The sequence below is a fragment of the Hibiscus syriacus genome, unplaced genomic scaffold (assembly GCF_006381635.1).
Source record: "Hibiscus syriacus cultivar Baekdansim isolate YM2019G1 unplaced genomic scaffold, ASM638163v2 tig00112293_pilon, whole genome shotgun sequence".
NCBI classification, from domain to species: Eukaryota; Viridiplantae; Streptophyta; class Magnoliopsida; order Malvales; family Malvaceae; genus Hibiscus; species Hibiscus syriacus.
In genome coordinates, this window is record NW_024063296.1 from 3,486,098 (window position 1) to 3,558,186 (window position 72,089).

At 33.7% G+C, this 72,089-nt stretch overlaps 1 long non-coding RNA gene and 1 pseudogene across 1 annotated transcript; one reads left to right on the plus strand and one right to left on the minus strand.

Moving 5' to 3' along the window:
- The first annotated feature begins 9,901 nt into the window (after positions 1 to 9,901).
- LOC120177578 lies at positions 9,902 to 21,914 on the plus strand (annotated as a pseudogene).
- Positions 21,915 to 23,807: 1,893 nt separating this feature from the next.
- Positions 23,808 to 25,062, minus strand: LOC120177627. Its single transcript, XR_005521440.1, has 2 exons — positions 24,535 to 25,062; positions 23,808 to 24,209 (listed from the first exon to the last, which is right to left on the minus strand). It is a non-coding gene; the product is annotated as an uncharacterized LOC120177627 (long non-coding RNA).
- Positions 25,063 to 72,089: the final 47,027 nt, after the last annotated feature.

Here is a 72,089-nt window from a genome sequence, read left to right on the forward strand (position 1 = left end):
TTTCATCGTGTACAACCACCAAAGAAATATGGGACAAGCTTCAAGTCACACATGAAGGTACATATGAGGTAAAGAAATCAAAAATTAGTATTCTAACGCATAGCTATGAAAATTTCAGGATGAAACCAAATGAAGACATCAAAGCTATGACTGATAGATTTTCAACGATTGTCAATGGTCTCAAATCATATGGAGAGATCATCTCAAATGAAAAGCTTTTGAGGAAGTTAGTCTACTCCCTCCCAAAATCATGGCAATCAAAGAAGACGGCAATCATCAAGTCTAAGGACCTATCGTCCTTAACTCTTGAAGAACTTATCGGTTCACTCCTCACTCATGAGATGATGCTCGAAGATGAGGTGGACCTTGATAAAGTTGAAGAGACACCAAAGGAAAAGGAGAAGAAGAAAAATATTGGAGTTGCTCTCAAATCCACAAAAGATGAGAGTGATTCTAATAATGATGATGATGACGAGGAAATGGCATTGTTTGCCAAACGGTTCAGAAAAATGATGAGACCTTACCAAGGAAGAAATTCAAACGAAACGAAGGCCTCAAAAATGAACCAAAAGAGAAGGACCCAATCATTTGCTATGAATGCAAAAAGCCGGGGCATGTCAATATGATTGCCCACAATTGAAGAAAAAGGGTCAATCAAAGAATAAGCACAAGGCTCATGTGGCTACATGGAGCGATGAACAAATTTCCGATGAAGAGGAACAAGAAGTAGCAAACTTGTGCTTGATGGCATTCGGGGAAGATTCTAAGGTAACCTCTAACTCATCCGATTTTGATGATTTATCTTATGATGAGTTATTTGAGGAATACAATGGGTTGGCTTCGGATTATGAGAAATTGTTTTTAAAATATAAAAATGATGTTTCAAAATTGAAAAATGAAAACAAACTCATATCCAAAACCAACAACGATCTTGAAAGTAAAATCAAAGATTTGCAAATCAAACTAGAAGAGTTTGAAAAGAAAAATTTAGATTTGCAAAATTTACTTTCAAAGATCAATGATGATCATCAAAAGAAAATTGATGATCTTAAAACTTCTTTTGATAAAGTTGGAACAAAACATTTGAAAAAGGTGGAAATTCAAATCCAACTTGTTAGAAAAAGTTTTAGGAACTACAATCATAGAGGTCCCCAAAGAACCTCTAATGGAAAAATCATTAGAAGTATGTGGGTTCCTAAAGAACTCATTACTACTAAAGATAAAAATATCCTACACAAATGGATACCTAAGGGGACTAGGATTTTGGAAACTAATAAATATGGACCCAAAAGAATTTGGGTACCAAAAATCAAAAATTAATCTATGTTTGTAGGAAAGGAGCATTGCTACAAGGCACGGGAAACAAATTCAAATTCATGGTACCTTGATAGTGGATGCTCAAGACATATGACCGGAGACAAAAGCCGGTTCATTGAGCTTAACGCCAAAAATGGAGGAGAAATGACTTTTGGAGACAATTCAAAAGGTCACATTGAAGGTATTGGTACAATAGGTAATACCTCTTCCATACAAATTAATAATGTTTTATATGTGAATGGATTAAAGCATAATCTATTGAGTATTAGTCAATTATGCGATAAAGGACTCAATGTCTTATTTGAAATTAATGGTTGTAAAGTCATTGACATTGCATCTAATCGGATTATGCTTGTTGGTCATAGGATAGGAAACATTTACATGGTGCATTTAGATTCTATTGATATGACTAATTTATGCCTAGTTGCTAAGGATGAGCATGATAGTTGGTTATGGCATAGGAGACTAGGTCATGCTAGTATGAGTGTTTTGCAACGATTAATTCAAGGAGACTTAGTAAGAGGATTGCCTAAGCTTAAATTTGATAATGATAAAATCTGTGATGCTTGTGCTAAAGGAAAACAAAAACGAGTTTCTTTTAAATCTATTAATGATGTATCAACTAGTAGAGTATTACAATTGATCCATTTAGATCTTTTTGGGCCAACTAGAACTACTAGCTTGGGTGGAAAACAATATGCATTTGTCTTGGTAGATGACTATTCTAGATACACTTGGGTTCTATTCTTAAGTACTAAAGATGAAGCATTAGAAAATTTCATCACATTTCAAAAATAATCCAAATGAAAAGGTTACTCTATCATTAGTGTTAGAAGTGATCATGGAACTGAATTTGAAAATCTTGGATTTATTGAGTTTTGTAATTCTAATGGTATTAGCCACAATTTTTCAGCACCTAGAACCCCTCAACAAAATGGAGTTGTTGAGAGGAAAAATTGAACTTTAGAAGAAATGGCTAGAACCATGCTTTGTGAAAATAATTTGCCAAAATATTTTTGGGCGGAAGCCACAAATACCGCTTGTTATGTTGTGAATCGAGTAATGATTAGGCCAATTTTAAAGAAAACTCCATATGAAATTCTCAAAAATAAAAAGCCTAACATTAGCTATTTTCATCCTTTTGGATGTAAATGTTTTGTTTTAAACAACGGTAAAGAAAATCTTGGTAAATTTGATGCTAAAAGTGATGAAGAAATTTTTCTGGGTTATTCCTTAAATTCTAAAGCTTATCGTGTATTTAATAAAAGAACTTTAGTTGTAGAAGAGTCTATACATGTTGTTTTCGATGATAATCCCCTTCCGAGGAAGGATTCTTCTGTTAATGATGATGTAGGTATTGTACAAGCAAATGACGTTAGAAATGATGTTGGAGAATCATCATCAAAGGAAGAAACAAAAGATGAGGAAACTCATGATCCCCTCGAGAATCCAACCATTGAAGAAAGGAAGTATCTTTTCCAAGAGAGTACAACTATGTCAAGGATGGTGAAATTATAGGTGATCCATCAAAAGGGGTAACTACTCGATCTTCTCTTAGAAATATCTGTAATTATGTTGCATTTATTTCATGCATAGAGCCTAAGAACATCAAAGAAGCATTAAAAGATGAACATTGGATTATGGCTATGCAAGAAGAATTAAATCAATTTGAGAGAAGTAAAGTATGGACATTAGTTGAAAGGCCTAGTAATAAATCTACTGTAGTACTAGATGGGTTTTTAGAAATAAACTTGATGAAAGTGGTAATATAGTGAGGAACAAGGCTAGACTTGTTGCTCAAGACTATACTCAAGAAGAAGGCATAGACTATGATGAAACATACGCTCCCGTAGCTAGGATAGAAGCAATTAGAATGTTATTAGCATTTGCATGTTTCAATGAATTTAAATTATATCAAATGGATGTTAAAAGTGCATTTTTAAATGGTTTTATAAAAGAATAAGTGTACGTGGAACAACCTCCAGGTTTTGAAGATTCAAATTTTCCGAATCATGTTTTAAAATTGACAAAAGCTCTTTATGGTTTAAAACAAGCTCCTAGAGCTTGGTATGAAAGATTGTCAAATTTTTTAATTGAAAAAGGTTTTTAAAAGGAAAGGTTGACACTACATTGTTTTTAAAGAGAAAAGGTAAAGATTTATTAGTAGTTCAAATTTATGTTGATATATATTTGGTTCTACTAATGATGTTCTTTGTCAAGAATTTTCTAAGCTAATGCAAAGTGAGTTTGAGATGAGCATGATGGGGGAGCTCTCATTTTTCTTGGGACTCCAAATCAAGCAAAGAAAAGATGGCATCTTCATTAATCAAGCTAAGTACGTCAAAGATATGCTCAAGAAGTTTGGACTTGAAAATGGGAAACCTCATAACACTCCAATGAGCTCTTCAACAAAGCTTGACTTAGATGAAGGAGGTAAATGTGTGGATGTTAAATTATATAGATCCATGATTGGCTCATTGCTTTATCTGACCGCAAGTAGACCGGATATTATGTTTAGTGTTTGCTTGTGTGCTAGGTTTCAATCATGTCCTAAAGAATCACATTTACTAGCTGTTAAGAGAATCTTTAGATACCTTAAGGACACTCCTAGTTTAGGACTTTGGTATCCTAGAGACTCTAGCTTTAGCTTGCATGCTTTTTCTGATGCGGATTATGGAGGATGCAAATTAGATAGGAAAAGCACCTCCGGTACTTGTCAATTCCTTGGAAATATGTTGATTTCTTGGTTTTCAAAGAAACAAAATTGTGTTGCATTATCCACCACTGAAGCGGAATACATTTCAGCCGGTAGTTGCTGTGCACAAGTTTTATGGATGAAACAACAACTTTTTGATTGTGGAATTGAAGTAGGTACCATTCCTATCAAGTGTGACAATACTAGTGCTATTTGTATCACTAAAAATCCCATCCAACACTCTAGAACTAAGCACATTGAAATAAGACATCACTTAATTAGAGACCATGTCACTAAGGAAGATGTAGTTCTAGAATTTGTTGATACTTTGCACCAATTAGCGGATATCTTTACAAAACCCTTAGACAAGGAAAGATTTTGGACACTTAGGAGAGAATTAGGTTTGACCAACCTATCTTCACTTAGTGTTTAAAATAATTTTAGCACTTTTAATAAATCTTGAAAAATGCTTATAATAATAATTTTTGATTGCATTCTTGCTATTAGTTAGGGGGAGTTTGTGATTCTTAATGAAAATTAATTTTATGTTCAAAAATCGATTAAAGATTAATTTAATTGTTTGAACATAATTAATGTTTGATATATGAGTTACCAATACCACTAGAAAAGATTAATTTAGCATTTTGTGCTTAAAAAATCATATTTTAGCATTTTGGTGCAGAGGGAATCGATCCCCCCCTTGAGGGAACCGATTCCCCCTTTGAAGGGGAACCGATTCCCCCCACAGGGGAATCGATACCCCCCTGGGGTTCTGTTAAAATCGGGCAGAACACCCCCAAAATCCCAAAACCCTCTTCTCTCCCTCTCTTCCGTCGTTTTTCACCTCCTACACCCTCAAATCTCCATTTCATTATTTTTGAACATAGGATTAGTTGTAATTAGTTCTAGGTTGAAATAGTGATCGGGCATTGCTTATTTAGTGATTAGAAACTAGATGTTACAACTAATTTCATCAAAAACACAAGAATTTTTCAAAATTTTTTTTTAAATTTTCGAATAAACAAAAAAAATTATTTTTCAAATTATTGTGTTTTGATTAAATTATGTTGTTGTTATGAAAAACTATACATATATTGTTTCTCAAAACCATATTTTCAAAAAAAAATTCAAAAACTTTGCCCATTAGGATTGATTTAGAGAATCTTGAAATATTGAGGACTCATTTGAGTTTTGGGATTAATTGAATTGCATACATCTGTTTTAAAATTGCTGGTTATTCTATCTATTCCGATTTCCTTCACCATGTCAAATCCTAAACGTCCTAGGTCTTCATCTAGTCGTTCTAGTCGTCAACCAAATCCTCCTCAAAATCCTATTCCAAATCTTGATCCTAACTTGACTATCCAAAATACTTGTTTCAATCAACCGGCTCCTAAAGATTATCGTTATTGGTTTTACCAATATTTTGACTCGTATAAGATTAGGGAAGAACGTATCCCATATCTTCAAACTATGGTTGACATTAACTTTAAATATCTCCCTATCTTGCACGAATGGAAATTTGATAAACTTTTCGAACTTGAACCCATTGTCTATCATCAACTTGTTCGTATCTTCTACTGTAATGCCGTTTGTATCAAAAATCGTGACAAAACCAAAACCATAGGAGTGCGTTCCTACCTCCTAGGTCAATATTTCCATCTTGATCCGGATTACATAGCCAATGCCTTAGGCTTGGATAATGAAGGTTTATCAAACGAAAAACAAGTTTTAGGCTCGCGATATAAACGGAATGATAGTGCAAGTGTTTTAGATCTCCATGAGCGTTTCCTTCATCTCATGATCACTTGGTGGTTTCGACCATCCGGGGGTCGATATTCAACTCTTAGAGCTTTAGATCTTTGGTGGTTGCACTGTTTTGAAAACAATATAAAAATAAACCTCTCCGAGATTATCTTTGCTGAAATTGTTGAAACCGTTAACCTAGTGCCAAATAAGAAACTCTGTTCTTCACTAGTTTACGGTTGTATTCTTAGTAATCTCTTTTCTAAATCTGAACTCCGAGTTGGTCTAGATGCCTCATTTCCTCTTAAGAAACAAATCAATCTTCTTTCTTTAACAAGAGCGGGATGGGTCAAAAATAAGGAAACCGGTGCATGGGTTCGATCTTCTACTCCGGGAGCTAGTTCTTCACAAGCTCCACCCGAAGCTGACGAAGATCCCGAGTTTGAACAACTAATGAGGGATATTGATGAAGCTGAAGAAGAACCTGAACAACCCGAGGAGCACGCACAACAATCAACTCAAATGCCTCCATATTTTCAATCCTTTATGGAGACATTTGATTTCCGTTATGCGACAATGGATTCACGCTTTTCCTCTATAGAGTCTCATTTATCCACAATGGGAGCTCAACAATTAGAGATTCTTCAGGAGATGCGTGCAAACAATGAAGCAACCAATGCTCGTATTAATGAACTAACTCATGAAATGGCTGCTATGCGAGCCCGTTTTCCACCTACCGATCCGGATGTTTGATTTTATGTTTAGCTTTAAACTTTGAACAAATGAATATTGTTTCAACATTTTGAATTGTTTGATTTTGTAGATTGTTGGATTTTGGATTTATGGATAATGTGAACTTATATGTTTGGTGTGTTTTATTCGTTATTGCATCATTTACATCATTATTAGCAATATGACCAATTTTGCCATATCACATTATTTATGAATATTGATGAAACTAATGGCTAACCTCTCTTTTGATTGTAATCTTAGCAGCTTAAGCTTATAATTAATAAATCAATTGGATAAATGATTTTAAAACCTTGTTTTACAATGTCTTTTTGATTTAACAAAAAGGGGGAGAAGAATAAGTTAAGTGTTAAATGTTTTACATAATAAATTGAAGAAGTGTTAAAGTAAGGGGGAGTAATTTCAAAATTTCAAAACCTGAAAATTTCAAAACCTGATTTCAAAAATCTTAAAATTACTAAAATGTTTTGTTATATCAAAAAGGGGGAGATTGTTGAAACATTTTGATATTTCGATATAACAAATTAAGTTAAATGGATTTTAAGATTTTCCAAATGATTTTCTAAGTATATTCGATATAACTATTCGAATATCAAAACATTACTCCAAATATTTCAAAAATCATTTTTAATCCTTACTTAAGTGTAAAATTAAGTTTTAATCACAAAACAATTTCAAAATAATTTTACAAAGTATTTCGAACCAATTCAAAGCCAAAAATTCCAGATTGCTCATAGGGAACCGATTCCCCCCATAGGAGGAACCGATTCCCCCCTGAATGGTTTGGCTCCGAGATTTCCAGAATGCTCGGAGGGAACCGATTCCCCCATAGGAGGAACCGATTCCCCCCTAAACAGTTTTGTTCCGAGAATTCCAGTATGCTCGGAGGGAACCGATCCCCCCCCAAGGGGGTACCGATTCCCCCTTATACAACGGTCGAAATATTTGAATTTTACACTTAGGAACCGATTCCCTTCAAGGGGGAACCGATTCCCCCCACGCTCCAAGCTGTTTTATTAAATGTTTTCACACTAAAACGGCTATAATATCTTCTCTAATCATCCCCAACGTTCAGAAGTGATCCAAGGTGTATTTAAGCAAGCTTAGAAGCCATTGATCAGTAACAAGAAACATCAAGCAACTAGAATCAAGAGAGAATCAAAGAGAAAGCATCAAACCTCAAGTTTGAGCATTTCAAGCCTATTTTCATTCAATATTCATTTTTCTTTCAAGAACACTTTTTGTGCTCAATTGTATTCATCTTTGAGTGTTCTTTTCTTTGTTCTAGAATTGTGCAAACATCTTACCTTGTGAGGTTTTCTTGTAAGTTTGCAAATTTGTAATCTTCTCTTTGAGAAAAGAGTGTTCTCAAGAGTTGGGGTATACTCTTGAGGGAATTGTAAGGTTATCTCTTTGGCCTCAAAAGAAAGAACAAATTAGTGAATTTGTTGGAAAATCCTTAGTGTGGATAGCTAAGGTAGTGGACGTAGACTTTGTTTGAGAAAGTCGAACCACTGTAAATCGCTGTGCAATTACTTTCAATTTTCTGCAAAAGCTTCCATAAAATTTTTATTGCCAATTCACCCCCCTCTTGGCCAATTTCGTCATTCGATTAACTCAACATAATAAGATATTCACTACAAAAAAAATAAGGATTTAATATCAACCTTTGATTTTTCTTTATCCAAAGATCATAAAAAATGTAAAACTTAAAATTTTACACTAGATATAAGTGGATCTTGGCTTATTTACCAAAAAATCACCCTGCTTTTTTTATTTACATATCAGACACTGTTTGAATTTTTTTACCGACCTAGAACCCTTTGCAGAAAGGAGCAAATAATGATCCACACCTTTCTGCAAATCTGACACGCGCACACTCCCCCAATTAATGATACCCATCTGCCTAAACCCCATCCCAAAACCTACCCCCTAAGCTATTTCAACCACACCAAATCCTCTCAAAAACCAAACCCTCTTAAAGTTCAAAACCGATCAAATTATATTTAGAAGGTGGAATGTGGTCTGCTTCGTTTAGATGGAAATCATATCTTGAGGCATTTTTCTAATACGATAACAATTTTAAATTCTATTTTAATTTTAATTATTGGTAATAATTTATTTATTTATTATTATTAGTTTATATATTAATTTTTGTAATGTTTATTAAATTAGGAGAGAGACTGTATATTAGATCCATTTATCCACAATCTTAAGTTAGAGATACCAACCCCTGTCTGGCCGTATTTAGTCGAGGCTGGATTTAGTTACGTAGCTAGATATGAAGGGCACTGTAACGTAGAATCCAAGTTGATTTTTGCATTAGTCGAGCGGTGGAGACCGGAGGCACACACATTTCATCTTCCGTGCCGAGAGTGCACGATTACGCTGGAGGATGTTTCCATGCACTTGGGGCTTCCAGTAGATGAGATGTGCTTTCAGGGGTGGTGCACGATAACTGGAATTCATTTTGTCAGGAATATCTAGGAGGTGTCTCGCCAAATTTTAATGGTGGTCATATTCCGTTAAATTGGTTGGATGCAAATTGCAAGCATTTGAGTAGCGACGCCTCGGAGGAGCAGGTAAAAATGTATGCACGGGCATGCATACTACAGCTGATAGGAGGGCTCCTGATGCCGGATAAATTGTGCAACCAAGTTCACTGTATGTGGTTACGACATTTCGTCGATTTTCATCTGGCTGTAACACTGAGTTGGGGCTCGAAAATTTTGGTATTCATGTATAGAGAAATATGTCGAGCTACTAACTATAGGAAAAATGATATTGGCGAATGTCTCTTTCTACTACAGTCTTAGGCGTGGTATCGCATGCCCTTTTTATGTCCGATTGTGAAGAACCCGTTTGTATTCCCGCTATTATTGAGGTAATTACAATACTGATTTCTTATATTAATCATTTTATCTAGTATATAATAAAAATTATTTCATTGAATAGGTGGTCTACTGCAAGGAAAGATCATCGGGATTTACCTGATGAATTAGAATCAATTAGGCTACTAATTAATCAAAAGGCTGACACAAATATATGCATTTAAATAGCAAAATATATTTTCAATTATCGTTATATAATTAGATTATTATTTTGATAAGAATTATATATATTTGTTTTTGTTTGAATGGGCTCCTTATTGTACTGAAGATATGAGGATTTGTATCCCACACGACTTAAGGGGCCCATTAGATGTTTGGATGGTAGTGGTCAGTCTGATATGTTATGCGATTATCGAGTGGCACCCCACTGATCGCGTGCTCTGACAATTTAGTTTTGTACAATTCTAGAAGCACATCAAAATCTCGACGAGTTGCATAGCACCGATCGACGCGATAAAAAAGATATGAACTGGCTGCTGAAGCATTATGAGTAGGTAATGATATGGGAGAATCTACGTCGGCGCATTCCCCGCAGAGAACTCATTTATGTGGACCATTGATGGTTATTACGAGTTGTTCAACACGAACGGGAAATTGTTCCTGTTTTCAGAGGAAACACGAGGAGGGAGCATTCATCGACGTTGACAGGGATGTTCATCGTCATAACCCCATCGTCCCCCGACTTGTGGACGAAGAGCAGGTGCTTTCGGTTCATCCTCAACTGCAACCACCGTATGTAACGATATACACCCCGCAGCCAGTACATATGGCTCGCAGCCACATTAGATGTCGCCACCTCCGTTCCCAAACCAAATGCCTCCACCTCCACAGAGTTATATGACCTCTCCTGGAGGATATTATGGTTCTATGTTTGTAAATCCAATTTGGGGTTCATATAGTGGTTATTTGGCGAGTCCAACATCTCCATCGATGGTCGTCGCACATACACCTCCTATACAATTTTCTCACTCATCGATATATCAGTTTTCTCAGTTTTCTATGAGCGGTGGGACAGTTTTCTATGATACACCTCCAGGGTCCTTATTCATGGAGGTACGACATTTTCATCAGTTCCTCACCAGGCTCCTGATGACGACAATGACGATGTCGACGACGACGACGATAATAGTGATGATGAGAGTGAGGAGTCAGGACAAGTTATACGAAGAAAATCCTCCTCGAGATAGACAACCATCGCCCTGCGGAACACATTCAAGACACAAACATTGATAGATTCATACATTTCATTATATTTGTATTTAATTTTTTTAGACGAATAATTACAATTTTTTTAATTATTTACCATTTAATACTTAATTTATTGTTTTAATTTTATTTATTACTTAATTCAAGAGAATGATTTTATCATTTACTTCTTTTCAATTACTTTTCTTTTTTATTAATTATTTACCTTTTATGACTTAATTTATTTTGTTAATTGAAGCGAATGAGTTTATTATTTACTGAATTTTAATCCCTTGGCTTGTATTGTTTTCTTGTTTAAACAATCGATGATGATCAAATGACATTAACTTAAAACAAATGTGAATTAAATTACAAGAGCTATTCTTTGATAAACAACAACTACATCAAGCACAACATCAACGGTTACTTGATGACAAAAGAGATGGACATTTCTCTCTACTGTGTCCTAGGTTTCTACAATGCCCACATCTTTTGTTTTGTCTAGATGTTTCTCGAATATCCATATCACAATGAATTCGAGTGGATTTTGGACGACCACAGTCCCTTAATAAAGATTGATTTGGTACAATCGAAAGTCAATTCTGAACCTCATTAGGGTCTTTCTCATTACCTATGGGGGGGGAACTCAAATTCATATACCTTAAACACTTCTGATAGTAGGTATATGGATCCACAAAAATGATTATAGTCTTGACGGGTATGCGAGCATGCTGCTATGACATGAGAGCATGGATACTTCAAAGCTTGAAAAGCCCCACAGTCGCACCATCTATCTCGTAGATTAACTTTTAACGAGTTAGCTTCAATCCCTTAATGAGGTCACAAGATCTCTATGATACGAAACAATTCATGTGTTCTAGAGAAGCTTGTTATAGACATTCCATTTGATGTAATAATTCTTTTTTGTAGTTCTGTAACTAATCTAGGGTGATAGACATGACTGTTTTGCATCCATGTTTGAGCTTGTCCCCCGAGCTTCGCAAAAAACACTCCCAAACAAAAATATGTTGTTTTTACCAAAGTCGTTACAGGTAAATGACGTGCCCGTTTAAGGTCGAATTGATTGCCTCAGCCAAGTTGGTCGTCATGTGTGCATATCGATATCCACCGTCATATTGCATTTGTCCACAGTTCTTTATTGATGAGGCTGATGTAATCGTATTCTTGCTCGTTCTTCCCCCTTAACTCTTGAAGCATTGACTCAAATGTTTGAGGTAATAGTTTTTAACCTGAGGATCAAATGTAGAACTTACTAACTTTGTTTCTATAAAAAAATAAAAATGATTGAAAGAAAAAAAATAATAGCATTTTCACATACCCATGCGCACAAGTAATTAGCGCTCATAATTCTTCTTAAACCTTCCATGATAGTAACCAACGATGTGTCAGATACAGTACCTATGTTGGACATAGGGTGGTTGCCACATTGGACCCAAAGAATCTATTGTTGCTTTGATCCCAGCTCTGTGATCTGAAATGGCACATATTTTTTCCCTCGTGATAACATGTGAGCGTAAGTTTCGGAGGAAAAAAGACCAAGAATTTGTATCTTCTCCTTCAACAAGGCAAAAAGCAACTGGAAGAATATTGTGATTACCATCTTGGGCAACTTTCAATAATAAAACTTGCTTGTATTTTCCATACAAGAATGTCCTGTCGATTTGGACCACCGGCTTGCAGTATTTCACAACATTAGTGTATTGTGGGTAGTCCAAAAAAGCTGGTAGAATTGGCATCGATCGTGAAGAACTCAATCATTATGGTATGCATGGAAAGTTTCGAAGTCCATAACTGCCCCAAGATTCAACCTGCGCACCACCTTGAACCAACTTGGTATTTCGTTGTAAGATGCATCCCATTCCCCGTGAAGATTTTTAATCGTACTCTGCTTTTGCCATCCATCCTTTTCTGTATGAGAAGGAATACCCATACTGCGATTGTATAGTTGAAATCAACACAACAATAGCTATATGGGAGCTTGCTTACCATGGGCATGATGGCTTGGCAGATTATTTCGGTGTCCAAGTTGGGATGATCTTGGTTGATCCCTCTAGCACAACATGTGTGAGGATCGTTGTATATAATTAGTTCCCATATATTGTTTTTCCTCTTCCTCTTCGATACACGAACTATGTAATTGTATCTGTTATCATGTTAGACATAGTGGCAAACATACTTTTCGGTCGTATAGCAGTCTACTCTGGACTGAACATAATTACGAATATTGTAATTTTTAATTGCCATCATCGCTTCTTCTTTACTTGAAAACTCCATTCCTAAATATAACTCACCATTAATTATTGATGAGTTAAATCCATAGTCACCGACATTAGGCATATCCGCAAATTCTAGCTCGTACATTTCACCATAGTCAGCTTCATACATGTGTGTTGGAGGTGCAATGTGTACCACATTTATGGGAACTTCATCTACATCATCATCATCATCGGAGTCTATGTTGAACTGCAGTGATTCTGGGTGAACGAATAGTCCAGTCTCAGCACCATCTGCACCTGGCTCACGAAGCAGTTCTTCTGGAGGAGATGAGGGTTCCTCCATACTGTCCACATTTAGGTCGAACAACCTAGTACTTGCATGCATTCCCCTTGAACTTGAAGACATATCGACATTGAGATCGAAGAAGCTCGCAGTAGAATGCCTCCCCCCTGAAGCTTGAAGCCATCGTGTCAAATGAAAACTGCACAGATTGCTACGTCGAGGGCATCTCCATATTTAGGTCAAATAAATTGGCAGATGAATTGCTTCCCCTTGAACTGGACGCGATGTTGCCATACATATTGTTTTTGGACCTACCTCGGTACATATAGTAAGGAATTGCTGATAAATGTATCCCCATTGAACTTGATGGGATGACACCATGATGCGAATTTCCCATTATGGCGTTAAAATCATTACACATTATTGTAGTTGGGCTGTCAACTTTATCAGCTTGTTGAGCCAGCCCATAGTGGGAGTATAATGGCATACCATGAACAACACACACTTTAATAAACTTTGCATACATCTCCGTATCGGCGTCTGAATAATGATTTTGAGAATCAACCATCATTGCAACATCATCATCGTTCGATAGTTCGAACGTTGTATAAGTTAACGAAAACACTGATATTGGAAATTTGTACTGAAGCGATGACAGTTTTCTAGTTCTTCCAACATGAACCTTCCTTGAAATCTTTGTTATTAGCTCCTCAAGAGTTATATTTCTCTTGAAGGATATTTTAACATAATGATTTGATGCGAACACAACGCCGATTTCATATTCCCGAATTTCTCCATCATAGTAAACAATAGCTGAAATTCACGTTATTCTAAGAGTTTGAAAGATATACAATCTTATATCTGCAAAATAATAGTTGAAATAAGCCGAATTAAATAAATAATATACGAATTAAAATATAACGCAATAAAATATTTAAAAATATTTATAATAATTTAAATAATATAATTTTATATTATTATTATATCGACAAAATGTCTCGACGTATGATCCCACTTTCAATTTTTACAACCACAAAAAATAATAGAAAATAATTAGTACAATATTTTTTTTCAAATAATTATATATATAAAATAAATATTATATATTAAAAAATTACCTTACAACGAAAGATAGAACGAACTGATGAAGTAAATATAGGAGGAATTGATGGGAGGAATTGATGGGGTGATGTTTACGGTTTAGGGGGTCTTATTTATAGCCGAGGGAAAGTTTGAAGGCTAAGAAATTCGGAACCAATAACACCATCCGCGCCTTTCTGCAAAGGATGCTAGATCGGTAAAATTTTCTCAAAGGATGTCTAACACGTAAATAATAAATGGCAGGATTATTTTTAGGTAAATACGCCGTGGATCTTATCCCATACATATATAATGTTTACATAGCTAATTATATATATATATATATATATATATATATTACGTATTCAATTTAATATGTATCATTTTATCTTTTAGGTTATCATTATTTATTATATACATATATATTTCTATTTCTATTTTTATATTATTTATATTATATAATTTATGTATTTAATTTAATACGTATCATTTTATCTTTTAGGTTATCTTTATTTATTATTTTTATTTTTCCATATATGTATATTATTATTTTAATTTTTATTATTTTTTAATTTATATAATTATTTTTCATAATTTTAATATTTACATTTTCTTTATTTTATTTTTATATTTTTAGATTCACAATTTTGTATTTATGGTTTTGGTTATTGTTTATTTCATCTATTCCTTTAAAGTTGAACTTTGATTGTTATTTAACTTTTTATTCATACTATGTATAATTTTTTATTTTTTATTTTGGTACCTATAATTTTTATCTCACTTTTGCATATCAGGCTAAAATGATTTATTATTCATTTTTTTAACTTTTTGTACAACCTTAATTTATTTAATTTTCAAATGATAAATTCTCAAAAGTGAGTTATATGGATCTTTTATTTAAATTTTTGTCTAAACTTTAATTTTTACTATTAAGATAATTTGTAATTTTGTTTGTACCAAAAGGGCGATGTGGGGATGCAACTTCCTTTATTAAAGTCTGCCAACATAGTCACCAACTTCATACAAACTGTGTTCCTCCTCGCACTCGTTGGTGGTTTCGCCTCTGATTCGTATCTCGGCCGCTTCCAGACCATGATGGTCTTCGGATTCGTGGAGCTCTCAGTAAGTAAAAATCGTTTAATACTGAAAAAACTGGTGTTATTGCAGCATTTTTTATTCCTGATGATGTTTGCAGGGCTTTATATTAATTTGCATTCAAGCACATCACCCACAGCTGAGACCACCCCAATCTGATAAGGTCTCTAATGAATATCACTGTGAGGAAGCAAAGGGCTACATGGCCTTAATTTTGTTTCTTTCACTCTACTTGGTTGCTTTAGAAAGTGGATGCCTCAAGCCAAACATTATATCCCTTGGGGCTGACTAATTCACCAAGGAAGACTCAAATCAATCAAAGAAGCTCTCCACTTACTTCAACATCGTGTATTTCGCCTTTTGCATCGGAAAGCTAGTTGCACTCACTCTTCTGGTTTGGGTTCAAAGTCACATCCGGATGGACGTTGGATTCGGCATCCCTGCCGCTGCTATTGGGATCGGGATGATCAGCTTGATTTCGGGTATGGTTTTTTATCAGAACAAGCTGTCGAGAGGAAGTATTTTTACTCCGATCGCTCAGGTGCGGTGCCTTGATTGTTAAGCAACTTAGCTATGTGTGAACCTCTGTTTCTTAATGACTATTAAAAGCAATAAGACTAAAAGAAACTTTGAAAACTTTATAATTTATTCTTTTCTAAGGCTTGGTGATGATATGATACCTTCTTATTGCCTTAACTTTTTGTATATAATATTATCTTTTTGGCCGGCTCATTGCATTGCAGTAGTCAATTTATCGACAATTTGCAATTATTTAAGTAGAAACACTTGCTCTTTTACATGTACTGGGTTCCAATTGTTTACAGGTTTTTGTTGTTGCAGTAAGAAAAAGAAAGCAAATCTGTCCTTCAAATGCAGAGATGCTCCATGTAAGTCAAAGCAATGCCCCAAATACATCGGTCGGTGCCAGAAACCTTCATCATACCAATAAGTTCAGGTGAGGTTAAAATATGACATGCAAAACGGAGATGAAACTAGAATTTTGTATTATGGGATCAATATCGAAATTATAAAAATAAATAACCAAATTATGTTAAATTAAAGGGTAAAGTATATAAATGGTCCCCCAATTATAAAGCACTGCTTTGTTGAGTCCCCCAGTATTAAATGTTACAAAATGGTCCCCTAGCTATAGAACGATGCTTTGTTGAGTCCCATATTTTCCTGCACAATCATTTTCAACACATTCTTGGCACATCGCCAAACATTTTCAGTCCAACAAGGGAGCACAATGAACACCGAAATCGTCAACAGCTTCAAAATCCCACCCGCCACCTTGCAATCCATCCCTTACATCATGCTCATCTTCGTCGTCCCACTCTACGAAACACTCTTCGTCCCACTCGCCAGAAAAATCACTGGCAACGACTCCGAGATCACTCCTCTTCAAAGGGTTGGTGTCGGGCTATTTGTCGCGACGTTCTCGATGGTATCGGTTGCCATGGTCAAGAGCAAAAGAAGGGTCTCGGCCTTACATGAGCACAATGAAACTGTTAAAAAGTAATATAAGAGCTGTGGAAAAATTAATCTTCATTTCTCAACTCACAAATTACAATCTGTTTACATATATATATATAAACCTTTTTAATCTAACTGCCTAACTAACTTAAAACTACTTGTAACAAACTATTAACAGAAAAACTGATTACAAACTCAACACTCCCCCTCAAGTTGGATGTTGAAAAACATTTTCAACTCCTAACTTGGATAGTAGATAACCATGTTGCTGCTTCCCAAGGCCTTGGTCATGATGTCTGCAAGCTGTTTATGTGTTGAAATATGTTCCGTTTGAATCATTCCTTCCTGTATCTTTTCTCTCACAAAATGGCAATCAATTTCAATGTGCTTTGTCCTTTCATGATACACTGGATTAGCTGCTATTTGAAGTGCAGCTCTGTTGTCACAGTAAAGTTTTACAGGCTTCAGACCCTTTATGCTAAGCTCTGTAAGCAAACCTTGCAACCAAACCAACTCAGAAGTGACCACTGCCATAGCTCTATATTCTGCTTCTGCCGAAGACCTTGCTACAACATTTTGTTTCTTTGATTTCCACGAAACCAATGAATCACCAATCTTAATGAAAAAACCTGTTACAGATTTTCTTGTCATCAGACATGATCCCCAATCTAAATCACAATAGGCTAAAAGTTGACAAATTGAAGAGGATTTTAACAAGATTCCTTGTCCTGGTTCCTTCTTGACATATTTAACTACTCTTAAAGCTGCCTCCATATGAGACCTCTTATGTTGCTGCATGAATTGACTAAGAAGATTCACTGCATATGTAATATCAGGTCTTGTATATGTCAAGTAAATCAGCCTCTCAATAAGTCTTTGATAAACTGACTTTTCAACAAGATTATGTTCATCTTCATTATCCTGCTGCACAATCTTATCATAGTCCAAAGTAGTCTACTTCAGATTCTGCTCCAGAGGAGTAATAGCAGGCTTTGCTTCCTCCAAATCAGTATCTTTGATTAACTGTAGTGCATACTTTCTTTGATTCAAAAGTATGCCTTCTTTTGACCTCAATACCTCTATTCCTAAGATATATTTTAACTCCTCCAAATCCTTCATCTTAAAATGACTATTCAACATTTGCTTCAATTCATCAATCAATTCACTACTATCACTTGTGATTACCAAATCATCAACATAGACTAATAACAAGGCCATTTTACCTTGTTGTCTCTTGTTGAACAATGAGTAGTCATACTTGCTTTGAACATAACCAGTCGAGACCAATGCCTCTGTTAATTTCAGATTCCACTGCCTGGAAGCTTGCTTGAGACCATACAATGATTTTTGCAGTCTACACACAATCCTCTCCCCCTGACTGCAAAAACCCTTAGGTAGTTGCATATAAATTTCCTCAGAAAGATCTCCTTAAAGAAAAGCATTGAATACATCCATTTGCAATAATGGCCAATGAAGAATAGAAGCAAGTGCTAAAATGGTTCGAATAGTTACCATCTTAACCACAGGAGAAAATGTGTCAACAAAATCAATTCCCTCCTGTTGATTATAGCCTTTAGCAACCAAGCGAGCTTTATATCTCTCAACCTCACCTGATGCTTTGTACTTAACTCTATAAACCCACTTACATCCAATAGGAATTTTTCCTGGTGGTAATGGAACAATGGACCAAATTCTATTAGACTCAAATGCATGTATTTCTTCTTTCATAGCTTGAATCCAAAGTGGATCTTGAATAGCCTCAGAATAAGATTGAGGCTCAGAAATTTGAGATATGGAAGACAAGCATATTTGAGTGTGAATTGGTAAGTGGGAATAAGAAAGAGAACTGAAATTTGAAGAAGAGGATTGACAAGAGCAAACAAAGTTATTTAACCAAGTAGGAGGCTTAGATACTCTAGAGGATTTCCTAGAGGGAATAGGTGCACTTATTGAAGCAGAAGACTGAACTGAAGTCTGAGAGGTGTGTTCATCATTATCGGTACTCAATGCAGTAGGAGTAGTATGAAGAGAGCTAGAATGTTGAGGACTTGGAGTATTTAAAACTAGGAAATCATCATCATGAACAAGGGTAGTAGTTGGGAAAAAGGTTGGATCAGAATTATAAAAGGAAGAAGATTGATGAAATGGAAACTGATTTTCATGGAACTTTACATCCCTACTGATGAATAGTTTTTTAGAGTCAAGATTAAACAGGAAATAACCTTTTTGGGTTGGATAGTATCCCAAGTATCCCAAAAAGACAGAAGCAAAGGCTCGAACATCAAACTTATCATGAGGAGCAAGATTTGTTGTAAAACAGAGACACCCAAAAACTCTAAAGTGTTCATAAGAAGGAGGTTTATGATATAGTAATTCAAAAGGAGTTTTCCAACATAAGACTGAAGAAGGCAACCTATTGATAATATAGCAAGCAACTAACACACATTCTCCCCAGAATTTAAAAGGGACCCGAGATTGAAAACGAAGAGCCCGAGCAACTTCTAAAAGATGCCTATGTTTACGTTCTGCAACCCTATTCTGTTGAGGAGTGCGCACACAAGTACTTTGATGGATAATTCCCAAAGATACAAACAAGGGAGAACACTCAGAATTGAAAAATTCACGACCATTATCACTACGAACAATTTTAACTGAGAGAGAAAACTGATTCTTAACCATTAAGATAAAGGTTCGAAGATAGGAAACAACATCATTCTTAAGTTTCAATAAGTAAACCCAAGACATCCTAGTATAGTCATCTACAATAGTTAAGAAAAAACGTTGACCATCATGAGTAGAGATTTGATAAGGCCCCCACAAATCAATATGAATCAATGTAAATAGAGTGGTGGTCCTGGAATTGCTAACTGGAAATGAAAGTCTAGATTGTCTAGCTAAAGGACAGATAGAACAATGTTGAACCGATTCATGATGCAAATTCTCATTATGAAACATAGGCAATTTTCTTAATTGAGAAGCTGGAACATATCCTAAACGAGCATGCCAAAGACTTGTTTTATTTGCATCAACAGATTTACAAGTATTGAGAAAAGTTTCAGAAGGTGTACATGCATCAACAGAATGTTCTAAGGTAGAAATAGAAAAAACAGAATTTGATGGAAACCTGAGCATGTATAGACCTCTATATTCTTTACCAATCACCCTCATCATGCCATTGTAAAGATCCTGCAATATGCAAAGATCAGGATAGAACAAAACATCACAGTTTAACTCATGAGCCAGTCTTGAAACAGAAATGAGATTATGAGTAAAGTGAGGCACATGAAGAACATTAGATAATTGAAGACCATTTGGGAGCCTAACAGAACCTATATGTGTGACAACAAAGGATTTTCCAGTAGGCAGCTGAACAAATTTAGGCGTGGATGTACAGGGCACAGGATTGAGCATGCATTTTAAGTCTGACAAAAAATGGTCAGTTGCTACAGAATCCAGAATCCATTCAATTGAATTATAAGTAAGAGAACAGAAGGTACCTGTCAGATTCACAGAGAAATCTGGACTGGAACTTTGAGCTGAAGATCGATTTAGAAGCCCCAGAAGTTGCTGATATTGTGTAGTTGTAAAAACTGGTGGAGCTGGAGTAGACACCTCACGATCAGAAGGAGTCACCATAGCAGCTTGGGAACCCTTCTTCTTGTTGAATTTAAAATCAGGAGGAAAGCCAATAAGGCGATATCAATTCTTTTTTTTATGGCCCTTCACCTTACAATGATCACAGACCCCAGTAAAACGTCAACGGTTGCCAGAAGCATTGGAATACAGTGCTGTAGAGTCCAAGAGGGGGACAACGTCGGATAACTGAAGGCGATGAGATTCCTCCTGACTAATCATGGAATAGGCGCTATTGACCGAAGGTAAGGGCTGCATCAACAGGACTTGACTTCGAATGGCAGTGTACGAGTCATTCAGCCCCATGAGAAACTGGAACAATCTCTGTTGAGAAACATGGCGTGAACTGGACTGAGCATTTTCACATGTACAGCTCGAGTAAGGTACCAGTGTATCATACTCGTCCCACAGAAGCTTCAACCGTGAGAAATACGCAGAAATAGAAAGCTCGCCTTCGACCATCGTGGTAATCTCATGATGAAGAAAAAATATGCGGGAACCGTCGACCTTGTCAAAGCGCTCCTTGAGATCGGCCCAAACGAACTCTGCACTGGAGGCAAAAACAATTCCAGCAGACAAATCCTTGCTCACCAAATTGATGAGCCATGAGAGCACAAGGGCGTTGCATCTGTCCCACTGTGCTTGAAGAGAGGACTGAAAATCATTGCGACAGCAACCTCTATCGATGAACCCTAATTTGTTCTTGGAGAGAAGTACGATTCGCATTGAGTGACTCCAGACGGTGTAGTTATCTGGTCCAGACAACTGATGCGAGATCAAGATCGTACCCGAAGTGTCCGAGGGATGGAGATATAGCGGGTGATTAAAGTCAAGAAACGTTGATTTGTTCATCGGGGCTGTGGTGTGTGGCATCGTGATAGATGTGGCGATGAAGAAAGAGCAGAAAGGTAACCTACTTCAGGAATGAGGAAAAAGAAATGAAGCAATAGCAGACCCGAGAAGGAGAAAAGGCCCAGTGAAATTGGGCTAGTCTGATACTATGTTAAAAAGTAATATAAGAGCTGTGGAAAAATTAATCTTCATTTCTCAACTCACAAATTACAATCTGTTTACATATATATATATATATATATATATGAACCTTTTCAATCTAACTGCCTAACTAACTTAAAACTACTTGTAACAAACTATTAACAGAAAAACTGATTACAAACTCAACAGAAACCATGTCCATCTTTTGGATTGCCCCACAGTTCCTTGTATTCGGGGTCTTAGAGATGTTCACAGCAGTGGGGCTTTTGGAATTCTTCTATAAGCAGTCCTTGGAAGGGATGCAATCGATTTTGACCGCCATGACCTACTGCTCCTACTCATTCGGGTTCTATCTTAGCTCCATACTCGTCTCCCTTGTTAACAAAATTACAGCCACTTCGTCTCATGGAGGGTGGCTAAGTGACAATGACCTTAACAAGGACAGGCTAGACCTTTTCTATTGGATGTTAGCTGCTCTTAGTCTCATCAACTTCTTCAATTATGTATTTTGGTCTGCTTTTTTATACTTATAGCCAGTATTTATCGGCTGGTGGACAACATCATGAGGACCCAAAAGCAAGGCAAGGAAGCTTAGAAGCACTCATATTGTATTAGTTATAGTTTATAGTTGCATAATAGATTCAATAAGATTTTCCTGCTAGTCATCATTATGGTCTAATATAGTGAGTGTTGACTGTTGCAGTTGAATTACAAGATTGAGCCAAAGCTGAGGATTGAGCACATCATTTCTCTTTTTTGGTGGAGGAAGACTTGAGTGGTAGGGTTCCATTACTTAATAGTTTTTTTCCCCTCAAGGATAGTTGTGGGTGGGATTCACCAATCTCAAACATTATGTTGAGATTGCTAGCATTATAGTTATTTATTTTGGTTGAAACTAAGGGGTTATGTGTAATATTTTAGAAGCAAGTAGTAGGTAAGAGTAATGTTTGATCATGTCTTTAGTCTAAGTATTCTTCCAATTTTGAAATTAATTTCTTTGTTTAAATTCATATATTTGGTTACATTTAAACTTCAACTTCATGGATGTTAATGTACTTTTTGTAAAATTTAAATATATTATTAATTAAATTTTAATATGTATTAATATCTTTGAATATTAAAATGTCACTTTCAAATTTATTGAATATAATAAAGTAAAATTTAATTTTATTAATATGCATTATAGGGAGTTTGATGTTAAGTTTGTATCTCGAACTTGTAATTTCGTTGCTCATAACTTAGCATCTTGGGCCCTTTGTACAAGGAGTTTTATGTTTTTTTTTTTTTTGACTCGATTTGTCTTAAGATTATTGCTTTTGACATATCAAACGATCTCTTTCCTGGTTAATGGATTTTCTTTTGCCCTTTATAAGATTTAGAAGGAATTTTTAACGTGGCCGAACATTCAAAATAATAATTTTAAAATTAAACAATAAGAGAAATTGGATTTTTTGACTCCTAAAGTTATAATAATATATGAACTAGGTATATAATCAAACCTGAAAATAAACAATTTAATCTTATGTTATGAATATAATCAAACCTGGATTTTGAAAGTTATGTAAATATTTTTTTGAATAATTTTATATGTAAAAATAGAGCTTTAATTGAAATCCTTTTATTCTACTTAACTCCGGCTTTGCAAATATATTACTCTAAACGGTAGATGTTAAGTTAGTCAATGGGCACACTTGTTATCTACTGCGGAAATATGTTGAATCTTGGTAATCCAACCTTCATTGACATGTGCTAAAAGTAATTATCGTATTTGTTATTTTATAAGTTCTGAATTTAAACACGACGTTTATAAAGATATTTGAATAGTTAAATCAAATGATTAAGAATCTCAAGAGTTCTAAAAGAATTAGGTTATTTATTTTGGTTTAAACTAGCTGGTTGTGTAATATTTTAAAAGCAAGTAGTAGGTAAGAATTGGGTATCTTTTTTGTGTCAATATACTTCAAACTTTGAAAACTTGATAATGCTAAAATATATTCTATCCAATTGTTGTAGTTTATCTAGCAAATTTGTATAATACGACAATTTACTAAGTCATTTTTCTGTTATATCTATTTTGTTGGTATAAGTGAGGCTCATAAGACCAACGCTCTAACCAACTGAGCTACAAGACCAAAGTATTTGTTGTTTTAAATTTATTTATTGGTATAAAACTTTTACTTTATATTTTTATCAAAATTTATGATGAGTGGCGCGGATTATTGTTATAGTCTAATTTTGTCCAGCCAATTAAACCAAACTAAAAACTATTCGAATGGGAATTTGAAATTTGTTTGTGCCTTGACATCGAATTGAATGGTGTTGGTGGCATGGCATTGATGAAGGTTCGTGTATGTAGAACGTGGACAACTCGATGCTTGAAGCCCCTTTACAATACCCATAGCCCAAATTCACCCATTTAAAGTCTATTTCATGTAACCCAAATTCATAATTGACCCAAGTATATAAATCATTAACCACGCACAAGTCAAACCCATATGACCCATTCACATATCATTGATCCCTTTGTTAAATCTGTCTACCCATTTCCATAACATATCACCCCTAATCTATAAATAAAAACGCATTTCACGGCCACAATAAAAAAGCCCAACTATTATTCACATATCCAGCAGGCCCGAAACATTAACCGAAACAGAAACCCTAATCCTAAGCTTCATTCAAGTGCCATCCCCGCCTCTCTAGAATCTTCCAAAGGAAGGTGGTTTCCAGCTGACGCGCGTGGTCTTCACGCGAGGACCTTCAAGCTCCTCCGCACGCGCATTCCAAAAGGTTCTTCATCCACTCAGCAGTTCCTTCACGACGGCAATCTAGCACCCATTTTTCAATCCAAAAAATGCCATGCAAAGAGAAATATACCATATTAGATTCTTTCTTTTTGTTTTTACCCTCGAATGATAATGACACAAAACGATAGCCACAACTAAACACAACCCACATGCCCTGAACTATGACCATTGCTATAAACTACACAACCCCACAGGACCTTAATCAGACACCTAACTTAAGCAAAGATGCCCACTACTAAAAAGCAACTAATAAAGCAACCAGCAACACTACAATACAAAGGATAAAAACAAATGATCTGACAATTGAAGCAAAACAGCCAACTAGAAATCAATGATGCACCACTACCTACAAACAGCACACTCTGCACTTCGACCGACCACTTCACACCCTCCAATATGAACCACGGCCAAATTACACGGGAACACCTTCCCCGGGCACTGCTGCGGAGCTTCAAACGATGATCGCCCACCTTTGTTTAAAACTGGACCAAAATCAAAACAACAACTACACTTCGAGACCACCACACGCATATTAGTTTTGTAGCTCACCCAACGCTAGGAAGAAAACCCAATAAAGCAAAGACCATACACCAGCAACCAAATTCTTTCAATCTCACAAGGTGGTCAGTACAAAAGCTTCCATCAGCAGAGCATTTTCTCATCAGTCAAAAACTTCACAGCAAGAACTAATATGAAGGGCAACATCATTCATCCCTCATAGAAAAGTAGTCACAACAGGCGACAACACCACCAAAAACAGTATATTGCAGCACTTACAACATGATACAGCACATAACAGTAAAAAACAATCAAGATCTTATCCAAAGAACACAAAACTGAAATCAAAACAGTAGTCTAAAGGAACAACACGTCAAAAATGAAGTTACCACTAGACTTTGAAAATGGATGATATACACAATCCTTCAAAAGTGAGGCCATCCGCCATCGCGTTGCAACACTTGAAAACATGGGAAAACTTAAAGTTCCCAAAACTCTTCACCAAACGATCAAACTCCACAATAATTGGTCACCAAATCCATGGTCTACGAGAAACATTTTCTTCCATCGCAAAGAATAGCCACGAGGAGAATTTAACTCTGGACATAGTTAAACTTCACCCTTTCAATGCTACAAAACAGATAAACTATAGCCAACAAAAATGATCATCACAGATAAGGGCAAGAAAACACATTAGATATCCAAAACACTACCATGTTAGAGTTTAACACCTCAATGAACAAATCCAAACTTGGCCAAGTAGATTCAATGCAACCCTTCAAAACTGTTTTAATTGTTGTAGTTTCAAGAAAATTTACTGATAATCCCTCCACAGAACTAGAAAACAAACACCCTCAATATCCCTTCCCCACCTACGATAAAAATTAGCTGACCCTTTTTTCCCATATGTAATGGGGTAAAGGGAGGTATGATAGTAGGCTTCCCCCAACGTCAGGTTGAGAGCATCTTCCGTGGAGACCTCCGAATTATGAAATGCCCTCCGTAGGACTCGATCCCTTCCTCCACCTACGATAAAGATGACCTTATAATAAAATTTGAAAAATCTTTTCATTCTGGATAACTCCTTGCACAACAATACATGAACCACAACAGGTCAAGAGACACCGTTTATAAAAGAATAATCCAAACTTATCTCCAACTCAACATAAAAAAGTTTGGATTTAATGATTTATAAAACAAAAACCGTTCTAAAATTAATCTTAACCCACAATTACACTATCCCACTTGAATCCCCAAACACAACTAATACACTAAAAACAAAAACACCATTATACCACACCATTCAAAATTCACCACCTTCCACACTCTCTGTTTACTTGAATCTTCTAATTGTTGAAGTTTTAATCGCCAAACCCAACCCTCTTACAATCTAGGAACTTCTCGCTAACTCACCACGTAATTCTAAAGACTTACTATTTCATTTCCAATAGAGCTAATTCTCTCACCATCTCATTTTCATCACCTTCAATTTCAATTCTGAGGCTCTTCCCTAATTCTAGACTTAACATTGTCTCCCTAATTTGCATTTCCCAGAGAGATACTAAGTCTGAATTAGAGAGGGATCTACCTGAAAGCTCTGGAGTTTCCTTCCCCTTAGGTTTCTTCTTCATCTTTCTGATCCCTCGATCGCTTTTCTTCAGATCTTGTTCTAAAATAACTCTGTCTTGAAACACCCTTATCAAGCTATATCTCTTTCCTGATTTTTTTTCGGTGTCAGTTCTGGGAAGAACGATTCAAACTCTAATGTATTCTCAGGACAAATTTTTTTCATTGAAACAGAACAATCACTCTCTCTAGTTTCGATATCCACACATTCCTCCCAATCAGACTTCTTAGTCAAAGGCTTACAAGATTCCTTATCTACTCCATATTCTACAGTGGGCTTAATGCCCATACATAGCATATCTTCATTAACCCTCAGCGATAAGGCCCTCAAAAGAGTAACATTCGGACCCATGGAAAGATTTTCAACTTTGTTATCATTTTTAGACTTTATTGATAAACTAACTTCTCCACACATTGTGTCAGTCCATTTTTTTTTTGCTTTTTTCAGAAACATGCGTCTCTTCTCTACTTCTGGGTTGATAGACCCCTTCTCTTTCCCACCAATTTCAATGTAATTTTCGACTGCCTTTAATGAATCCTCCTTCAATTCGTAGCCCAACAAAATTGATTCCCCTAATTGTCTTGCCACAACCTCTCCCGCGTGGTTTGGTTATTACTAAAATCTTTCTCAACAAACACACCTTTTAATTCTTCATATTCGACAGATAAATTGCTATAATTTTCTATCGGTAAAACATTTATCGACAAGGCTTCCGATTGACTTATCGATTCCAGACAATAATTAACCTCTTGAGAGTAGGAGTGTTTCTTAGCTTTTAACGGATCAGATGTATTGTCCTTGAAACCTATCTCTACCAACCTAATCTCATAGATTAAACTCCCAACTTCTAATTCTACTACTTCATCAATCCTTTTAGCTTAACTTTTGGAAATCAACAGTGCTACCTTTTCAGTCATACACATGGTTTAAATTTTTTCCGAATGCTTCGAAAGACCCCCACAATTCTGCCACCCACTTAAGAGTGGTTCCGTTCCAGCAATGAAGAGGGACACATGAGACCTCCAACCATGTTGCACGTTCTCTTTTCCAAAGCTACACCTTATTGAATATCTCTTTCAAGTAAGACCAATCTAGATCCTCTAGCGTTAAAAACAAATCTTTGTCATCAATTACCATTAAGAAAGTTTTATCTCCCAATCTTTCAATCTTTATATCTCCTAACCCCGAGTCTCGGTGTAATACTCTGAAATGATGTTTGGTTCGTAGGAATCCTTTAGATTTAAGGGAATCAGAATTGAATTCTATCACTTTTCTATGTTTGATTCAAGTTTAAAAGGGAATTAAAATCCTAAATAACTTCAATTTCCATTAAGGGAGACAAAGTAAATTCTATCCATAACATGATATAATTAAAATCTTTTTGAGAAGGAAATGTGAAATTTGACCATACAACACTCATCATTATTTTTCATATATTTACTTTTTATATTTCTTATATTTCTTACTTACTTTATTTGTTTTGTTTTGTTTTTTTATTTTTATATTAATTTTAATTATATATTTATTTTCATTTGTATTTTCCTCTTGTTTGTTTGTTTATTTATTTATTTATTATGTATATACAATTATTAGTATTTTCTTTTCTTTTATTCTTATTATTATTTTTTTGCTAGTTATCTTTATTTTGATTATTTTATTTATTTTTCTTCATTTTTTTTATTTCTTTTGTTTTTTATGTTCTTTATTTTATTTAGTTTTTTATCTTTATTTTAATTTTTATGTCTTTTCTTTATCTTATTTTCGTTTTTTCATTTATTTTTATTTCCTTTATTTTATTTTTCTTTAGTTTATTTATCTTCATTGCCTTTTTTTACTAACATGCTTCTCGACTCTTTTAAGGGTACACTTCCGAATCCATCAAGGGTAAGTGATTGAGATCTTTATTTTTACCTTTTAATTTAAAGTTACAATCTTCTTAATTAAAGACAACTGGAAATTACGTAGTACCGAAAGAGAAGTTTAAGGATGCTAACCCTTCATTGACTTGTAAGTTTTTGGTAACTAATCGACATACTTCGATTGAGATATATCGAAATATTGTTCTATCTTTTGGTAACTTATTAACATATTTTGATTGATATGATTTTAACGTATGATGTTTATTAGCATGATTTTTATAATTTATTGAAATGAATAATCAATTAATAAAATGAAAATTTAATATTTTTTAAATTTTTATAATATATTGCTAAATTTAAGTTATAACTCGAACTAAAATTAAACAAAAAACAAGAAGAAGAATTCTGTCATTTTACATTACTGGAATCAAATTCATCTGACATGTCTGCGAACCAAACAGAATATGGAATTGGATTCCAATTCAATTTCCTGCCAACCAAACATGTTTCAGATTCAGATTCCAATTCCTGACAGATTCCAATTCCTTCACATATTTCAATTCCCTCAGAAACATTCTAGCGAACCAAACACCACTTGAATGTTGCAAATCGTATGCATCACTCCAACTGGGTATTTTTTTCATCCTCCATACATCCTCAGGTTCCACATGTCCTATAACTTTCCTTTCCGCCATAACCTTTTGATCGTTTGTTTCACCTATCTCCCTTTCTGAATTGTACCTTCACAGATTTGACGTTTTTCTCTAGTTTCTTTTCTCTGGTGTACTCTTTTCTTTTGAAAGTTCCTTTCCTGGGATTTTTTCCACTCTTGAGATTGACTAGCTTTACTACCAGTGTGAATCCATAAACTAATCTCTCCATTGTCCTTAGCACATCATTTCTTCTTGTAAACATTACAAAACCAAATCGGTTTCCACCTTTACTCAATCTCCTAGCAATGAAGGAATCGATCACATCCCTATGTCTTGCAAACCAAAGTTATAATTCTTTCCAGACTATCTTCGTCGGAATATTTTCAACAAACAAAGTAGTTGCTTGTTGATTTTAGTTTTGGGCATGGAAGGATGTTGACGATGGAGTGAATATTCTCATGTTTCCCTGGTGGCAGGGCCGTGGCTAGGTTGTCAGGAGCCCTATGCAAATTCTTATAAATAGGCCCCTATTTTCTAGATATATTCGATTCTGGGACCTTTATTTTTATGCTTCTTAATGGCAACAATTGATAGATATACTCGATTTCGGGACCCTTATTTTTATGCTTCTTAATGCAACAACTGATAGATATACTCAATTTTGAGGCCCCTACTGATAGATATATTCAATTTCAAGACCCCTATTTTATGAGAAGGTTAATACTTGATAGATATACTCGATTTCATAAGAGCATGCATTTATCATAAAACCTAGTACAAGCTGCCAACTTGTACATGTATTATGGATGCTCGTATTTTAAAATAATGATGTTCTAAACCCTATTTTTTAAATAAATGGATGATTATTAAAATAATGATAAATAGAGATATATTCGATTATGGGACCCCTATTTTATATTTCTTAATGGCAACAACTGATAGATATACTCGATTTCGAGACTCCTATTTTTATGCTTTTTAATGGCAACAACTGATATATATACTCGATTTTGGGCCCCTATTTTTATGCTTATTAATAGCAACAACTGATAGATATATTCGATTTTGAGGCCCCTATTTTTTAGGCCCTGCGTGATCGCACACCTTGCACCCCTCAGCCACACCCCTGCCTGGTGGATACACTAAAACCTAAAATCTGATGCAATACAGAGCTCCCCCTATTCGATTCACAAAAAAAAGAAGAATATAAAAAAAGCTTTTTCATTTTTGAACCACAACCAAACAATAGGTATTCGAGTAATATTTACCAACATTTTTACATCCATTCGAAATAAAAAAACCCGGAGGGTTTAGATTGTTACCTTGCCCTATTTGAGTCCCCATGGAGTTATGGTCATCGAAAGAAATAGTCTCCGGGGTTGGTAGTCCGTGAGTCGCCAGTCCTTTTAGGTCATTAGGGGCTTGGATGTGGAAGATTTGGATTTATGATAATCAGAGAAAGCGAAGTTGAAATGTCGGAAGTTTTTTCGACTTTTAGAGTCTCAGTTCTGTGTGTTCAACTCCAAATCAGGGTTTAGTGTGATAGATATTGAATCTTAGGGTTGTTTGGAACCAAGTTTAGGTCGTTGGACTACCGTGGCCGGAGAGAAAAGGTGATTGGTGTTTTGGGTTTTGTGAGCAGCGCCGATGAAAGAGTTAAGAGAGGTTATTAGAAATTTTTTTAGGTTTAGTTACAAAATGAAGATAGGGTTACTTTTTATAATCAAATTTTTACGGATTATTCACTTTAGCCATTTTATGTTTAACGATTTTTTCATTATAGTTACCTACAAGGTTATTTTTGAATTTATTATAATTTTTAATGGCCTGCTTTGGTAATTTTACATATTTCATTTATTAGTGTATTTTAGGTTTTTAGAAATTAAAATATTATGCTTTAGTCCCTCTTACTTAGACGTGTTTTTGTATTCTAGTTATTGTCATAATTCCAATTTTGCATGTTTAATTTACATTTACTTCAATTTAGTCAGTATTATGAAATTTGTATAATTAGTTTAAATTAAATCCTTGACTAGATATTGATTTTTAATTTAACCCCTAGATTAATTATTTTATTAATTAACTTTAATATTAATTTAGTTTAACAATTTCGTGTTGTAATTTGTGAATTATTAAATTTTTATTTGTATTGTTAATTTTAATTTATTATTGCATGTTTGTTGATTCTTTATTTATTTAATTTTAATTAATTTTAATTCATTTACCTTTTAAGTTTATATTTTCTTTAATTAGTTAAAATTTTAGGATATATCCTTTAGATTTAATTCTCTTCAATTTAGTTCATAGTTAGAACCTTAGACTTTAAACTTATACTTTAAATTTAGCCTTAAATTTAGATTTCTCACACTTTAGTCCTTTAATTTATGGAGTAATTTGAATTGGCTCTCGCATTAACATGCCTAAGGGACCATTTTGATTATTCAATTCAATAATTGGTTAAAATAAATTATGATTAACATTAGAGCCTCAACTTTAGGTTTAATTTCACTTTAGTCTTTTAATTTAGGGAGTGATTTGAATTGGCTCTCGCATTAACATGCCCGAGGGACCATTTCGATTATTCGACTCAATCATTGGTTAAAATTAATTAGGGTTAATATAAAAGCATCCATTTTAAGGTTTAGTCATCTATGTTCTTTAAAATTTGTCCTTTAAGTTAAGGATTGCCTTAATTAAATCACATAGTATAATTAGGTTCATAAATGGTTGTTTGATTGCATCATGATTTTAAAATAAGAAGATAATGTTCATTTATTAAGCAATTAATAGTGTATTCTCTATATTATGCTCAGGGGGTGACACTGGTAATTCTCGAAGTAAATCGACATCATTTTCAAAACCCTCACATCATGGTTTTTTAATCTTCGAGTCATAGTTGGTTTATCAGGATCAATAATTAAGCTTTCGCATAAATGCTTGACGCTGGACGTTATTGATCTCCATAAAAAAGTATCATTTTCAAATTTGCATCCATAATGATTTTTAAATTAAATAAAACCTTGAACTCAAAATTTCTAATTTTAAATATAGGTTAATAGACTATGTACCTCTGGGTGTTGTGGGGGTGCTGACCCTTCCCCATGTGTAATCGACTCATAAACCTGATTTTTGGTTTTCACATCCTAAAATTTTGTATTTTTGATAGATAAAATGTTTTACTCAAATTACCCAATTTTAGGTTTTCCAATCGCACCTTAAAATGATTGGTGGTGACTCTCAAAATTTCTTAAAATCATTTCAAAAGAAAAAACAACCCAACGTTGTAACTAGTCGTCCTTTTCCCTGAAGGGACAATTGTTATATCTTGACGACTTCGCTGGGGACTTTTGTTTTCTAGAACAAAAAGTTAAGATTTGAGCTACTAATCGAATACCCTATATTTACAATTTAGAAATTTTGAGTTCAAACTTATTTAATTTATTATTCATTATGTTTCTTTTAAAAATTAGAAAAATATTTTCTCTATAGTTAATGCTTTCACTTGTGTGAACATATTTAGAACTGTTGCATATATTAGCTATACACCTGAGCTTCGTCATATTTCACCTAAGTAAGGGAAAACACCACACCTGCGAAGAACTTAGTTCTTCCTTGTGTAGGTTTGGTAAAGTACCTCTGGAAAACATTGTAACACTCATTCCCTATATACCCTTCCGTACATGAGATATGGATGTCACATTAAAGTATTTTTTAAACATAACATTTTAATATAATACAAAATATTACTTTCAATATGTTATACACTCCAATTGTTTGAATTTTAAAAGTATTTAAATATTGTGATTACATGCCAACAAAATTTCCAAAATATTAGATTGTCTGGTGTTACGGATTAGTCCACCTTAGTTGATGATCACCACATCTACAAAAACACTCCTTACTCAACTAATCTTTTCTTTGTCCTACGGGTGAGAAACAACACACGTTAAACATTTACTTAGTGAGATAATATAGTAAATAACATTAAAGATCATAAGTAGCTCATAGTTATTTAACTTCAGAAGAAATTATATCATCCATAGGAATCTGTTAAATCATTCGTATTACATCCAAACCTTGGTTATATTATCTTTAATATAATCTTTAGTATGTCCAACATACTTCTCTTTAGCTCACTAAACTCAATTATGTCTATTTTCACGTATTAACACATCCATTTATGCATTAATCCATCATTTTCATGCATTTTCAATTATGGCATCCGTTCATGCCTTAATGCATCCTTTCATGTCTTAATGCCTCATTTTCATGTATTTTCAATTATGGCATCCGCTCATGCCTTAATGCATCCTTTCATGCATTTTTAATTATGGTATCCGTTGATGCCTTAATGCATCCTTTCATGCATTTTCAATTATGGCATCCATTCATGACTTAATGAATCATTTCATGCATTTTCAATTATGGCATTCGTTCATGCCTTAATGCATCACTTCATGCATTTTCAATTATGGCATCCGTTCATGCCTTAATGTATCCTTTCATGCCTTAATGCATCCTTTCATGCCTTAATGCATACTTTCATGCATTTTCAATTATGGCATCCTTTCATGCCTAATGCATCATTTCATGCATTTTCAATTATTAATTGGATTTAGAGCAGTTCATACTCTAAAACTTATTCATAATATTCTTTTAATACTTATAAAATATCATAATTAATATTATAAAACATATATATAATTTAAACAATCTAATTGAATATTCATCATCTCTCATACTTATGATAAAGTACTCACCTAGATTGCATTGCTTTGATATTCCAAATTCACAATTTGCTACTCTGGAAATTTTCCTTTGCCTTTGGCTTTACTTGATTTAGGAGATTGGTTCCGATCTACACAATTACCCATTAAGTACACATAACATAAAAATGTTAGTATACTCCTTAACTTTATACTTTAACATATTCAAAACATCATTATCTCAATTTCTATAATAATTTTAACCTAATTAGTTGTTCTAGGCTCTATAGTATCGATACTTCTATCCTAGTACCGATATTTCTATCCTAGTACCGATACTTCTATAATATGGTACTGATACCCCCTTCTAGTATCGATACCGAAATTAGCTTCGATGTTTCATGGTATCGATACCCTTACCACGGTATCGATACTACTATACTATGGTACCGATACCCCCTTAAGGTATCGATACCAAAATTAGATTTGATGTTTGCATGGTATCGATACCCTTACAATGGTATCGATATTGCATCAATGGTATCGATACTGATTAAATCAGTATCGATACTATACAGTAATTTCGTCCTCTTTTTGCCTATAGTATTGGTACTGATTTAATCAGTACCGATACCCTTGCCCAGATTTTCTAGTTTTTAACCCGATTATTAGCCAAATGGGGCCAAATTTCTTAATATTTACATCCCACAATGATATTTAACTCCTCTATACTTATCCATACCAATTTCCCTTCATCTTTTTTCATAAAACATCCAATATTTATCTAGAATATCAAATTCTAAGAAGCACACCACATCATCTAATGTGTTTTTAATCCTATACAATGCTTCTAATCTCTCATTGGCCTCTATGACAAGTCAAATTTACCATAAAACATCCATAACCACTCTTATATTAACATATCATCTAAAAACCCATTTTCTAAAATATCCATTATTTCCACCATTTGTTAGTTTTAATCTTATTTAATCATTCCTTATACTTCTATACAACTCAAATCTTCAATAACCAACTTAACATAAAAGAACAAACCATCAAATTGAGATCTTACCTTTAGCTAGGGTTGAAGGATTTTTCACGTGGAAGAGAAAGAAGAGAGTGTTGACTTTGTTTTTCCTCTTCTCCTTATTTCTCTAATTAATATACCATAATAAATAAATTTTAAATTCATTTATATCCAAATACCCATAAATGCCCTTTTTAATCATTCCTCACTATAATTTAGTCTAGACTACTATTCCCACTAATTCTCATCTTTATCAATTAAATCAATTTAGTCCTCCATATTTTTTATTCATTTTAATTTAATCAATTTCCTATTATTTGGGGTATTACAATTCTTCCCCCTTTGTCCTCGAATTTACAAGAAATACATGACACAAAGAGACGTGGAAATTGTTTTCTCATATCCTCCTCTCATTCCCAAGTAGCTTCCCCATCCTTATGATTATGCTAAAGCATTTTAACCAATGAAACCCTTTTGTTATGTAATTATTTGGTTTCCTTAGCCAAGGTCTGCACTGGTTCCTCCTCATAAGTTAAATCTGGTTTGATCTCTATTTCTTCTAGCCAGATAACATGAGATGGATCCGATTTGTACCTTTTAAGCATCAATACATGGAAAACATTACGAATCTTGTCCATATCCGGAGGCAAAGCTAACTGATTAGCTACGGGTCCAACCCTTTTCAATATCTTATACGGTCCAATGAATCTCGGACTTAATTTTATTTTTGCCCAAAACGCAGTACCTTTTTCCATGGTGATACTTTCAAAAATACTTTGTCTCCCTCTTGATATTCTATTTCCTTTCTTTTCAAATCTGCATAGGATTTATGGCAATTTGAGGCTATTTTTAAATTGCTCTGGATAAGTTTCACTTTATTCTCCATATCTTTCATCAAATCCGGGCCAACCAATTCTCAATCTTCCAGTTCAAACCAATTTAATGGTGTTATGCATTTTCTCCCATACAAAGCTTCATACGGGGCCATCTTGATACTTGATTAATAACTAGTATTATAAGCGAATTCAGCTAAAGACAAATATATATCCAAAGATCCTTTAACTTCAATCACATATGCCCTCAACATATCTTCCAATATCTGGATAATTCGCTCTAATTGGCTATCTGTCTGCGGATGAAAAGCTATGCTGAAATTCAATCGAGTACCCAAAGACTCATGCAAAGACTTCCAAAATCTTGAAGTAAATCTTGGGTCTTGATCAGACACTATTGATACCGTCACTCCATGCAATCTAACTATCTCCTTTACATACAACTCCGCAAACTTATTCATCGGGTAATCAACTCGAACCGAGATAAAATGAGCCGTCTTAGTCAATCTATCTACTATTACCCATATGAAGTGCTTTTTACCCGGTGACAACAGTAACCCCGAAACAAAATCCATAGTAACCTTCTCTCATTTCCACTCAGGAATGGTTATTGACTGCAGTAACCCAGATGACACTTGATGTTCAGCTTTCACTTACTGATATGTTAAACATGTAGCAACAAACTTTGTTACAGCTATAATGTGCCTCATATAGGATATCCCTCCTTTATTCATCATCGTCGGGAATACAAAGTCTTCCCTTATAGTATAGACATTCATCCACTCTTTTTTCAAAGTCTCTGCTCTCATTATTTTCGACCCCTACCATCATCGTCAAACATTTCTCATCTAGCTTTTGCAGCTCTTTAATCCGATCAAAAAAATATTAGCTTTAACTTAAGCTCAACAATTAAAGCAACATCTTCCTTTAACGATATACGTGCATACAAGGCCCGTAAAAAAGCAAAAATCTTTCGTCTTAATGCATCTGTTACTACATTCGCCTTTCTCGGATGATAGTCGATGATTAGATCGTAATCCTTTATAAACTCAATCCATCTTCTTTGTCTCAAGTTCAATTATTTCTGCGTCAATAAATACTTCAGACTCTTATGATCTGTATACATATGTCAGCACTCACCATACATATAATGACACCAGATTTTTAGTGCAAACACAATTGCCGCAATTCTAAATTAAGCGTCGGATAATGTTTATCATGATTTTTCAACTGTCTGGAAGCATAAGCTACAACATTTCCATCTTGCATCAGAACACACCCCAATCCATTATGGGATGCATCACTAAACACCACATATTCTTTTCATGAATCCAGTTGTACAAGTACCGGGGCCTCCGTCAATATTCTCTTGAGCCCTTCAAAACTTTCTTGGCACTTTTACGTCCATACAAAAGGCACATTCTTCTGCAACAACTTAGTTAGCGACAAGATTAACATTGAAGAATTCTTCATAAATCATCTATAATAACCTGCATGTCACAAGAAACTCTGGACCTCAGAAACATTACTTGGAGATTGCCAATCCACTATAGCTTGGATCTTTCTTGGATCTACTTGAATACCTTCTATGGAAACTATGTGACCAAGGAAAGCAACCTCGACTAACCAAAATTCTCACTTTAACAATTTGATATACAACTTATTCTCACGGAGTGTCTGAAGAACTAGTCGAAGATGAGCATTATGCTCTTTTCTTGACTTGGAATATACCAAGATATCATCTATAAATATCACCACAAATTGGTCCAGATATGGTTGAAATACTCGATTCATCAGATCCATGAATACTGCTGGTGCATTATTCAAACCAAATGGCATTACTCTAAATTCGTAGTGCCCATAACGAGTCCGAAAAATGGTCTTTGAAATATCATCGTCTTTTATTTTTCAACTGATGGTACCCTGACATTAAGTCTATCTTAGAAAACACCGATGCTCTTTTTAATTGGTCAAACAATTCGCCAATCCTTGGAAGAGGATATTTTTTCTTTATTGTGACTTTATTTAATTGATGAAAATCGATACATAATCGCATAGTTCCGTCATTCTTTTTCATAAACAACATCGGTGCTCCACAAGGAGAAACACTGGGTCTTACAAACCCCTTATCTAGTAGCTCTTGTAGTTGGACTTTTAATTCTCTCAATTCAATCGGAGCCATTCTATATGGAGCCATCGATACAGGTTTTGTACCCGGATAAACCTCAATCTTGAATTGTACTTCATAATTCAGGGGCAATCCTGGTAACTCATCGAGAAAAATGTCCAGAAATTCTCTAACGGTGGGAATATCATTCACTTTAGCTTCCGAAACTTGAGTATCTATCACATTGGAAAGAAAAACTACACATCCCTTTGACATAATCTTCCTGGCAATCATGGCTGATATCACATTTGATGGTAATTTCATTCTGTTGCCTATTATTATGATTTTTGAACCTTCTGCATCCTTTAGAAATAAGCATTTCTTTCGACAATAAACCCATCCATAATGTAAAGACAACCAATCTATACCCAAAATAATTTCAAATTCATCGAAGGGACACTCCATCAAATTTGCCATAAATATAATCTCTTGGATCTTTATAGGGCATTTCTACATATTCTAGCGACTCTTGCAGTTTGTCCAATGGGATTTATCGCTATCATCTCACCCACAATTGGTTCTAAAGGAATTTCTCTACTTCTAATCACTTTGGTACTAATATATGAATGTGAAGAAACAGGGTCAAGTAGAACAAAAACATGCTCATCAAAAAGGTGAAATGTACCTTTTATAATTTCAGGGTCATCATGATCCTCATTAGTCTTGATATTATAAAGTCTAGCGACTCCTCGAGTCTCTTGTCTCTACACTGAATCTGTTTGTCCCCTAGATCTACCCCTTCCTCTACTTCTGTTTGAGGCTACTACTGATCATTCAGATTGCGTTGAGTTGTCCCCATATTTCTTAGAACAATATCGAGCGAAGTGACCCATCTCTCCACATTGGAAACAAGCTCCACTGAGTAGTCTGCATGTTCCACTATACAACTTGCCACAAGTCTGTCATGGAATTCTTTCTTCTGTTGCTCTACCCAAGCTCGTAACAAAAGACTGAGATTGTCTATTTTTCTGTGAAGCTGTTGTAAAACTATCTCTATCCGAGAATCTGGAACTCGAGCCCTTGCCTCTTTTAACATGATGGGGAGTGGAAGGTATTCCCACTCTTTTCCCCATCTAAACACTATACTTTACATCCAACGTTTCCTCCTGAGCTCTTTCAATAGCTTTAGCTCTGTTTATGACTTCTTACGGGCTCTGTAAATTCAAGGCCAACATCATCTCTTTCAGTTTAGGCCTCAAACCCTTTATAAACCAGTCACGTCTTGCCTTGTCATTTGGAACGACTTTAGTGGCAAATTGACTCAACTTGTTGTATTTGCCCTCGAATTCATGCATAACTCGATCACCTTACTTCAGATTAAGAAACTTTAGTAACATTGCCCTTTTGAATTGTTCTCCCACGTACTTGTTTTTGAATTTCTCCAGGAAAAATTGCCAAGTTACTTACTCTGGTGGTGCATACATTGTAGTGTTTGCCCACCATACTTGAGCTGATCCTCTAATTAAAGAGACAACTCCTCCCAAATTTTCTAAATCCATAAATTGAAGACTCTCAAGCATTAGTAAAACATCATTCAACCATAAATCGGCCTCCATGGGACCCTCTCTTTCTTTCCACGAAACTCTGGAGCACCCAAGCTCTTTAGATCTTTAGAGATTAACATTCATGGTGCCTGGGGAGCAGGGGGAGGTTAAAACCGAGTCAATATTGCATCAAGGGCTTGCATGAAAGTTCCAAACTCAGACACTGGAATCCCTTGAGGTACAGACGCACTAGCATTTTCAGAGGGGATAAGCTGTTCACTATTGGCCTCATAGCTCTCACTATCAGTTCCTTCTTGCATTTCTTGTCCCCCAGCTCTTCTTGAATTTGAATATTATGACATCTATAATAACTTACATAATAATAACATTTCCATTAGTAATAAGGGTCATTTACTTCACTAAAGTAACCCATACCAGTAACATTGACAATCTTTATGACATGTAATCCTCTTTCCTACTTTAAAATTTACACTATTTTTGACATAGAATCTGCTAAACCTGTAGCTCTGATACCAATAAATGTAACACTCATTCCCCATATACCTTTCGTACATGAGATATGGATGTCACATTAAAGTTTTTTTTAAAACATAACATTTTAATATAATACAAAACATTACTTTTAATATGTTATACACTCCAATTGTTTGAAATTTAAAAGCATTTAAATATTGTGATTACATGCCAACAAAATTTTCAAAATATTAGATTGTCTGGTGTTACGGATTAGTCCACCTAAGTTGATGATCACTACAGCTACAAAAGCACTCCTTACTCAGCTAATATTTTCTTTGTCCTATGCGTGAGAAATAAGACACGTTAAGCATTTACTTAGTGAGAAAATATAGTAAATAACATTAAAGAATACATAAGTAGCTCATAATTATTTAACTTCAGAAGAAATTATATAGTCCATAGGAATCTGTTAAATCATTCGTATTACATCCAAAACTTGGTTATATCATCTTTAATATAATCTTTAGTATGTACAACATACTTCTCTTTAGCTCATTAAACTCAATTATGTCTATTTTCATGTATTAACACATCCATTTATGCATTTTAATAAACATGGCATCCTTTCATGCCTTAATGAATCATTTTCATGCATTTTCAATTATGGCATCCGTTCATGTCGTAATGCTTCCTTTCATGCATTTTCAATTATGGAATTCGTTCATGCCTTAATGCATCCTTTCATGCATTTTCAATTATGACATCCGTTCATGCCTTAATGCATTATTTCAGGCATTTTTAATTATGGCATCCATTCATGCCTTAATGCATCATTTCATGCATTTTCAATTATGGCATCCATTCATGCGTTAGTGCATCCTTTCATGTATTTTCAATTATGAATTTTATTTAGAGCATACTCTAAAACTTATTCATAATATTCTTTTCATACTTATAAAATATCATAATCAATATTATAAAACATATATATAATTTAAACAATCTAATTGAATATTCATCATCTCTCATACTTATGATAAAGTACTCACATGGATTGCCTTGCTTTGATATTCCAAATTCACATTTGCTACTCTGGAAATTTGCCTTTGCCTTTGGCTTTACTTGATTTAGGAGTTTGGTTATGATCTACACAATTACCCATTAAGTACACATAACATAAAAATGTTAGTATACTCCTTAACCTTATACTTTAACATATTCAAAACATCATTATCTCAATTTCTATAATAATTTCAACCTAATTAGCTGTTCCAGGCTCCATAGTATCGGTACTTCTATCTTAGTACCGATACTTCTATACTATGGCACCGATACCCCCTTCCGGTAATGATACCAAAATTAGCTTTGTTGTTTTATGGTATCGATACCCTTTCCACGTATCGATACTACTATACTATGGTACCGATACCCCCTTAAGGTATCGATACCAAAATTAGATTCGATGTTTGCATGGTATCAATACCCTTACAATGGTATCGAAACTGTATCAACGGTATCGATACTGATTGAATCAGTATCGATACTATACAACAAATTCGTCCTCCTTTTTGCCTATATTATCGGTACTGATTCAATCATTACCGATACCCTCGCCTATATTTTCCAATTTTTAACCCGATTATTAGCCAAATGGGGCTAAATTCCTTAATATTTACACTCCTATATTAACATATCATCTAAAAATCCATTTTCTAAAATCTCCATCATTTTCACCATTTGTTAATTTTAATCTTATTTAATCTTTCCTTATACTTTTATACAACTCAAATCTTCAATAACCAACTTAACATAAAAGAACAAACCATCAAATTGAGATCTTACCTTTAGCTAGGGTTGAAGGCTTTTTCATGTGGAAGAGGAAGAAGAAGAGAGTGTTGATTTTCTTTTTCCTCTTATCCTTATTTCTCTAATTAATATACCATAATAAATAAATTTTAAATTCATTTATATCCAAATACTCATAAATGCCCTTTTTAATCCTTCATCACTACAATTTAGTCTAGACTATTATTCCCACTCATTCTCATCTTTATCAATTAAACCAATGTAGTCCTCTATATTTTTAATTCCTTTCAATTTAATCACTGTCCTATTATTTGGGATATTACAAACATTCTAAGTGTCTGGGTAGGTACATTTAGTGATGTGGTCCTCTAAATTGAATTCGATTCACAAAGTCTGTATAATCGTAGTATTTATTAACTTTAGTAGGTTGTAAAGATAGTTTAGGAGCCTTTTTTAGAACCAAACTTTGTATAGATAATTTAGTAAGCATACCCCTTTAGAGCCATATGGATACCCTAAGAGAATTAGAATGCATACGGTTGGGACTTTAATTTCGTTTGTTTGTTTTATTTGTAGCATCATCTATGAGTTGTATTTTATTATTATTTTACTAACTTATATTATTTCCATTATTATTCTTACTAACTTGATTTTTTTTGTCTAACCTGATTTCCTTTTATCTTGTTATGTGTTTTGTCATGTTTTCATTTTTGCAGAAACATGACATTGCATCAAAGGTATTGATCTCTGAAATAACTGATCATTTAGAAGGTTATTGAAATGATAATGCCTTTCGTTGGGTTAGATAGAATTTAAAATATTCTTAAGTGGAAAAAAGCAAAGAAATGTAAATTACAAGACAATTTACCTACTAAAGAAACAAGTTGGAATCAAGAAGGTTCAATGTTGAAGATATTAGCTAAAGGTCATAAAAATGATTCGAAAAACCTTTGTTAATGGAGATAAAGCGCTAAAAGTTTCTGAAGTGATAGAGTCTGATAAAGAATGACGTATTATTTAACTACTCATAGGAGTTGAACAACTAGAAGATGGACTATATTTTATCTGTAATCTTTGATTTTTACTTTCCCATAGTACTGATACATCATTAGTTCTTCAAGAATTGTTCTATGAACAATTATTTTTTGGATCAATATCTTTCTTCATACATGTATTTTGCATTACATTTGCATTATTTGTGCTTTTACATTTTAAAATCATACATTAAAACATTCATTCATTTCATGAAAACCTTTAAAAATAAGACAAGGTTTTCGATCGCAATGATCATGGCCACTATTAGAAGCAAGAACACCATGCTCTCGTATGATACAAGACAAGTAACTAAGGAAATAGAAGGCATACTTGATAAGAAGGAGAAAGATAAAAAAGAGTTGCACGATGAAATAAAAGAAAGACTAGCTAAGATAGAGGCTGATATTGTTAATTCTCATGCTGATTTGCTGGAAAAAATGGAAGATATGTTCAGGAAATTTATTTTATTTTACTGATAAATATAATTGAATATTTTATAAAATATTTGATTTAGGGTTAAAAAGATTATCAAGAAAGTGAAATAGAAATCTTCTTATATTATTTTACTTTTGAAATAATCTTGTTTTAGAGTTATATTATTTTGCATTTTTTTTGTTTTGCACTAGATTATTGTACTAGAAGCGGTTCATCAATTCATTATCCAGGTAATTGGCATATTTGTTTAATATTTATATTTTACTATTGAATATAATTGATTTTTTTATATAGTTTAGATGGTTTCGTCAATTTTATTTTAATTTGTACTTTGGCATTTTTACATAGTTGTATTTGTTATGGTTTTAGTTTTAGGGTCTCTTTGTTCTTACCCAAAGTAGTTGCATTTTTACATAATTAAATATTTTATATAGTTGAGATGGTTTCATCAAACTTAAATGGAGGTTATGAGATCTGCTTTCTTAGCCATTGGAATTCTTGTGCACTCACTTCAATTTTCAGGTAAACAATATATTTAAATAAATAAAATAATTATATAATTTTAACTATGGCAATTAACGTGCTAATTATTTTTGTAGCTTCAAATTATACAAGAAACTCATCATCAACAGACTCACAGTCGACACAAGATTTGGATTGAGATTCTCGCAAAAAATTATTCCACAAGTCATATTATGGTCATATTATTTTTATTTTCTTTGAACATTTAAGTGTTTTTATATTTATAAAAATGACATTATTATGTTTTCTAGTGAAACATTCGTATAAATTTTATTATTTTACAATAAGTAAACTATGTTATATTTTCTTTAGATTAATATAAGTATTTTCATTTTAATATATATTGTCATATTATGGTGGCAATCTTTATCTTGTCATTATATTGGAGAAAATTGTATAAGGTGACATTATGCATAATCATCATTCAAAATACTATTACATAACATTATGTTATGTCACTAAAAATTTGACAATATCTCTTTCGTAACATATAGGTTGATTTTATTGTATTATTCGCGATGATATAAATTATTAATAAAAATATTATATAATTTAGTGACCTAACTGTCATTCAATATAAGTTATAAAATGACGTTAAGCATAACTGTCATTCATAATACTATTAGGTAACGTTATATTACGTCACTAAAATTGTGACAATATTTCTTTCGTCACATATAGATTGATTTTAATGTATTATTTGTGACAATGTAAATTATTAATAACAAATTTTATATAATTTAGTGACGTAACTAGTTGTCATTGAATATCAATTATAAAGTGACGTTATGTATAAACGTCCTTTATACTGCTAATAGGTGACCATGTATTGCGTCACTAATATTGTGATAATTTTTTCTTTCGTCGCGTGTACAAAGCAATTATTGAGTTATTGGTGATGATATGGTTTATCAATGACGAAAATGTACATTATTTGGTGACATAATTAATTGTCATTGAATGCAAATTATAATGTGACATTATCCATTAACGTCACTATATGTTTAATAATACGTGACGAAATCTTATACATCGTCACATTTGACATTTAGTGACACACTTAGGGTGACGTTCGCCGTGACGTCATTTTTTATGTCACATACAAATAGTGACATAAATGTATGTTTCAGTGACAATATTTTAGACGCGAAAAATAATCAAATTTGTTGTAGTATATGAAGAATTGCTCCCAACCATGGTTGAGAATAATCTAGTGAATCCAGTGCAATCCAAGCCAAATGAACCCCTATTTTCTAAAGGCTATGATGTTAACGCAATGTGTAGCTAGCACATAGGAAACACAATACATACTAGTGACAACTGTGTGGCATTGAAACTTAGTGTTCAAAATTTGATCGATTCTGGGGCATGAACATTCATTGAGTAATGGGGTATTCTAATGAGAATAAAAAAGAAATCATTGCGTCCACTAGGAATCTTCATTGTACTCACAAGTTTATTGTCTTGTTTGAATTTTTTTTCTCTCTCTTTTAAAAAAACATAAGTCGCTTGACTTCTAAACACATTAAATAAAATACCTTTTGAGGTTATGAGCAATTAAGCAAATTTCAGTCTTGAAATTCTCTATATATGAATTGAAATAAATGCTCTCTTGAGAATTAAGGTTATAAATCTTTGACAAAGTGACGAGATTGAACCCTTGTAAAACAAGAATCCTTGATTATACTCTAGAAGATACATGAGAACACCATACCCTTTTCTTGCAAGGACCAAGATAGCCTTCTCCTCCCATGAAGAGATAAATAAAAGATTTGGTATTCAGGTACATACATGAGCGAAAAAAATGGGGTATCTTTTGTGTATGAAGTTGCAAAACCAATTGGATTTCACTTCCGTTAAGGATGTTCAATAATGATTATATTCTTAATAGAGTGAATAGTGGAGTAGACGAATTTAGTTTAGGTCAGTTGCTTGAGAATTGAACTCTAAGGATAAAATTTTCTGAATCTTAGCGACACCTAGATTATAACAGGTTCTTCTCAATGAGCTTAATAAATCAAATTCGTATACCCATAAAGTTAATAAAGTGTTATCACAAGGTAAATGTAATAAAGCCGAGCTATTCTGCTAAAGCAATTGGTTATAGAGGTAACTCGAAAGCCTTGGATTTATGAATAGGTTATATTCAAACCATGACACTGATTGGATACTAGGCAATTCAATGTTTTCTCCACTGTGATTGTTAAGTCGAAGGCTTTGTGATGAGATGCGCCCCTTCAGCTGTGGAAAATAAAGGCAAACAAATTTAAAGTTGTCAAACTTCAAGGAATAAAGGCAATAATGCTTAATGTTTGATTCAATAAGGAGTATTAGTGAAAATAAACTAAAAGGGTTGAGAAACACTTTTTATAGTTGATTTCACACAATCACTCAAGAATTTTGTTTTAAGATCGATATTTCTACACTATCTCTACTAAAAGAGTCTATGAAGCTTGAAAATATGGAAGGTTTTAGAAAATCGGAATGAAAGTATTATAAGAGGTCTAGAAATTAAATATGCTAGTTATTTTATTTTGTTTGCATCCAATTGGAATGCTAAGACAAGAAAGATGGACATGCCACAACGTTCACAAGGACTGAGAAATGAATGACACCTCGATGACTAAAGCCTTAGAAAAAATAGGAAGCCAACCTAAAACCAACCCATCAATCTTGACACTTGTCAAAGGGTTATAACTTTGAAAAATTTAAAGAGTAGTTGATTCTTTTGATATTTAGTGAACTCATGTTTTATGATTTGTTTCAGTTGAGAGCATGAAGTAAGGGAAACCCTTTTGTTTTATAAAATTCTTTCATTCTTATAAATTATAAAAAAATGAGTAAAACATTTTCAAATAGGACAATCTCTAGAGAATGAAAGAAGTCCTTAATGCCAATGAGGTTTATTATGCCTCAAATGAAAATGTGAGACAATAAACAAAAAAAACCAAAGCAAGAAAAATAAGCAATACATGAGCAATGAAGGTGTTCTCTAATTTTTGAACAATAAAGTATGAAAAATTAGAAGACTCAAGAATAAACTTCTTTTTGATGTTTTCAATATCAACAAGCAGACTATCACTTAATAAGAAGGGGCATGGCTTATCTTTAGATTATATGATATCTCATTTCATAGAAAAGATTCAAGGAATCCTTTTTCAAAAGTATTGATCAGTTTTTGAGCGTCCATCTAGTTTTTGAGACGTCATAAAGATGAGCCCTTAAGATATTGTATCAGAAAAAGGAAGAAAGACATTTGGTGACAATTCTATTGACCCAATTTGAAATATTCAAGTAAGATTGAGTCATGAAATATCCACTTTAAAGCGAAAAGAAGATTGACGATCAACATTTCTGTATACATTAAGAACAACATGCATTACATTTAGATGCATTTAATTACATTCATATTTTCATACAAAGATGCATAATTTTTATAAATCTTCCAAAGGAAAAAGAGAAATAAGAGAAAATCAAAATTCAAGCCTCAAATGGAAGGAATTACATTCAAAATGGCAAAACCTCAAGAATTAAGGAGGCCAATCCATAAAACAATCATTACTTTGAAGTAGGTCATATTACCCGATTGATATGATTTTTTCAAAAGATTTTTTAAAGAAGCCAAATTTGATGTTAAAAGGTTTCTTGATGATTAAATTCTTCGGGTCATTTGTAAGTCTTTTGAGGAAGATAATAAGTCCTTCGAGCCATTTGTAAGACCTTTGGGCATGATGTTTTCATATAATATTTGAAAAGTCAAGCATAAATGAGAAGTCAAGCTTTGGAGAAGCACATAAAAGATTCAACAAGAATAAGAAGAGAAATAATCAAATAATCATACCACAATTTCACCAGTGGAAAAAGTGGATTTCAACAAAGAATTAAGGACCTTCGAGTCACTACCTTCAGGTACTCTTGTTGCATATTAATGAAATATAGCAATCTTTTAGCATGCTTAAAATTCTTCAAAGAGAAGATAAACCAAGCATTTTCAATGGAAGGATTCCTAATGAGAAGAACTCGTCCGATAAGGGAGAAGAAGTTTCTAATGAGAAGAACTTGTTCAAACTGGCTCGTCCATCATATAAGGAGTTGGACCTGCACCTTTCTTTTTACTCGATTCAATCCCATAAAGAGTTGGATCTGCATAACTATTTTGCTTGATTCCATCACATAAGGAGTTGGATCAACATCATCTCACTTGAAATAGTTTCCCTCAAAACTCATAATCATTTTACTCAAGATTTTGTCTCACTTGAGATTGTTTTTCTTAAAACATATTTTGTATCACTTGAGAAAGTTTCCATTGAAATCCAAACTTCAATATCATTTCACTCGGATATTTATCTCACTTGAGATTTTTTTTCTTAAAGCTGATTTTGTCTCACTTGAGACAGTTTCCCTTGAAGTCTAAACTTCAATATCATTTCACTCAGATTTTTATCTAACTTGAGTTGGATCAACATCATCTCACTTGATATAGTTTCCCTCAAAACTCAAAATCATTTCACTCAAGATTTTATCTCACTTGAGATTGTTTTTCTCAAAACAGATTGTCTCACTTGAAACAGGTTCCCTTTAAATCCAAACTTCAATATCATTTCACTCAGATTTTTATCTCACTTGAGATTGTTTTTATTAAAACTAATTTCATCTCATTTTAGATCATTTTTCTTAAAACATATTCTATCTCACTTGAGATTGTTTTCCTTAAAACAAATTTTATCTCATTTGAAAGTGTTTCTCTTGAAACAAATTTTCCTTCTCTCAAGGCAATTGTTTAGAGTTTTCCTTAAAATCACTTCCTTTAAAAATCAGATTTTATTTCTATTGAGATCAGAATATCATTTTTCTATCTCACACGAGACAATATTGTTGCTAAGCAATAAACGAAAAAGTGAGACAATAAACAAAAACACCAAAGCAAGGAAAATAAGCAATACATGTGCATTGAAGATTTTCTCTAATTTTTGAACAATAAAGTACGAAAAATTAGAAGACTCAAGAATAAACTTCTTTTTGATGTCTTCAACTTCAACAAGCAAACGATCGCTTAATAAGGAGGGGCATGACTTATCTTTAGATTATATGATATCTTAATTCATAGAAAAGATTCAAGGAATTTTTGTCAAAAGTATTGATAATTTGTTGAGCGTCTATATGATTTTTGAGACCTCATAAAGAGGAGCTCTTAAGCTATTATATCAAAAAAAAAAAGAAGGAAGAAAGGCATTTGGTGACAGTTTTGTTTACCCAAGTTGAAATATGCAAGTAAGATTAAGTCGTGTAATATTCACGTTGGGGCATTTCCAAAAGCACCGATCACATTAAGATAATAAAATTCAAATCAATAAGACAATGAAGATGAGCTTCGTCGCTTGAGATGACAAGTGCAAAGTATAAAGACAAAAAGAGCTTATCTTGGAAAAGTAAACCATTCATGATTTAGAGGGTGGAGATATCCTAAGAAAACAAATCTGATTGAACAATTGAGTCAGATGGGGCATCAAGATCTTACCTGACTACGACAAGTATTCAAGAGAGAAAATACTTTTCCTGAAATTTTAACGAAGACATAAGACATGAGATAGAGGGGACATGATAGTACAAGATGATCATATTGTTCCCCAATAGATGTAAGCCTGAACTATTGTGTTTCCACACTGATATCAAGGCAATGTCTATTCAAGTGTGATCAAGTGAAGAAAGATTGAGTTCTCCACTTTAAAGCCAGAAGAAGATTGATGATCAACATTTCTACATACATTGACAACATCATGCATTACATTTAGATGCATTTAATTACATTCATATTTTCATACAAAGATGCATATTTTTTATAGATCTTCAAAAGGAAGAAGAGAAAGAAGAGAAAATCATAATTCAAGCTTCAAATGAAGGGAATTACATTCAAAGTGGAAAAACCTCAAGAATTGAGGAGCCCAATCCACAAAACAACTATTACTTTGAAGTGGGTCATGGTACCCGATTGATATGATTTTTTAAAGAAGCCAAATTTGATGTTCAAAGGTTTCTTGATGATTAAATTCTTCGGGTCATTTGTAAGTCTTTCGAGGAAGATGATAAGTCCTTTGAGCCATTTGTAAGACCTTTGGACATGATGTTTTCATATGATATTCGAAAAGTCAAGCATAAATGAGAAGTCAAGCTTTGGAGAAGCATGTTAAAGATTCAGCAAGAATAAGAGACTCATTAAAGAGAATGAATTAAAGAATCATACCACAATTTCACCAGTGGAAAAAGTTGATTTCAATAAAGAATTAAGGACCTTCGAGTCACTACCTTCAGGTACTTTTATTGCATATTAATGAAATATGATAATCTTTTAACAGGCTTAAAATTATTCAAAGAGAAGATAAACCAAACATTTCCAATGGAATGATTTCTAACGAGAAGAACTTGTCTAATAAAGGAGAATAAGTTTCTAATGAGAAGAACTTGTCTAATAAAGGAGAATAAGTTTCTAATGAGAAGAACTTGTTCAACCTGGCTCGTCCATCACATATGGAGTTGGACCAACACCTTTTTTTTACTCGATTCAATCACACAAGGAGTTGGATCAACGTCATCTCACTTAAGATAGTTTCCCTCAAAACTAAAAAATCATTAAACTCAAGATTTTATCTTACTTAAATTTTTTTCTTAAAACATATTTATCTCATTTGAGACAATTTCCCTTGAAACTCAAACTTCAATATCATTTCACTTAGATTTTTATCTCACTTGAGATTGTATTTCTTAAAACTGATTTTATCTCAGTTTAGATAATTTTTTCTTATAACATGTTCTATCTCACTTGACATTGTTTTCCTTAAAACAAATTTTATCTCATTTGAATGTGTTTCTCTTGAAACACTTTTTCCTTCACTCAAGATAATTGTTTAGAGTTTTCCTTAAAATCATTTCCTTTGTAAATCAGATTTTATCTCTTTGAGATCATAATATCATTTTTCGATCTCACACAGACAACATTGTTTCTAAATAATAAAATGTACTGATCAATGCTCATAGTGTCTTTGTAGGTCCATCATCTATGGGATTGAGGCAAATCTAATGAGGAGATTTTCAGATGCGTTGGGACATATCATTCAAATGAAAGGTGAAGGAACATATTAACAAAAGATAAAAAGATGTTAGTACCAATGATGGAATTGCAATCAAACCAGACAAAATAGGTATTCGTTCTTATTTTCACAACAATAAGTAAAGAGGTAGCTTTGTCATAACTGACTAATCAAACCACGCTGAAAAATATTGAAATGGGAATTTGAAATGGATTGTGCATTGAAATCGAATTAAATGGTGTTGGTGCATTGATTAAGGTGGCTCGTGTAATTAGAGTGTTGATAACTTGATGCTTAAAGTCCCTGTACAAATATTCATACCAAATTCACCCAATTAAAGTCTATTTCATGTAACCCAAATTCATAATTGACCCAAATTGTAAATCATTAACCACGCACAAGTCAAACCCATATGACCATTACATATCATTTATCCCTTTGTTAAATCTGTCTACCCATTTCCATAACATATCACCCTCAATCCAAAAATCAAAACCATTACACAGTCCAATCAAAAAGCCCAAATATATTCACATATCCAGTAGGCCGAAACATTAACTAAAATAAAACCCTAATCCTTAACTTAATTCAAGTGCCACGACTACCTCTCTAGAATCTTCCAAAAGAAGGTGGTTTCTACACGAGGACCTTCAAGCTCCTCCACGAGCTCATTTAAGAAGGTTCTTCATCCACTCTGCTGCTCCTCCGCCCAGCAACCCAACAAATGTTTTTCAATCCAAAAAATGTCAGGCATATTAAATTCTTTCTTTTTGTTTGTACCCTAGTAAAAATTGTGACAAACATGTGTATAAAACCCAAAAATCTGATATTGTAAACATCATCAGCTCACCCCCGATTGAGAATAGAGAAATAAAATCTTCTTCCCCTGTTATTATCGAAGAAATACAGAGCTCCCCTATTTGATTCACATATATATATATATATATATATATATATATATATCTTTTTCATTTTATAACCAAAACCAAAAATTATTTGTACCAACATTTTTACACCCATTCGAAATAATATAAATAAAAAGGGAAGGGTTTAAATTGCTAGCTTGCCCTATTTGAGTCCCCATCGGAGTTGTGGTCATCGAAAGAAACAATCTCGATCGCCGGGGTTGGTTGTCTGTGAGACACGAGTCCTTTTAGGTGGCTTCTCGACCTCATGTCTATCTTAGAGAACACTGATGTACCTTTCTGTTGATCGAATAGATCATCAATCCTTGGAAGAGGATACTTATTCTTTATCGTTACTTTATTTAAGTGACGGTAGTCGATGCATAATCGCATAGATCCGTCCTTCTTTTTCACAAAAAGCACAGGTGCTCCCCAAGGAGAAACACTGGGTCTAATAAATCCCTTATCGAGTAGCTCATGCAATTGAGCCTTTAATTCTCTTAACTCCGTTAGAGCCATAGAAATAGGTTCGGTACCCGGGTAAACCTCAATCTTGAATTCCACCTCACAGTCTGGAGGTAAACCCGATAATTCTTCTAGAAAAACATATGGAAACTCCCTAACCGTTGGAATATCATCTAATCTCACTTTCAATACTCGAGTGTCTATCACATTAGCTAAGAAAGCTATACACCATTTTCACATCATTTTCTTTGCAGTCATGGCTATTATCACATTGGATGGTATTTCGCTTTTTCGCCGATCACTACGATTTCTGAGCATTCCGCATCCTTAAAAAAATAATTCTTTCTTGCGAAAAATCAACCCATCCATGATGTGGACACAACCAATCCATACCCAAAATAATTTCAAACTCATCGAAAGTAAACTCCATCAAGTTTTCCGGGAACACAACCCCTTGAATCTTTATCGGTCATTTTCTACATACTCGCGTTACTCTCGCACTATGGTCCATAGGGTTTACCGTTATCATCTCACTAAAAATTGGTTCTAAAGGAATTCCTCTAGCTCTAACCAACTTTGTACTATTGTATGAGTGCGTAGAACTAGGGTCAACTAAAATAAATACAAGTTAATCAAAAAGATGGAATGTACCTGTTAAAATCTCCGCTTCATCCCGATCCTCATTAATCATAATATTGTAAATTCTGGAGACTCCCCGAGTCTCTTTGCGGCATTGACTCAGATTATCTTTTGGATCTACCCCTTTCTCTGCTTCTATTAGAAACTGTTACTGATCTCTCAGATTACACTGAATTATCCCTGAATTTCTTAGGACAGTTTTGAGCATAGTAACTAGTTTCACCACACTGGAAACAAGCTTCACTGAGAAGTCTACATACTCAATGGTGAAATTGACCACATGTCTGACATGGAGTAGCTCTCTCTTCAAATGCTCTACCCGAGCTAGCAACAAAAAACTGTGATTGCTTATTTTTCTGTGAAGCTGTAGTAGAATCATCTCTATCAGTATATCGGGAACTCGAACCCTTGCCTCTCTTAGCATGATGGGAAGATGAAGACGTTCCAACTCTTTTTCCCATTTGCATACTCTGCTCCGCTGCTAGAGTCTCCTCTTGAGCTCTTTTAATAGTGTTGGCTCGGTTTATAACTTCTTGCAGGCTAGGAAAGTTTAAAGCAAACACCATCTCTTTCAACTTTGGCTTCAAACCCTCGATGAACCAATCACGTCGAGCTTTGTCATTGGGAACTACCTCAGTAGCAAAACAACTCAACTTGTTGTACTCAACCTCGTACTCATGCACTGCTCGATCAACTTGTTTCAAATTAAGGAACTTCTGCAACATCACCCGCCTAAACTACTCACCAATGTACTTGTTTTTAAATTCCTCCTGAAAGAACTGCCAGGTTATTTGCTTCGATGGTGCATACATCATAGTATTTGACCACCACATTCGAGTTGATCCTCAAAGTAAAGATACAACTCCACCCAGCTTTTCAGAATCTGAGCAGTGAAGACTTTCAAGCATTACCATAACATCATTTAGCCATAAATCAGCCTTCATAGTACCTTCATCCTCTTCTCCCAGAACCTCCGGAGCTCCCAAACTTTTTAGCTCTTTTGGGATCAATAATTATGGTGCTGGAGAAGTAGGTGGAGGCAGAGGAGGTTGGAACGAGTCAAAATGGCATCGAGAGCTTGCATAAAGGCTTCAAACTCTAGCATAGACATACCTTGATGTGCAGGTGCACTAGCATTTTCAGATGGGATCAGATGCTTACTATTAGATTCATAGCTCTAGCTACCCAATCCTTCTCTAATTTCTTGGTCAATCGTTCTTCGTGAGTTCGAAGATTCCAACATCTTTTATGACATACATAATAATACCACTCAAGTTAGTAAGGAGTGAAATCAATCATATTCTAATGACACCCTATCAATAACCTTGACAATCTTAGTGATATGTAAACCCTTTTTAAAGTAAAATACACTCGATTTCGGTCGAGAATCGGCTAAACCTGTAGCTCTGATAACAATAAATGTAACAACCATTTACCGTATACATTTTCGTACATAGTCACAGGTGTCATATGGCTTTTCAAAACATTTCTTTCTTTGTAAACCCATAAATTTCGCTTCAAATATTAAAACATTTTAGTGTAATAAAAATAAAAGCTTGTTAACTTTAAGTAGATAAAAAAATCTTAAGGTTATAACATAATACAATTACCATAAGTCAAATACATTCCAGAGCATTTTTATAAATCTAATACTTGCTATCTAATTTATCAAAAGTAGACATAATTGTCCTACTGTTACTGATGAGTCAACCTTGGATTTATGATATCTGCTGCACTCCTTACTCTGCTAGTCTTTGCTAATACCTACGCTTGAAATCAACACACGCTAAGTATTTACTTAGTGAGGCATAAAAATATAAATGAAGTGTAATTCATACAAAAGTATATCATGACTATCAAAATATGAACTAAATCTATAATTCAAAAGAATAATTAAAACTATTCTAGTAACCCAAGTTTCTCTCACATAGTCATCGAAACTATTTTTAGTATGTCCAGCATACCTATCTATCGGTATTTTTCAAATTATCCTTTATTTTCCCAATGTATTCCAAATGAGAATGCAAGGTACATGCATTGCACCGAAGTGCCGAAATAGAAATTCACACACATTATGAATTCCATGGATGTACTTATAGTGCTAAAAGTACAAATAGTACTATACGAAAATACACCATTAAACATTAAACAAAATCGATTGATAACTTTATACATAATTATATATCGAAATGGTAATTCATAAACTCATTATGAATACCATGCTTGCACATCTAGTGCCGAAAGTACACATAGTACTGATACGAAAATGCATCGTTATGCATTAATCAAAATCAATCGATAACTATCATACACAAAGTATGTCGAAATGCACATATAACTCTCAATGCACATACAATGGGCTTTTAAGTCAAATTCTCAAATTTAAACATTTATTTCTGAAACATCAATAACCATTAAACAACATAAACTTTCATCTATTCATTTTAGAGCAGTTCATGCTCTAAAATTTATTCGTAATATCATTCCCATAAACATTATGAAAACATATCAAAGTACTATAAAACATACTTTATCAAAAAATTCGAGGTTAACTTATCGCAAGTCTCCCTCATTTCATAGAAGTAAAATAAATGCACTCACCTACTATGCCTCACTAGTATACTTTAAGGATATCCGACTATTCGAAAACCTTTTCATTGCCTTTTTTCTTGCTTGACTCTGGAGCTTGGTTACGATCTACACAAGCATCCATAATTACACATACAATACAAATGTTAGTATACTTTCTAACATTTATACTTTTAATAATACTCATAAGTACTATTATTTTCAATTTCTATTAAAACTTCATCATATCTTAACATTTTAAACTGACTGGTATCGGTACCCCTCCTACGGTATCGATACTTCTATACTATGGTACTGATACTCCCTTCAGTATCAATACCATTTTTTCATTATGTAATCCATAGTATCGATACCTTCCTCTTAGTATTGATACCCATAGTAGTATCGATACTACTTGTATCAATATCGATACTATTTATCCTCTTTCCTCGAATTTAGCCCTATAGTATCGGCACTGTTTTTCCAGTACCGATACCTTTACCTAGATTTTTCATTTTTATGTCGATTTTTACCCAAATTTCGTTTAAATCTCTTACATTTATCACCAACCATACCATTAAACTTATCATCACTTAACCCAACTAACTTTCCTCCATTAATCTTCTTATAACATCTAAAATCTCCAAAGAACACTCCAAACTAAGAATCACACTAATTTTTCAACATGTTTTTAATCACTTCCAAGGCTTCTAATCTTTTATTTACTTCTTTGACAAGTCAAATTTACTTGTAAACTTCAATCAAAACTCATATTTCATCATATCACTCAAAAACCCATTTTCTTAAATCACAAATAATTCACTAATCACTTAGTTTTAATCATTATAGAACTTTCCTTAAACCTCTATAACACTTAAGGTTTCAAAACCAACCCATAAACTAAAGGAAAAACCAACTTGAAGAAATCTTACCTTTGGCTATGGGGAGAGCATGAGACGAGAAGAAGGAGAAGAAGAAAAATAACTTAGCTTTCTCAACTTTTCCCCTTTTTATCTTCTTAAATATCCCAAATAAAAATGAATTTTAAATCCATTTCCCTCTAAAGGACCAAAATGCCATTTTATTCTTCCATTCTTACTAATTGGTCTTAAACACAATTTCCTAAATCATTTCTTATACTTTACCATTTATTCAATTTAATCCTCTAAATTTTAAAACCTTTTAATATAGTCACTGATCTGATGTTTGGGGTATTAGAAGAACAAGACATAGTCCTTGGTGAGGTTACCTGAAGGTAGAGTTGCAGTCAGTTGCAAGTGGCTATTGAAATTAGAGCGTAACCCAAATGGTACAGTTCGCAAGTATAAAGCTAGGTTGGTTTCTAAAGGATTTCACAAGTTCCTGGGTGTGATTTCAATGATACATTCAGCCTTGTTGCGAGGTTCTCCTCATTGAATACAATATTGGCTTTAGCTTTGACAAATAAATGGGCACTTAGACATGTGGATATTAATAATTCTTTCCTCAATGAAGAATTTGATGAGGATATATATATGCAACAACCACCAGGATTTGAACAATACGCTGAAGATGATACTAAACTTGTTTTAAAGCTCAAGAAGACGTTGTATATGTTAAGGTAGGCACCTTAAATTTAACATGCTAAGCTTAGGGAAACCTTACTACAGATGAAGTATGAGGCTACTCGATCAGATTAATCTCTCTTTATTAGTGGCTGAGATGATGCATATGTTTATGCACTCGTCCATATGGATGATATTGTCATAATAGTTCACTCTTCATAGAAGATCGAGAAGGTGGTAAGGATGCTAGGTGAAACATTTCTTTTAAAGGACCTAGGTGAACTAAGTTTATACTTAAGGATTGAAGTCAAACAAGATGAGGAATCACTTACTCTTAGCCGAAAGAATTTTGTGTTGGAGTTACTTGAGAAAACTGGGATAAAGAATGTTGCCCCATGTTCCAGGCCTATGATTCAATCGTAAAAGTTATCTCTCGATGAAGATGTGCTGCTTCATAATGCTAGTTAATACCGAGGCATAGTAAATCTTACATATAGTGTGGGGAAGATGACACAATTCATGCATGCACCTTGTACACCACACTTTACTACTATGAAGAGAATACTCCAGTATTGGTTGACACAGTGAACTACGAGTTACATTTCAGACCATTTGGGACTAGTCTGACAATTACAATATTTACTGATGTTGATTGGGGAGTAGATGTAGATGATTGATGATCAACATCTTGTTATGGTGTGTTTGTTGATAAATATCTTGTGGCTTAGAGGTCGAAGAAACAAAAGGTCATTTCAAGGTCTACCATGGAAGTTGAATATAAGTGTATAACTGATGCAACTACTGAAGTCACGTGGGGTAAAAGCTTTATTGATTGATCTTGGCTTTCCTCAGTGTGAGGAGCCCGTTGTGTGGTGTGACAACACAAGGGCAATAATTATGAGTGCAAACCCTATCTATCACATTCAGTCCAAACATATAGACCAAGATATACACTTTGTGAGGGAAAAAGTTGCTTCCAAACAACTTCGAGTTAACTACATCCCAACCTCCTACCAAATCATTGATGGATTTATGAAGCCGTTGACCAAATATTCTTTTGAAGATTTTCATGATAAGATGGGTGTACAGGCTGTCTAAAGGAAGAAAGACAAGAAGTAAAGGGAATATTGAGAGTGGTTTACATGTGATAATAGATTAGGGTGCAGAAGTTTTTATAGGGTGGTTAGCTATTCTGTTAGGGTTAATAGGCTAAGAGAAGTTACATGTACTATATATAAAAGTGATATGTTTTTATTCACAAGTGAGATGAATAATACAATGCATTCTCTTCTATATTCTTTTACTCTTTGAGTTTCTCAACAAGTGTTTTTAGTGACGCTTTAAAACGTTGCTATAGAACTAAAAAGCGATGCGATAAACCTATTCTGCTATAGTGTAGGTTGTCCCACTATTCTATTCTTCATATTTAACACACTCTCTATGGCTTTAGCTTGTCTAGTCAACTCCAAAAATACATTTGTAGGATCTAGAGCTAATTGTGTATGTATGATACATGCATCACAAGGCTCAAATCAACTGAAGATGGACTAACGCTTCCAATTGATCTAGACGATCAAGCCGTGCAAAAAAAAGAACATAATAACAGCAGACTTGCAACTACTTTTTGAATGGGATCTTGATGTTTTGGTTGACATGTCTCTTGAAGTTACAACCAACTATCTCTTAGCTTTCCAACGGTTTCATAACAATTCGATCTCAGGAACTCAAGATATACTCATTTAAGTGATTTTGTAAATATTATGCATTTTTAATATTTTTGTTGATTATTTTTAATATAATTTAATATAGGATGATGCATTATCTTTTAAGATTAGATTTATTATTTTATTAGGAATTAAGATAGAGTTGAAACATCTATCTTTAGTTTATTGTTATTAAGAATTAAGGTAGTATTGTTATTGTTATTGCTATTATTATTTTTAAGCATTAGTAACACTACGACAAGGAATCCTTCGTCCTACATAAAGGAGACTCCTCCCACTATTGTAAAACACATATTTTCTTGAATACAATACATTAAGAGTTTATCTTTGCAAATGTTGTGCCATTGAAGTTTCTTTTCATTAAGTTCTTTTCAAGTTCTTTGTGAGAGAGATCTTCATATTTCGATTTGCCTCTTCATTACGATTAGAAGGGTTGTTTAGAGCCATTTATCGAGTTTGCCTTTTCATTACAACTAGGAAGGTTTGATGGGATATTTATACATCTATTTCCATCTTCCATCATATCCATCATCATCTTGATCAAGTTCACGCCATACTCATAATCTTTACAAGTTTGCGACAACCCATACGATCAATTTTACCAAAACCCTAATTTAGCCAAGTTATCCTATCATATCTTTAATTATCTTTATCCTTTTATTTTTCCTTATTTTTTGTCTTAATCTTCTATTTGTCTCCATTTACAGCAGCTCTAATATTTGCATACCATCTCCTTGCTGCCGCCCATAACATCTCAATAATTCCCTCTCATTCTTTGATCGAGTCTAGAGTTTTTTAGGTTTGATTCTTTGACAAGAGAAAAATTCATTAATATGTTTCTGTATCTCTATCAATGTATATCAAGGTGGAACCCCTCTAAGAATCTTTAACATATCAAAGACTTAGTTTACAAAAGTTTTAGACCATATCGGCTCAGTCTGAGAAAATCTCTTTCATACTAAAAAAACAAACATGTCTCCTTGCACCAACTACGAGAACTAAAGTCAAAGATCCTCTATGTAGGCTCCCCCTATATATTTCTATTTAAAATTATTCAGAAAGAGGTCCCATGTCAGTTATTCTGGTTGAAGGGTCATCTCTACCATTTCCCACCAATCAATGACATCCCCCTTGAGAAGGGAGATTACACATTCCAAATTACCCTCCGAGGTCAGATGTAAGTGTCTTAGAATCCTTTGAGTTTTGCGCAACCACTGATCTGCTACTATATGGTCATCTTCACTAGACCCATGAAACATCATAGTTTTGTACCTCCTAAGACGTCCTATTGGCATTTCAGGTGTCTGACCTTAGAAGAGGGAGAAACAAGTATAGGTTAAACCCACGAAATAGTTCTCACAATTCTTCCCAGGACTATATTTAAGTTTTGAAAGAACACCATTTTAGCTACCCGACGTCTCCCTCAAGTCTCGTTTCCCTATAATCTAAGATGAACTTATCTTCTTAGTCATTCTTAAAAGATGATTAACTTTTATTTCAAGCCTCTTGGCTCTTATCGGAATCACTAGCCATCCATTTATGTCTACAATATTAAGAATATAGGGAAAACACAATCAAAATCTCAAACATAAAAGAGTACATTTGACTCTAGGGCATGTATCCAGAAATTCTTACACATTATTGACACGTGACCTAGGATTGACTAAACTTGACGCTCTGATACCATTAAATTTAACACTCTACTCTCATACAAATACACAGTGTCAAACATTCGTGCCCGACTCGTATAACCTTATGTATTACGACCTACTAGTACAAAACTTAACAATTTAATAATAAATGACATGTAAGTAGTAACCATACAATTGACAAAGACTTATTATTTAAATACGGAGCTCCATTACAACAATTTGGAACAAAATAGATACAACAATTTCAAAGGTATTATACAACAACAAAATTTAATAGTTTTGGTAATAAATATATAATTTACCCTTAAAACAAATATAATTAAGAAAGATAGCTCGGGTGCCTATGTATCACCTTGAATTTTTGAATCTGACTAATCAAATCTGATTGTTTCTCGATTAACTACTAATTTAGTTGATATTAAATGATTTTTGAAGTTCAAAATATTCTATTGGTTTTTATGGAACACTAATATTCGAGTATAATGTTGAATAATTCCAAGAACTATATTATATTAAGAATATTATATTGATTTCCAAATACCGAATAATTATTCCAAAATTGATTTTGAATATTGAGTCTATCTTTAAAGTGGCATATTTTCATAAATACTCAATTTTATATTAAAATGGATATATATATATATATATATATATGCTTCCCGGCAAAGTATGATATACTGAATAAGTGTCTCGTATTTATTTTGAAAATATTGTACTATAAAATCACAATTATATGTGCATACATGTGTAATCGATTTTACAAAATTGAAGTATTTTATACGAATATATGTATGGTATATTCAATTTGGAAAATAAGAAAGTTTGATTAGTTATTTTTCAAATAATAATAATAATAATAATAATAATAATAATAATAATAATAATAATAATAATAATAATAATAATAATAATATAATAATATAATAATAATGTGTGTCCTTATGCCTATGCTTTTGGGAGGAGTGTCCTATTATGTTGGAAGTGGGAGATCTTAAACTTTTAGGGGTTGCTTGGTTCACAAAATGTAATGTTACTAATGAGAATAAGACAATTGAAGTGTTGCATTACTTGACATATTGAGAATGTTGTGTTATATTGTTTGGTTTACTTGGCAAGAATGTGAGACAACAGTACGCTTGGTTGAAAGAATATAAGATAAGAAAACTGCATATTTTACCAAATTATCCTTGAGATATATTTCTTAACACATATTTTTTTATTATTCTTAACATTTTATTTCTTTAAAAAATACTTAAACATACTTACACCAATACAATTATGTGTTTATTTTTAGTTACCCGTGTAAGTATGTATTAATTTCAACACTTTTTTATTTATATGAAAATATAAGAACATAGTTATACCAATATAATTATATGTTTATTTTTAAGCACTAAGATATTGGGAGATGCACATACTTACACCAATATAAGTACATGTTAATAGAAAATATAGAAACATACTCACACCAATATAATTATGTATATATTTTTAGGTATCAAGATATTGAGAGACGCACATACTCAAACCAATGTAAGTATATGCTAATTCATATATTTTCTTTTATGAAATTTAAAAGATAAATGAATAAAATAAAAGGGTAAATATATTGTATATTATTTTAATCCTAATAAATATTAATTTCTACATCATTTCAACAATTACATGGAAAAGGAAGAATACGAGTACCTAATAAAGATTGTTATACTTCACATGGCAAAGTCCTCTATTGTTGACAACATATGATTTAAGGAGTAAAGGGCAGGTTGATTTTGAAATATTTATTTTGTTTTAGGGTTATTTTTGTCCGAGTTGATGGAAATTGATAAATATATAAGCGAATGAGATGAATAGCATTTCAGGGAAAACACCCAAAAAATAGTAATGTAGGGAATACTTCATTACCCTAAAAAGGAATGCTCTTAAACCAAACGTGGCATGTGATTCCTAAAATGACTACTCCCCTTGGTAATGAATTTTTTGTGAACCAAATGCCCTCTTCAGGTTATTTTAGGATAAGGGTTTAGAAACCCCAAACTCAACCAACCAATAACTCCCTCGAGCCCCTTCTAGGATCCCCACAGCTCGACTCAGCCCCATTAGTGGTAAAAACCTAGAGTGCTTCCCAATAATCATCGTGAGTCATTCCCAACATTTGCCTTCATTAGGTATGTTTTAACCTAGCATATGGCCAAACTCGTAATAGTGTAGTCAGGTGAGCAACCATCTGTCACCAATAATGGCCACGGTTGAAGCAACAATATCGAATGATAGAGGTAGTCACTCCTCTAATCAACAAGAATGACGGTCTTGGTCATCCCTTTGTGTGGTTGACAACACCTACAAACAAAAAATAAAGAAACAACAACCAACAAAAACACCCAAGGCAAAATCAAAGTGAAGCAAACAAGGGAAAAAAAGAATCAATCGACGAATGAGAAGCCCTCAATCTCAGCATTCCATGCTATGTTCGGGAGATCCCAATGGTAGGAATGCTCACCGCAATGGTGCGATCAACACATCACAGAAGGGGCCATCATAGAAGCGATCGGTGATCGATCGGCAAAGCTTCCATGGTTCTCTTCACAACACCAACAAGAGTGAGAGAGAGTTGGAGAAAAAACCATTTTTAAGTTTGGGTGATATATACAAATGAAATCAAAAGTAGGGATTTTGTGATATAGTTGGTAAAAGTAAAGTGTACATACTAAAACAACAATCCTACAAGTTTGGTAAGGTTTATTCGTTGTTATCTAGATTCAATGTGGTTTTAAATATGGCTCACCAGTTTAGATTATTACCATTTAGTCTTTAATTTCAATAATTAGGTGATTAATTGACCCCATAAATTTTGCAAATTGACCCCATAAATTAAGGTGATTATTTCTCGAACTCCAAAATGTTTTCATAAATGTGATTTTTTGCATGTTCTATATGTATGCATGATGTTTTATCTAAGTAGAGAGCTTGTAAAATTACCAAATTACACATAGTTGTGAATAGTGCCTTGTAATGATTCAAAAATACCTCTAAATGCATAAGGCTCTAAGAAATATTGTGAAACGTTAGTGATTACTTGCAAAACATTAGTGAAAGAAAAAAATACCCTTAAGACGTAAAAGGACCAAAATACCTCTAGTCTTGATAAGCGATGAGGAAATCTTATGAATAAATAGAAAAAAGGTGTTAAGATATCGAACATTAATTAAGTGCTCTTTCTAGAAGTCTTAATTGTTGATATATTTGTGAGTGCGATAAATAACTAATCCATCCTTATATGCCAATATGTATAAAATACCCTTATTGGTATATGTTTGGTAAATCCTCGAAGAATGAAATAATTGAGCTTCCTTGTATAAAAAAATGATTAAAAAGTTTGTAGTATTGAAAATGGCTATAATCCCAAGCTGGAAAAATTAGGAAAACGCCCCTTTATAGTTAAATGAATAAAATGAAAAGGAAGTGTGAATTACATAAAATGGTGAATAGTTTGGGCCTCCACGATTGACTTTGGGGAAAATCATTCGTTATGTGACCTAGGTGGTGATAGATTATTCATTATGTGGAAGGTAACAAGATGTTAATCATTTTAGTCTTCAAATACTTTATTAGGCCTAGGTTAACATTTGTTTGGTTCTAAAATTTATAATTTATTCAAGTGGTTGTCAACGTCAATATTAAGTGTATGTCTTTTTCATACATTCTTTAATGATGTTATGTGATTGTAATAGTAAGCATTGCAATACTCGACTTTATGGGCACTATTATATTTTACGGCATTAGTGGCGATTATGTAACACTCTTCCCGTATCCGTCACCGAACACGAGTCAGAGATGTCACAAGAAACTTACGAAACATTCCTTATAAAATATTAGTAAAATTTTGTTTCTTGAAACCAATTCAATCACTATTACACATAAGACAATTTATCTAACACTCTAACTAATATCCATCATTACTATCATATATTAGCTTATAACTTATTCAAAACTATGTCTGAGCAAAGTTTATACTAAATACTTATAACATATGCATGTCAACTAGAAAAATCAAATAAATTATATGAATGTCATTACTGATATCGTAGACTTGCTTCTCGATAGGTAAGATGCCAAACACCCCTTACTTTGATCTTTTCTCTTTACCTATGTGTGAAAATCATCACACACTAAGTAGACACTTAACGAGGCAAATCAATAATACAAAATAAAACATAATAATAATAATAATAATGATAATAATGATAATAATGATAATGATAATAATAATAATAATAATAATAATAAACAAATCTTATGAGAATATATGAACCTATAAAAAATACTTATGCCAAGTTATTTCCAATTTAGTGATACATAAAATCATAAATTCATATATAAATCATATTACGCTAAACCACTTATAATAAATGGAGGGTTTAACTTTCTCACTTATCTCTCATATTCTGTACTTTTCAAAATTTCTTTATGTCATATTCCAAGGTATACATATTATAATGCAAGGTATGCGAGTCACTGAGTATAAATATAGACTTTTAGTGCCAATCAGATGTACAAATACTATAATCACTGTATCAATGTACCAATAATCAAGAATACCTTAGTATCCATATCACTTACTATGTATTGTATTCCTAAGAGTAAAATAGTACTATAAACACTCTACTATATATTCAATGCAGTTGCTAATCCTCCACCTCTATGGCATGCCAACTGTACCAAGAACACTCAATGTATAAACAATGAGCATTTCCATCACTTGTTCTTCAATGATCAAAGATAACAATATATTGAACATTTCATATAATAGTACAATGGGCAGTTCATATCCTAAATATTTCATGAAAATATCATTGATCACTTACCCTTTTGTCACTTAAAGAACATGTCCATCATATGATAAATGTCATAATTAGCAAGAAAATACAATAGAGATGGCTCATATCAAGCCTTTAAAATAACATATAACATAATAATATTATAAAATGAACGATTTACCACTCATTTTCCTATTCTGGTATCTTTTACTACCCTTACAGAATTATGTTTCTGTAATAATATACACACTGAAATTCTAATTTGTTTATTTCACTTGAAACTAAATTCGAATACAAATCTAACCATATAAAGAACTATTTCTAGTTTGACTTGTATAATTTATGATAAATTTTCTAATCCAACTTAAAAAATTTGTAACCCCCTCAGACCGATGCGGGTAGCCCGATCCGATCTGGAGTGTCACATTAGGGCAACCGGAGCGACCCACTGTAAAAATCTCAGAAAATTTAAAACTTTTATTTAAACATGTAACTCATAATTGCTTTATCAGCATTTAGAAATAAAACATATTTTTAGACTCGTATATAAAACAAAATACAATTAAATGCCCCTAATCATATGTACCATACTCTTCAATCAACACCGGAAAAAAAACTCCCTTATTGATGTCGATAGCTGCACTGGTAATTGTTTTTTAACCTGCAATGGTGAGTAATATAGTGAGCTTCGGAAAGCTCAGTAATACAGAACTATTAGATGATGCTATAGGACATGTAGATAAATGGAAAACCATAATTTCCTTATTGAATGAGACATATACAATTTTTCGGGATAATATGAGGTTCCACTAGTAGTTCATCGAATAGAAGCCATAAATATCTCAATTCATTGGAAGCATTCATAGTATCACGTTTTCAGGAGATCGAATAAGATGTATAGTGTGTTCCAACAGTACGATAAAATCATAATAGGTACACTAATCAAATGATAGTTCAGTAAATCTCAGAAATCATACTATAGTGGAGCTTTTTAAACTCGTATTTTAAAACCATCGTATAAAGAGTTAACCTAAGGGAGCATCTTAGGGCCTGAGAGACTACCCAAGAAAGTTTTGGGGCCATGGGGCCTACCTAAGAACACATCTTAGGGCCGCAGGGCCTACCCGATAATGATCTCAAGGCCGAAGAGCCTACCTAAGAGTCACATTAGGTCCATAAAAATTTTCCAGCTTGATCAGAGCTGTACTTTACAAATCAGTATCTCCAAGATACAATTTATACCTTGATACAAATCCATAAGGCATCACCATTAAGTCGGTGCATCATAAAACAGTAACCATAGATTTCAGTGTACCACATGTTAAAACAATAAAACAATTTATTAATATATCGGGAACACACTAGAGAATCCAAGTGATTTTTCAGAGGCATTTTGTAGTAATCAGTATGGATAACATGAAACTTGTGCAATTTGATCGAATTCCAGGAACAAGGTCATATTGAAGAGAATCGATTATTAACCGTTCTAAATAGACATTTAAGGTTGACACTTTAGAACCCATTATGTTTTCATATGCATCAAGAAAGCATTCACAAATGTCTGAAGTGATTTGAGTTATTAAACGAGGAACGAAGATTCATGACATTTAACATCCATGTTGATCGATCGATTTATCGAACTATTCAAACTGAACAACTCTCAGAACTAATGCATGTCGATTCATCAATTTATTGTCTTTCTAGGGTATTCACTCTTAAATACTAACAGTTGTTTTCCATAAATCATCTTCGTAATCACCACTGAATAAATCTTCCAATGGTCTATATTTCATTTCCACGTCTCAACGATATCAGGAAATATAGACGTACTTGATTCATGGTTCATAACACATAGTAATTGTACATTATGTAAACTCATCAAAGTTTCCAGACTTATCCAAATCAATTTCTTAATCCTCAGTCATTGAGGTTACTTAGTTCATTTAGCAGTCAAATCCATTCCGGTTACTTCAGATTTTTCCAGAGTAATTCGGACGTTTTCTAAATTACTGATACATATTGTACTTCCATTCAGTTTAGTATTCATGGTTGATTTGTCAAACAAATATCAAATTCTTAGTACTGAATACTTCCAAAATTATCATTGAGCTAAACTTGAGAAGACGAACACACATTCAAGTGACTTTTGTGTTGTTCAGGCACTGATATAACTCTAGCATTGGTTGCTCAGCTTAATATGTGATCCATAACTTTTAAGAGCAGTACCACATCCATGTTTATTTGGATTCCTTAATTAATCCAAGAAATTTATTTAGTCTAGACCATAAGGGCATTTTGGTCATTTTGGTCATTTTGGTGCTCAACGTTTTTTACCATTCATTTCAAAGCTTGAGTATATTCATTCATTCCTAGGCTTGGTGATATTTTTGAGTCATTTCCATTACAGTGGTATTTTGGTTATTTTACTGATCCATCATATTTCAATCCTTTCCTTCCACCTGATCTTATTATTTAATTCAAACGTATCATCTTTTCCAGTCATTTCAAACAATTTAGACAAAAGAGCACCATCGATAATTTATTCTTAACTCAGAGATTTTCAAGTCAATTGCCTTCTCAGAAGTTACAAACAGGTTAACAGGAATTTTTTTGTACAAAGACAAGATCTTAACAATTAAATCCGTAATTTATCGAGTTAAATACGAATCCCCAAAGTACTTTGTAAATCAGGGTCAACTTGGACTATTTTTACCTCTCAAGGGTATTTTCGTAATTTCTTAACCAAATAATTTCAGTGTTAATTCTTAACGAAAATAATTATAATTTAGAGATCTAATGGTTAATTTCTTTCCCGAACATTCTCCGATCTTGAAATGATTCCTCAACAGACTTCTAGTATCTTGCACAAACCCTCTTGGGGGTTAAAAACCAATTATCCAAATTTCCTAAGCAAAACTAGCACTTCTTATGCACATCTATAGTTTTATCAGATCAATATGTCTTTTCAGAGTTATTAATCAACTTCCAGGGACAATTCTTGTCATTTTACAACATAAGGGTATTTTCATAATTTTATCCAACCAGAGTATTCTTATAATTTCTCATCCAAGTACCTTTAACATTTAACCTTTGATGACATAAATTATACGTTACTTATTCAGGGCTGATTCCTTTATCATTACTCACAGAACTTGTAATTTAATTCTAACAATCCCTCAATTTCTTATATTATTCATCCGAGCAGTATTCAGTTACTGAATTTTTACCACATTCATATAGAGTGTATGAATTAATTAAATACCCAAATGAGACCAAACATGTTCATTCATGCATTTACCAATACCAACATGTTCCATAAAGCATGAAAAGGTAGTAATGTATTATATCGATTTTTGTGCCATACTGATCGGCCATATAATTTCCATTCAAATGTCCTTGATCTTGAATTCAACTTCCAAAAATTCATCAAATACATAACAATATAAATTTCATCAAAATGAAGCTTAATTCGAAAAAAACGGATCGAATCGGTTGATTAATCAGTGAAAAATAGCTTACCAGGTTTGAATTTGACGAAACGGACTTCAGAATTGGACTTAGGACGTCAACAAAACCCAAAATATTACTCTTGAATTCCAGCTCACCAACTTGATTTCTAGCTTCCAATCTTTTTCTAACGAACACGGACAATTTATCGTACAAATACGACTTCAAATAAATTTTTCTCGCCATAAAAATAACTTATTAGAATCTAATTAATAATTTGGGGACCCAATTGTTAAAACTAAAAACTTTAGGAGTTAATATAATTTTTAATTACTAAAATTAGGGACTAAATCGATCTTAATAAAACCATTATGCGATAATCATAGCAATATGAAAGTTAAGAGACAAGATTGAGCTTTTAACAACTTAGATGGCTTACCTTGTAATTTCCCCTTCACTTTAATAACAACTCCCCCAAATCACGTGCTGCTCCCTTTTCACATTCATTTTCATTCATTTTTTTCACATAATCTGTCTTTTCAGACTTAAACTTTAAGCTATTTTCCTTTTCTCTTTGATCTCTTTACCGAGCTCTGCAAGTGAAGCAAGGAGCTTCGTCGGCCAACAATCAAAAGTCGGTGACCACCACGTCAACTGCCATCTCCGGTCTCCGTTCAAAACCAACTTTACTTGTAAGCTTGAATCGTTCTTCCAAAAATGAATATTGGGTCCGATATCCCAAAATCATCTTCGTTTATCCTAGATTTGAAATTGTTGACGTTGATGCACGTTGATATTTCGGTTTCTAAATTCTTAGCCTTTAGATCTACGAATCTCAAACTATAATTGAAAAAATCACAAGACTCGTTGCTAGCCGGGGAGTCCTCGCCGGAGCTTAGGCTTAAGCAAATATTATCGGATAGTAGTAATACACCGGAGTTCGATAAAGTAGTGATGGTGATAGGCTTAATCTGCGAATTCTATAGGAAGCAACGAGTATTTCCGAGAATAATGTCATCTCTAGTTCTTGCGATTCTTTAGAATCAACGGCTTTCCTTCTCTTTGACAATGAGAAGCTTAAGATTGAATAATCATGTCTGCTGTCTGTTTCTACACTTCGTTTGGAGCTCTCGTACAATTTTCGTCTCTGATTTTGCTATTCTTTGTTCTTTCGTGAGCTCCATAGTTTGGTTACTATTTTGATTGGGGTTTTGTTCTTCCATGAGCTCCATAGGTAGCAGCACCTTGCGTACAGAAAACATGTGATAAATCCGGCAAATTTTCAAAGCTGAAATAGCAATGAATAAGGTGCACCGATATATTCACGACACCTTCCGATAACAACTATGTTCCCAGCTTGGTCTTATATCTTCTAGGTCGATGGATGGAGTAATAGATCTCAAAACACTCAATAACTCTTTCATAATTGAGGAGTAGTTGGCTCAGGGTCTACATAAAATAATGACATTAATAGCTAGCCATCATAATTGCTTCAGGCCAAAATAGATAGCCGAAAAACATAAATGACCTTAAGTGTCCGAAAAGGACATTTGGCCTAAAACACCTACTAATTATCACAACCGGCCAATATACAAGTGACCTTAATAATTACAATAATTGGGGTGTTATAATTCTCTCCTCCTTAAAAGAATTTCGTCCTCGAAATTCATTCATGTCACAGAATTGTAGAAATGAAACTTCTATCAGTTCTTTCATATCTTCCAGTAGCTTTTACAGAAGTACGAGTTTTTTACTAATCTTTAATCATCTGAGTATACATTGTCATCATAAATCTCCCTCTTTCGAATAAAAGAATCAAAACATATTTATCCTTGTGGAATCAATTCAACCTTAGTTACCAGAATAAGCTCATAAAGCGATAACAACAACAACAACAACAACAAAACCCAATTCCCATATGTATGGGGTAAGGGGGAGGTAGGGTAGTAGGCTGCTCCCAACGCCAGGTTGAGAGTAGCTTCCGTGGAAGACCTCCGGCAGTCAGAAAATTAAAAATATAGATAAAATACAGTGCATATATAAATAAATACATAGCTAAACAATATTCATATGCAGTCATTAAAATCATATGTGCGTCTGTAACGGGAATTAATCCCTGCATAATAATCCTTGCGAAAGAATCTCTGCATATAGACAGAAACATAAGACCCGGCTAAATTTAAAAGAGGAAACATGAAGAGAATGATACACATAAGTCAACGATAGCAAGCGCAGTTCTAATCCTTCATAAATACCAATAACAGAAACATATAAAAAGTAGAAGTCATGGAAAATACTACAAAGACATTAAAAGAAGACAGATATGATACACCCTATAGATGTGACCCACACTACTCGACTACCCTAGTCTTTAGCCTCCATATTTTTCTATCAGAGGTCATGTCTTCGGTAAGGGCTAAATCCCTCAAATCAGATCTCAAGCAGTCTTCCCACTTCCGCCTTGGTCGTCCTTTCCTTCTAGCACCGTCGACTGTAATCGATTCTACCCTCCTGACCGCATCCGACGGTAGTAGTCGTCTAAGGACATGCCCAAACCACCGTAGTCTTCCCTCCCTCAATTTTTCGGAAACAGACACCACCCCCAAGGACATCCTAATAGCAGAGTTAGTCGTCATATCCAATAGAGTCCTACCACATGTCCATCGAAGCATCCTCATTTCTGCGGCCTCAATCCTCCTTACGTGATCCTTCTTGGTTGCTCAACATTCTGATCCATACAACAGTGCTGGTCTTATTGCCATTCTATAAAATTTTCCCTTAAGTTTTAGAGGCACCTTCTTGTCACACAGAACTCCAGTAGCGGCCCTCCACTTTAGCCATCCCGCCTTTATACGGTAAAATATCCCAATTTTATTTTCTGGAGTTGGATCGAAATTTCTCAGATGAGTAACACTCACATGGCTCATGAGGTACTTTACAGAATTTAGAAAGACGTTACCGGTATTCCTTTATGCAATGGTAGAGTCCTAATAAATAAAGACTTAGGTTTGCTTGTTACAGATAGGGACTCAACGTTGGAGTTCTTGCTCAGAGAAGTACGATTGTAGTCTAGAGGCATGTAATGATCAGACATCTTTTGAAATTCGACTGACCAGTCTATCTTGAAATTTTTTTGACTCAAACCAAAGCTCTGATACCACTAAATGTAACCCCCTCAGACCGATGCGGGTAGCCCGATCCGATCTGGAGTATCACATTAGGGCAACCGGAGTGACCTACTGTAAAAATCTCAGAAAATTTAAAACTTTTATTTAAACATGTAACTCATAATTACTTTATCAACATTTAGAAATAAAACATATTTTTAGACTCGTATATAAAACAAAATACAATTACATGCCCCCTAATCACATGTACCATACTCTGCAAGCAACGCCGAAAAAAAAACTCCCTTATTGATGTCGATAGTTGCACTGGTAAAATTTTTTTAACCTGCAATGGTGAGTAATATAGTGAGCTTCGGAACACTCAATAATACAGAACTATCAAATGATGATATAGGACATGCAGATAAATGGAAAACTATAATTTCCTTATTGAATCAGATGTATACAAATTTTCGGGATAATCTGAGGTTCCACTGGTAGTTCATCGAATATAAGCCATGAATATCTCAATTCATTGGAAGCATTCATAGTATCACGTTTTCAGGAGATCAAATAAGATGTCTAGTGTGTTCCAACAGTACGATAAAATCATAATAGGTACATTAATCAAATGATAGTTTAGTAAATCTCAGAAATCATACTATAGTGGAGCTTTTTAAACTCGTATTTTAAAACCATCGTATAAAGAGTTAACCTAAGGGATCATCTTAGGGCCTGAGAGCCTACCCAAGAAAGTTTTGAGGCCACAGGGCCTACCTAAGAACATATCTTAGGGTCGCAGGGCCTACCCGAGAATGA